The sequence below is a fragment of the Chiloscyllium plagiosum genome, unplaced genomic scaffold (genome assembly GCF_037043375.1).
Source record: "Chiloscyllium plagiosum isolate Xiang-an unplaced genomic scaffold, Cpla_swu_hap1 HiC_scaffold_19, whole genome shotgun sequence".
Taxonomy (NCBI): Eukaryota; Metazoa; Chordata; class Chondrichthyes; order Orectolobiformes; family Hemiscylliidae; genus Chiloscyllium; species Chiloscyllium plagiosum.
Window position 1 is genome coordinate 16,247,066 of NW_028270157.1, and position 72,089 is coordinate 16,319,154.

Here is a 72,089-nt window from a genome sequence, read left to right on the forward strand (position 1 = left end):
TCTGAGCAAGGAGCTCTCTTTGTGCACCTTCTGGAAGAAAAAACGTGAGCACGTATCGTCCTGCTCCACCGAGCGGACCCTGGACCGGAAGATTATCTTGGAGGCCTCCGAGGCAAAGAGCGAGGCTTGCTGGCCCTTCACCTCCTTGACGTCCTCCGTGACATCGAGCCCCAACGTCTGCAGCAGGAGCAGGTTCTGCATACTTTCCTGGAGCTGAGACAGTTTTCCCTGCCTCTCTCTCGCCTCCTGAACACCTTTGAGGATGAAGAACTTCTTGATGTTCCCTTTTACTGTTTCCCACCAGTCTGCTGGAGGGGCTTCACGGTTCTCCAACCTGTGTAGTCCCTCTTGAGCTCCTCAATGTTTCCCGGGGTCAACAGTTTTGTGTTCAGCTTCCACGTTCCCTTACCAGCCTGCTGCTCGTCCTGTAGGTGACAGTCGGCCAGTAGGAGGCAGTGGTCAGAGAAGAACACCGGCTTGACGTCAGTGGATCTGACCGAGAACATTCAGGACACAAACAGGTAATCTATCCTTGAGCGGATTGACCCATCTGCCCGTGACCAGGTGTATTTACACTGTGCTCCGTCTGCAGGGGTGCTGAAGACGTCGTGCAGCTTGGCATCTTTTACCGTTTCCATCAGTGCTCTAGACGTGGCATCCAGTTTACTGTCCCTCCCCCGCCGGATCGTCCATCTGTATCAATGATACAGTTGAAGTCTCCGGCCAGAAGGACTGGTCTGGACGTAGCCAGCAACAGTGGAAGCTGCTGCAGGACGGCCAACCGTTCACTCTTACCCACTGGGGCATACACATTAATCAGTTTCAGGGGAGTATTCCTGTACATGACGTCAGTGATGAGGAGGCGCCCGCCCACCATCTCCTTAACCTCGGAGATGGTGAGGTTGCCTCCTCACAGCAGGATACCCAGGTCGGAGGCACGATTATTGTTGCCCCCCGACCAAACTGACGGCCCATAGGCCCACAATCTCGACCATCTCCTGTAGCTACTGAGGTGCAGTATCCCAAACTCCTGCAGAAACAGGACGTCAGCTTTAACGTTGGCCAGGAAGACCATGGTAGAAACACATCGCGGAGCCGATTTGATGCTACGCACATTGATGCTTCCAATTTTTATCCCGATTTTAACAGTTTACGAGGTTACCAATGTCCACTTGCTGCTGGTCTTGCCTCTCTGGGGTAGCTGTGTGCATCCCCGTGGTGATGGCAAACTGCTGGACCCTCCCAGGGCTGAGGTAGCTGTCCGGCTCCACGCTGGGGCCATTTCCACGCTCTGGTGTCTTTGGGTGGGTACCAGGGTCCGCACAGTCCAGTTCTTTGTCTGACAGCAGGGCTGTCACAGGACCACTGCTCCCAGTTACCTGGAGCTGTGGGCCGGTGGGTACCTCTTGGTTCTCACCAGGTGGGGGGAGGTCTTTACCCATCCCCTCAGAGGGATCGTCTTTCCCTGTTTGGCGGTGCTGCCCTCCTTTTTCCCCACGGCGCTCTGTCTCTTCCTCTGGTGACGACCCTCCTTGCGCCCGTCCTCACCATCGGAAGAGCTGCCTGTATCCTCGTTGTGTAGGTGTCGTTTCCCCCTTTGCTGGGTGACTTTGGTGGTCTGGCGATGTTTCCTCTTCCTGCTTTTGACAGTAACCCAATCGTCTGCCTCCTTTGCTCCCTCCTCTTACATTTCCTCCGTCTGTCTTGAAGGAACTTGGATCGGCTGCTGCACCTCCCCGCTGTCTGCCATCTGCTCCGCTCCAGCCTGCCTTTCCATCTGGGTGCCACCAGACACCGTTCCCGTGCGGTTTTGTAGTACCTTGCTGGTCTTATGCGGTCCATGGCTTGTGTTGCCACCTCTGGCCATCTGTGCATTGGTGGCGGCCCCTCATCTTGGGCAGGCCTTGTACATGTGGTCCGCCTCTCCACACAGATTACAGTTCTTGGCCTCTTTACATTCCTTGGCCTTCCTGCTTGCAGTTTTGACAGACGATCACCTTACATTTCGCCGCTATGTGGCCTGACCTCCCGCAGGTTCGGCACAATTTCTGCTGCCCTGCATACATCAGGTAACCTCTGCTTCCTCCAATTGCAAAGCTGGAGGGTGGGTGGAAGATGTTCCCACTGGCATCGACCCTCAGGGTTACCCTGATTTACCGCTTGCTTGTCCAGATCCCGAAAGGATCGACCACATTGGTGCTTTCTCCCTTGACATGGATGTATCTTCTCAGGAAGGTCAGGACATCCGCTGCTGGGACGTGGGGGTTGTACATATGGATTGTAACAACCCAACTCCTCTGCACAGGAAGCACACATAACAGGACTGTCGACAAGATGGAGAACAGAGGTTCTCCTTCCTTCTCCTTGAAGACCTTCAGGAGCTGCTTGCAATTCTTCACGTCAAAATAGCCTGCCCCAGGGAAATCCTGCACACAATACACGTCCGCTGCGTCGAACCCACAGCACTCCAGCAAAATCTTCTTGACAAACACAGTCCGATCGACTGGTGTACATTCCTCCACCTTCTTCACAGTCACCCTGACTGTGTTGTGAATGCCTTGGCCTGGGCTGCGAGCGGCTGCTGAGGCCATAGCTCTGAGGTTGGCTGGTACCTGAATTGGCATTAGGCCGTAGCCAGCATAAAGATCCACCAAGAGCAGGTCAACACAACCAAAAGAACCTCCAACGTCCTATCACGATCCAGCGATGATCTCCAGCAGCACCGACGACTCGCAACATGACCCTCGTGGTATCTCCCTGCCAGCACACATCTGCTGCGTCGAACCTGTAGCACTCGAGCAGAATCTCTTCCTCTGGTCCTCAGGGACTACACATATTCCGAGCCAAAAGGCCGAGAAGCAATAGATTGTCTTGACAATATTCAAGGACAAGCCAATTATCATATATGAATTGTTCAAAACGTTGAGCATCCTTTTCATGTCTTGTGCAGAGTGAGCCATCATATTGCAGTTATCCGCAAACTGAAGGTCCTGAAAGACCATTGTGGGGAGTTTTGTTTCTGCTGATGGCGATCAAAGTTGAGGAGCTTTCTGTCCAGATTACATCAAATATTTATGCTGAGTGGTAGGTCATCTCAGATAAGGAGAATGATGGTAATTAGGTAGGTCACAAGTTGGGGTAACGACACAACCTTGATTGTCCATGGTCTGCCTGTAAAATGTGTCATTTTCAGCTTCTCCACACAGCACAAGAGCAGTCATTTTGTCATGCAGGAGTCTCAGGACAGTGGTAAATGAATGACATTCTGAAACCAAGTATTCTCATGTTGACTTTTATAAAAATTCATTCATGAGATTGGGAATCACTATCAGGGCCAGCAATTATTGTCCATCCTTTGTAGTCCTTCAGAAGATGGTGATGAGCTGTCTTCATGAACCACTATGTGGATACACCCTCAATGCTGTTAGGGAGAGAATTCCAGGATTTTGATCCAACTACACTGATGGAACTGTGATATACTTTCAAGTCATGATGGTGAGTGTCTTACAAGAGAACTTCTGGTGGTGGTTTTCCCATGTATCTACTGCCCTTGTATTGTGGGTTTGGAGGCTGCTGTCTAAGGAGTTTTGATGAATTTCTGCTCTCTACATACTGTTGCTACTTAACATTGATGGTGGAGGGAGTGAATGTTTATGGATATGGTACCCATCAATTGGGCTGCTTTGTCCTGGACGATAATGAGTTTCTTGACCGATGCTGGAGCTGCATTCATCCAGGCAAATGGGGAACATTCTATCACAGTCCTGACTTGTGCCTTGTAGATGGTGGATAAGCTTGAGGAGACAGGAGGTGAATTGCAAAACCAGAAATTGCTAGAGAAACTCAGCAGATATGGCAGCATCTATGAAGAGAAAACAAAGTTAGCGTTTGGGTCTAATGACCTTTCTTCAAAACTGGAGTTGAATTATTTGCTGCAACATTCCTAGCCTCTGACTTTCTCTTGCAGCCAATGTATTTATATAGTTAGTCCTACCCTGTTTCTGGTCAATGGTAACTTCCAGTCTATCAATAATGGGAGATTCCATGGTAGTAATGTCATTGGGGATCAGTTTAGCTCATTTAGCTGGACAGTTGGCTTGCAAAACACTATGATGCTGACAGTGTGGGTTTAATTCCCACACTGACTAAGGTTACCATAACTCACCTTCTCAACCTCCCCCCCTCGTCTAAGGTATGGAGGCTGTAGGTTAAATCATTACCTGAGCATCTGTCTGATGAGAGAGCAGCTGTATGGTCTAGTAAGACTATGGTGACTTGATTTGAGTCATGTCAGGCTGGGATGGTGAGATTCTGTATTGTTGAAAATGGCCAATGGTTTTTTTGTGGATTGTGCATGTTACTTGCCACATGTCAGCTCACACCTGGATATTCTCAAATTTTTGCTGCATTATTGTTATCCTTTTTGCTGTTATCTCTGTAGTAACGGTATTGTGCCTTTCAGCCAACACTTAAAGCTTCTGTAAAAGCTTCTGTCAACATGATTGCTTTAGGAGGTAGACTTTCCAAATATTGTATTATGTAGATTTTCCACAACCTATATCCTTGTGTTCAAATATTCACCTTAGAGTTTGTTACTGAAAAAAAAATCGAATCAGGTCAAGAAATGTTCTCTTGATGGGTTCAAAGTATGCTTCTTAATCTGAAATTTTGTTCGTTTTAAGAAAATGTGGTCATCTGAATCCATAGATCAAATCATTTTACTTTTGGCAGTCACCTTTTTCAGCATTTTCATAAATATTATAAAAGGAACAGCAGTTTCAGAAGATTCCATATGGTTTATAGTTTATGTTTAAGTATGACACACATTCTTTGCAAATGGAATCCAAGTTATGTCGAGTCTGGACTTCACGAATCCCCAGAAAAATGGAGTTGGAGTTGAAAGACCACTGTGTGACCTGCAGACCCCATGCATCCTGAGGGCCCCTGCGGCTGTGACCTCTCCTTGAGTTGTCTACCTATCTACCTGTTGTCCTACATGCTAGCATGTTGCTGCGCATGGATTTACCATCAGCCCAACACTTTCCGCATCCACTTCACCTTCTTAGGAAGGCAGCTGCTGTGACAAACATCCCACCATTACTAGGACACAGAACCCTCAGTGGAAATGACCTACATTGAGAACACAAGGGGCAAAAGACAAATCTCAGAAGAGTCATTTGTGGCACACCTGCAGATAAGGGCTGAACACTCTTCTCCATACACACTGTGAGGCACACTGCACCCCAGTAACAAGGGGCATGTCGCCGTTATTCATTCAGCTTCAGTCTTAACATGTGCAGTTGCCGTGCTGACTGAGTGACCAACCTGTTACATCAGAAAGGGACTGCTGCTGTGCTGATACCTTTTCCATCACAGATCCACATCAATTATTCAACTTTTCATTGTTAAAATTACATGATAAATTGAAACCATGGTCTGTGCCTCCCACAGTACCCTTGGAAATTGCAGGACTAACAGTTCACTTTTGGCCAGCATTTGGCTTCCTTTTAAGTCTTTTCTTTGTGTGCAGGTGTGAGACAGTGAGAGACACAAGGTGCACGAATCTTTATTCAAATTTCCACCACCAGGAAGAAAGGAAACACCTGATTGGCCAGTGACAGGCAGTGCCCTTCACAAAGGGCAATGCTGTGTGATCAAACAGTGAAGGGGAGGGCAGGGATTAAATCAAAATAGAGTTGGAGGGGGAAATAATGCACTCCAATTCCTTTTAAGTCATTACTGCTAACCTTAACATCATTAGATTCTAACATTCAATTTGCAAGGACCAATGGAATGGTACAAATTGCCTTTGATCAACATTTCACCCTAAGCACATTCACTTTGCATGCATAGGAAATGGGAAATGAAAAGATTGCAAATTAAGTGTAACGGGTTTGCAAGTGCCTGCTTTATTTGTGACTTTCAGTGACTTGTCATTTTACAGATGTGGATCCCACAATTTTTCCATCAAAGTGACACTAATTTGTCTACCCTGGACATTGTGCCAGCCATTTTCCGGTTACATTTCAGTCCTACAGCTTGCCAATGATAGCAGGGAATGGAGCTTGTGGTGGACACCATCAGCAACTGGGATTTATCTGGTCACCAGGTAACCTCCAAGAGTCTCCATGTCCACTTATACGTCATGCTATCCCAACAGTCCATTTCCACTTTCTGTCCAATGTGGAGACCCACCATATTGACCTTTGCCTCCAACTTCCACCTTGTCTCCTGAGTCTCAACATTAACTCTAATTATGTCCATACTGGCCCTCTATGCTCCCCTCCTGTGGAGTCCACAATGGTGGTCACTGGCAAGAAGTCCACCCCTGGATGTAGTCTATCATGTCCGCGAATACTGTCCTGCATACAGCTTGAGTTGCCCTTTCACCTTTAAGTGTGTCTACTCTCCCAATACTGTAGCCCTGACTCCCCTGAACTGCTAGTGCTTGCCCTATTGAACTGACCATTGTCCACTCTGTGTACTGTAGATGGATATATTCCTTGACTGAGCAGTCCAAGCTGATGACTGATTGTGGCTAGACCCCAAAAATGAGTAGACGGACATGCTGACAACAATGGTCCTCCTAGATTGGACTGAGATCTAGGCCAATATGACATGGTCATTTGGTTGAGTGAATGTGTAGCTGGCACATGCTTTATGTCTTAGATTGGCATCTCAGTGTCATACAGCAGTTATCCTCCTGAAAGATTCCTCATTACAAACATGTCAATACCTTGATTTGTATCTGTGCTAAAGACCACATTAATACGGTAGTACTGACAACCGTTGGTTCTGGCTGCAGTGCCAATGCATAGTGTGCATAGTGTGGCATGATAAATCAAGGCAAAGCAGAGGATGGCAAGAGCATGCATACAGGTGCAAAGTGAGTGAGCGCTAAGAGAGGCAAGCAAACAGCTCTGAGATGTAGACTGGCCCAATCTGTGAGCTGGGTGCCTGCCCCAGCATCCAAAGTTTCCTAACGGCACCCTTGCAATGCTAATTGCCAGTGTCCCCTGCAATACCAGTATATGTGACCTAAGTGGCTGCAAATGAATTGGAGAGGTGCCAAAACAGTGATGAGAGTTTAGCAAAGTATCAGATTCTTATGTCCCTGGATGAGTAGAGAATATATGGCTGGTGAGTATGGATTGAGTCCTATGATGCTGTTTGATGCTGAGAAGCATGGAAGCTGAAGATTTAAATGACAGATTCAAAGAGGACACCTCGAGTGTCACAGACATATAACATGGATTGGTTTGAAAACACCAGGACACAGATGAGGGGAGCCCTTATTTATTACTGGGATGGCCAGAACAAACCGAAGTCATGCTCTAAAGGTCATACAATAATTGATTTTGTTCAGCTGTCCCACAATCACAACGCACCTGCAGCCAGTACTGATGAACTTCATTGGGATTGGAATACCATAGACCTGCTGCTTTGAACATGCGGACTTCACTTTTTGTATAGATGGCAGCTCCTTTATTTCACCCACAAGTCAGTGATGCTCCAGATATGCGATTGCTACGGATTCTGAAGTAGTTGAATGTGCAGGCTTTGAGACTTCACTCTCAACACAGAAGGCGGAATTGTTTGTCCTCATTTGGGCTTGCATCCTGGTGGAAGGGAGTTCGGCTAATATTTATACAGACTCTCACTATGCTTTTGGCGTTGCCCATGACTATGGCATCTTATGGGAGCATAGGGGATCTTTAACCTCCACAGGGTAACGCTGTTTCTGTGCATAATCTTTTGCAGGCCTCACAGTTACCGTCCAGCCTAGCAGTGATCAAATGTTCAGCTCACACTGGTGCCGCTGACAGAATCCTCAAGGGCAACGCTCAAGTAGATGCCTCCGCCAAGCAGGCAGCCTTACACCCCACCTTCCTGGTTCCGTTGGGCTCACAGCAACACCTTGTTACAAAAAGTATGAGGACAGGTATTCCAGACTTGGGTGAGATACATCAATTACAGGGGGACATGCCTGCAGAGGAACACAGACTGTGGGTCACAGATGGGATGTACGCTTGATGTTCTTACCAAACTGTGGGACAGGTCTGTGTCTCTCCTTTGCTTTTACCAATCTTGGTGGATTATGTACATAACTGTACACACCTAGGCGGGGAGGGAATGGTCAGCACTTTGCTGCAAACCTGGTGGCACCCTGATGCCCAAAACAATGGCTGAGAAATGAGCCAAAGCATGCTTGATCTGCAAAAAGACAAATGCTGGAAAAGGGATGCCTTGCGGTTCTGGGACTACACCCTTATCTGGTGGGCCTGTCAATTGTCTACAACGAGATTTCATAGAATTACCCAGGGTACAATTGTATAAATATTGTTTGGTAATAGTAAATGTCTTCAATTGATGGATTGAGGCAATCCCAACAAGGGACAACATGGCTGCAACAGTGGTAAAATATTGTTGAGGGAAATAATTCCCCGCTATGGACTCCCAGAGACAATGGGCTACACTTCGTGTTGATATCACCAAACACATCGACCTGGACCCAATATACCGGCCACTGCAGCGGACAGCTGGAACTGACAACCAGAAGCGGCAGAGACAAACCACTATAAATGCCGGAGAAAACAACACAGAAGCGCTTCACAAGAGGCTCCCAAGCACTGAGGATGTCCCCTAGACAGGGGACAAAACATCTGCAACACAAATTCCCAGCTCGGCGAACAGAACCACAACATTTTCCTGCTCCTCAGATGCTGCCTAACCTGTTGTGCTTTTCCAGCACCACTCTAATCTCCAGTACCTACTTCTGTCCATTCCAGGTGCTGCTGACCACACACATGGCTGTGAAAGTACAAGGGCAGCCCCAGTGGATACACAGAACCAACTGCAAAAGAATCAGCATGGAAGCCGACACCAACTGAGGGCAAAGATGTTTTCCATACTTGTGATTTTGGTGACTTTGGGAAATGGGGCCTTGAGAACAGATGGATTTTAAACTGATACCCCTAAGCATAATACCTTTTTGCACCAACCTATCAGACAGCCCGTGTAACAGGGAGAGACACCCGCTATTGATTATGTGCCCATATGCCACCCCTCTTGGGGGTTTAGATTATATTAGATTACATTACAGTGTGGAAACACGCCCTTCGGCCCAACAAGTCCACACCAACCCGCCGAAGCGCAACCCACCCATACCCCTACATTTACCCATTCCCTAACACTACGGGCAATTTAACATGATCAATTCACCTGACCAGCACATCTTTGGATTGTGGGAGGAAACCGGAGCACCCGGAGGAAACCCACGCAGACACGGGGAGAATGTGCAAACTCCACACAGTCAGTCGCCTGAGGCGGGAATTGAACCCGGGTCTCAGGCGCTGTGAGGCAGCAGTGCTAACCACTGTGCCACCATGCCGCCCACGAAGGTTGCGGAGGGGGGATCCCTTTGTGGCCCATACCTTTCTGCTAGCACAAAGTGGCTGAATTGATACTGCATCGAAGCCTTTCCAGTGATCTTGCTAACACCGATGATGCATGGGATTGGCAGTTGGCAGTGTATAACCTGACCTCATTCAGGGACTGGTATCGCCATAATTACAATCGCATAGGCCACCCTCCCTTGTTGTCCTCAACAACATCATCGACTACACCATTTGTTTCAGGTGGGAAGGGAAGCCCTCTAAAGGTACTCGTGGGAACGAGTGAATGCTCCTTTGTCATCCCCTGGGTCAAACCTATTCAGAATTTAAACAGAACCTCAGGCCACCTCTGTAATAACCCTGGTCCCAGGCTGCGGGGATGGGGGCCGCAGTTTCCACCTTGACAGCTTACAATGGCACATACTTTATTTGCCAGTTAAAAGCCTACCCTGGCTTCCCTCCGATTGTAGGGGGTCATGTTACATGGGGTATGTTGTACCCCGCATTCGTGTTTTGGACAACTTACCCTCACCCCCGAGACCCTAAAGATCCCTCGAAGGGTTCCTCACCTGGGTGGGAATATTCTCTCCCCTGACAGGTGTCTATTTGCATGCCAAAGAACTTAGCTTAGGACCATATAGGAAAGGGTTGCCAATGATATGGCTAGTGCTTTACCTGAAATTAACGCAGAACTGCTTGCAGTTAGGACTGTGGCCCTCCAGAATCGTTGGCCTGGACTTCCTGCTGACCAAGCAGGGTGGTACCTGTGCTATTATTGGGGCAGAGTGCTGCACCTATATCCCTGACGAGTCCATTCACATCACTGATCTTTCTAAACACATCACACAGGAAATCCAGATTGTCCAACCTATTGACAAGGGGTTTAGCAATGGCATGGAAGGGTGGTCACTAGAGGGCATCCTCGGAGGACTGGGAGGCCTGCTAGTACATATCAGAATTACAATACTATTTGAAATATCCTGCATTCTAATGCTGTGGTGCTTCTGGCCACTGTTGTCTGAATGTTTTCGCTATAGGCTCTGAGTGGACCTGGTTGATCATTGAATAGGAGGGAATGAGGAAGTTAGAAAATCACAAAGGGATCAGTTTCATGTTTTACTTCTCTTTCAAGGCATACTGGGGGCCCAAGGGTTAAACATTCCACTACCAAAGAGACTCACCGCAGTATCAATTGCATGTCTGTCCTCTTACAGAATAGACAGAACATCTCAGTAGGGAGGAGGCTGACTGAATCTTAGAGAAGGAATCCACTGGAGGTACACATGTGGATTCCTCTGCAGCCTCAGGTAAAGGTATTTGTCCTTCCCAAAAATGACTGATAGCCTTGGCCACAACCTTGTTAAATTGCCTCCTGCTTCCATTATCTTGGTTCCCCTCCATATTAGCATAGGTATGTGAATCCCTCATTAAGAACAGGCAAAACCCTTCTGTTTTACTCTCTTCCCATCAACACATGATCATGAAGAACACAATAATCAGTCCATGTAATCCATTCACTAGTTAACATAGGACATCGACATTCACCGGCTTTGTAAGTTTATAATTGCCGATTTTAAACTATGTAACGGCAATTGACCATGTGACTGATAGACCTTTTGTTTAATTCCTATAAAAAATACTGTCTTTGTGTGTAAAGCAGGGAATTGTGGAGAAGTGTCACCACAAGTAGATACACGACTGCTTCTGGGGACATTGAGAATTTCTCACCAGCTATCCAATAATAAAGCATCTACCGTTGTACTGAAACTTGTGTCGTCTGGATTTGTGGAACAAAATATACATCAATAACCATGCACCCACCTGCCTCAAATACTATTCATCCATTGCAGTTTTGCTGCTCTGGCTCAAATTGCAGTGTATTCTAGAGATCAAGAAAGCAGTTAAATGAGACCTAATAGTTAAACAAAACGTTTTAAATTTTAATTTACATAAATAAATGAATGAACTTAACATCATAAGCTAGAGTCCACATCAGTGGTTGGTTTTAAAAATGCAAATCAAAGAAATGTTTACCGCAAATACGTTTTACTGTTGTTTCAGCTTGCTTTTCCCACCTTAATCAACACCAAAAAGTTCATCCTGATGATTATTGTGTTACCATTGTGTAGTTACAACTAAGTTTTATATTTTTTCCTGCAGGATACAACAAAATTCAATATTTTTCATACTAAGAGGCTTTAAAAATAACATTAATGAGACATTTATTCATGCTGCAAGTACAATTAGGAATAATGTTTACAAGGCAGACGGGGTTCATTATAAATCTAACAATAATGTTAAATGCTTCAAAGAAATGGAAAGGCAAAATAAACTTTTCTTTTTATAGCATCAGGCTTATAACATGAAGGTAAGTTGAAAATGCATTGATGGAGCACATATATTGCTTAATGAATAACAAAATGTTTTTTTAACCAGATCATATTTATTTATTTGGCAGAGTCAATACAGATTAGATTTCAAAGTAGGTTTCCTTATTAAACATTTACAACTTTTCCTTTCTCTTGCTTTATTGCCTAGCATTTCAAATAGTTGAATATGTTCTTCCTTTATAGAAATGATTCAATCACTCATTAGAACAAGAGAAATACCATGGATGTAGCATTTAAACAGATTCATTGAAAAGGAATTATTTGCTGTTGAAAATCCTAAGCACAATAGTAAAAGGCTTTGGCCCACTGTGATTTCTTTTGTGTACACTGAGAATAGAAATGGAGATCTTTAATAATTGCCATAGGGTACGTGTGGGAGACAGATATAGGCACTAGGTGTTTTGCTAAGATTAATGGGATTTCCATCCAGTCGAATGAGCTCCAGGGCCTTGCGAACATAGTGTATGTCCTTTGAGTTACAGAAAGTGTCGTCATTAATCTGCTGAACATTGTTGTTCTGAAAAGATGAGAAAAAATGGCACTTTAGTTTAATAGAATAAGGTTTTATTGTCACGTGTACTCAAGTACAAATAATACAGGAGTATGGTGAAAAATGTACAAAGTTGCAATTTTCTGGCCCCTGTATTCAACATGATCAGCCGCTGATCTTGGGCTTCAATTCCATTTTCCATCTGCTCTGTAGTGGTTGTAATGAGGTCAGTCAGGTGGACCTCATAGAATACAAGTTCCCCAACTGAGGCTGTTAATCTGATCCAATCAGGGAGCCTTGGCTGACAGATATAAACAGGAGTATCAGAGGTTCCGCTCACTCTGAGAGCTGGCTCTGAAGGAGCTGGCCGAGAGTTAATTACTGTGCACGTGTAAATAAAGGGTGACTTGCTGATGGGATACCAGCCACTGTGGAGTTATTTCACTCCTCATATCCCTTGGTCTCCCAAGGGACCAAAAGCTTGACTCTTCTAGCTTTAAATTTAGTCAATGATGAAGATTTCAGATCTCTCTGGGGTGGAAATTTCACAATCCTTTGAGTGAAATAATTTCTCCTTCTCTCACTCTTAACCGATGGTCCTGTTATCCTGAGACTTACAACATAGAACAGTACAGCAGGCCCTTTGGCCCTCACTGTTGTGCCAATCATTTATCCTACTCTTAAGATCAAACTAACCTACATACCCTTCATTTTACTATCATCCATATGCCTATCCAAGAGTCGCTTAAGTGTCCCGAATGTATCTGACGATACTTCTACAAGTGGCAGTGCATTACATGCACCCACACCTCTCTGTGTAAAGAACCGATCTTTGATATCTCCCTAAATCTTCCTCCAATCACCTTAAAATTAGGCCCTTTTGTGATAGCCATTTATATCTAAGCCAGAAGACTAATTCTCTAACTACTCACTCTATCTATGCCTCTCATCGTCTTGTCACCTCAAGTCGCCTTCTTCACTCCAATGGGAATAGCCTTAACTCCCTCAACCTTTTTTCATAAGACATGCACTTCATTCCAGGCAGCATCCTGGTAAATCTCCTCTGCACCCTTTCTAAAGCTTTCACATCCTACCTATAATTAGGCAACCAGAAGTGAATACAATATTCCAATGTGGTCTAACCAGGGCTGTATAGAGCTGTAGCATAACCTTGTGGCTCTTAAACTCAATCCCCCTGCGAATGAAAGCCAACACACCATACGCCTTCTTAACAACCCTATTAACTTAGATGGCAACTTTGAGGGATTGATAGACATAGACCCCAAGATCCCTCTGTTCCTCCACACTGCCAAGAATCCTGTCTTTAACCCTGTATTCTGCATCAAATTCAACCTTCCAAAATGACTCACTTCACACTTTTCTCGGTTGAACGCCATCTGCCATTTATCAGCTCTATTCTGCATTCTGTCAATGTCCCGTTGCAACTTACAACAGCCCTCCACACTATCCACAGCTCCACCAACCTTTGTGTCATCGGCAAACTTACTAACCCACCCTTCCACTTTCTCATCCAAGTCATTTATAAAAATCACAAAGAGCAGAGGCCTGAGATCAGATCCTTGTGGAACACCACTGGTCACCGAAATCCAGACCAAATGCTTTCCATCTACAACCACTCTCTGTCTTCCATGGACCAGCCAATTCTGTATCCAGACAACAGAATTTCCCTGTATCCCATGCCTCCTTAATTTCTGAATGAGCCTACCATGGAGAACTTTATCAAGCACCTTATTAAAATCTATGTACACCACATCCACAGCTCTACTCTCATCAATGTGTTTTTCTCACATCCTCAAAGAATTCAAAAAGGCTTGTGAGGCATGACCTGCCCCTCACAAAGCATGCTGACTATCTCTAATCAAACTGTGGTTTTCCAAGTAATCATAAATCCTATCTCTGACTGGTCTATAATTCCCAGGGTTATCCCTATTCCCTTTCTTGAACAAGGGAATAACATTTGCCACCACCCAATCACCTGGTAGTACTCCAGCGGACAGTGAGGATGCAAAGATCAATGCCAAAGGTGCAGCAATCACTTCCCTCACTTCATGTTGCAACCTTGGGTATATCGTGTCTGGCTCAGGGGACATATCTGTCTTTATGTTTTTCAAAATTTTCAGCACATCTTCCTTCTTGACATCAACCTGTTCAAGCATATCAGCCTGTCACATGTTGTCCTCAGAAACGTCAAGGTCCCACTCAATGCTGAAGCAAAGTATTCATTAAGGACCTCCTCTGCTTTCTCTGACTCCAGGCACAAGTTCTCTCCACTATCCCTGATTGGCCCTCCCCTAACTCTGACCATCCTCTTGTTCCTCAAATAAGCGTAGAATTCCTTGGGGTTTTCCTTAATTCTACCCACCAAAGCTTTTTCATACCCCTTCCAGCCCTCCTAAGTCCATTCTTCAATTCCTTCCTGGCTACCTTGTAACCGTCTAGAGCCCTGTCTGATCCTTGCCTGCTCAACCTTAAGTAAGCTTCCTTCTTCCTCTTGACTAGATGTTCTACATCCCTTGTCACCCAAGGTTCCTTCAATCTCTCATCCCTTCCTTGCCTCAGTGGGACAAACCTGTCTAGCAGTATCAGCCAGTGGGCTCCCTAAACAATTCCCACATTTCTGTTGTGCATTTTCCTGAGAACCTCTGTTCCCAATTTATGCTAACTCAGTTCCTGCCTGACAGCATTGTAATTCCCCCTCCTCCAATTAAATACTTTCCCATGCTGTCTGCTCCTGCCCCTCTCCATGAGTATAGTGACAGTCATGAAGTTGTGATCACTACCACTGAAATGCTCTCCCACTGAGAGATCTGACACGTCCTAGTTCATTGCCAAGTACCAATCCAATATGGCCTCCCCTCGAGTCGGCCTATCCACATATTGAGTCAAGAATCCTTCCTGGACACACCTGACAAAAACTGCTCCTTCCAAATGAATTGAACTAAAGAGGTTCCAATCAATATTAGGGAAGTTAAAGTCACCCATGACAACACGCCTGTTACTTCTGCACCTTTCCAAAATCTTCCTCCTAAATACAGACTGGGGGGTGTCTGTAGAAAACTCCCAATAAACTGACTATTCTTTTCCTGGGTCTCTGGCTTCCCCTCATACTGACTCCGTAGACAAACCTCCTCGACAACCTCCCATACTGCAGCTGTGATACTATCCCTGATTAGCAATGCCACTCCCCCACCTCTTTTATCTTCCTCACTATTCCTTTTGAAACATCCAAAATTGGAACATTCAACAATCATTCTTGCCCCTGTGATATTCAAGTCTCTGTAATGGCCACAACATCATAGTTCCAAGTACTGATCCATGCTCTGAATTCATCACCCTTATTCTCGATACTTCTTGTGTTAAAATCGACACACTTCAACCCATCACACTGACTGCAACTTTACCCTATCAACTGTCTGTCCCTCCTCACAGACTCACTGCACACTGTGTCTGGCTGTTCACTAGCTACTTCATCCTCAGGTCCGTAGCTCTGGTTCCCACTCCCCCTCCGCCAAACTAGTATTGGTGCCCCTCCAGTTCAAGTGCAACCCATCCTTCTTGTACAAGTCCTAACTTTCCCAGAAGTTATCCCAATGTTCCACATATCTGAAGCCCTCTGTCCTACACGAACCTTGCAGCCACATGTTCATTTGAACTTGCTCTCTGTTTCAAACCTAGTTAGCCCATGGCACTGGTAGCAATCCTGAGATTACTCGTCTGCTTGTCCTGCCTTTTAGCTTTCAACTTAACTCCCTATATTCACTTTTCAGGTCCTCATCCCTTTTCCTAGCTATGTCATTGGTACCGATGTATACCATGACTTCTGGCTGCTCTCCCTCCCCCTTAAGAATCCTGCAGTCTCGATCCAAAACATCCCTGACTCTGGCACCCAGGAGGCAACATACCATCCAGGAGACATTTTTCCTTTGTTTTAAAGTCCTTGACCAGTGGAAACAATCTTTCCATTTCTACACTATCAGGCCCCTTCAAAATCTCATGGTGTTGTTATATCTCTACCTTACATTTAACTCCTTTTGTGTCATACCCTCCCCTAAGTCTGCCTGTTCCCCATTGCTAAAACTTTAATCTCTGCCCCCAGCCATATTCCCTATTCATTTAACTCTGATTTCCTGTTGGAATGCCCTCTGACTTGAATGGAAACCCCTGAAGAAAGAGTGGCAAACAGACTGAAGCAAATGCCATTTAAATAGTGACCTGTGTCTATTCAATAAAATCAAAGTTAGAAGTGGTTCCTCTCTAAGCTTCTTGATGGAGGCCAGATATCTTTATTTGTCATCCAAATTGTTCATGTAATTTCCCAGGTCAAAGGAAGGTTGAAAAGCAATTAGTAAACAAGGGACAATCTTAAAGTATTCATATAATTTTTAGATAAAGGATCGGTTGATAATTGAAGTGAGTTATTGAAGTCTTTACCTGGGACATTACAAATATGACACATTGCTATGGGGTAAGAATACTGGGAGCTTACATATCATCTTGTGTTTATCTGTATGTTTTCTCACCAAACCATTACTCAGCTTTGTAACATGTTTGAAATGGGCGGTTTATGTTAAGGACTAGAACACCACAGAGAGAGAAATTACCTAGGAGCTATAAAGCACTAAGCTATGTAAATGAAAGCCTGTCGTACTTAAGGATCATGTCGTACTTAAGGAGATTAAAGGGTCATCATGGAAGGACCCCAAGTAATCTTATGTCATTGGAGAATAGTAGGAACACTGAGGAGAATTAAAGTCATGATTTTGAGATGCCGGTGTTGGACTGGTGTGTACAAAGTGAGAGCTATGGCACACCTTAGTTTGGATTCAGGAAAAGTAGAGAATTGCTCAAGATCCTGTACTGTTTAGGAGAACTCTTGGGTGAAAATAAAATTTGAATGGAAGGTAATCTGTTGAGATTTCTGGGCACATAGAATAAATGTTATGAAATAAAGCATCAAGTTAGTAGTATTTACTTCCCAATACCGTAAAAGTTTGTTTGTTTGAAATATGAAATCAAGTGGTGTAACTCTTTCTGTTAATAACTGAGCATTTGATTTTTTTTTAAAAGTTACTGACTGCTGTTAAGATTATAACATAGGGTAGATACTGAAAAGTTGTTTCCCATAACTGATAAATCTAGAAAAGAGGAACAGAGTCTCAAGATAAGAGGCAGATCATAGAAACGTAAGATTTAGAAGCAGGATAAAGGCCTTTCAGCCCTTCAATCCTGCTGTGACATTTAATAAGATTGTAGTTGATCTGATTGTAGTCATAATTCCATTTTTCTGTCTCCCCTCAAGAACCCATGACTCATTGTTTGTCAAAACCCATCTGACTTTGCTTTAAAGGTCCAGCCTGCATTGCTCTCTGGGGAAGAGAATTTCACTGATTAACAGTCTTTTGAGAGGAAACAATTGACCTAATTTCTGTCTTAAAATTGTCACATGATTCTCTCTAGTAAAGGAAAATATCCTCTCAGAATCCATCCTGTCAAGACTCCTTAGGATCTTCTGTGGTTTACTCGTTTAGGACTGAGATGAATGTTTCTTTACTCAAATTGTTCTGAATTTTGGAATTCTCTGACTCCAAAGGTTGTGGATACTTCATTATTGGATACTTATAGGGCTAAGACAGAGATCTTTAGTCTCTTAGAGAATCAAGGGATACAGGCAGTAGGTGAGAAAGTAGAGGTAAGGCCAAGTATCAGCCAGAATCAATATGAACAGTGAAGCAGGCTTGATTGGGCTGGATATAGTCTACTGTATTTCTTATGCTCTTATACAATGTATGGAACATATGTATAATTAAAAGGTGTAAGAATTATCATTATATGATTAGCAGAGTGAGAATATTATTGATGCTACATATGGTATATTTATTTGTTTGCATAACAGCTAAACTACTTGAAGTCGGTATATATATGGAAGTTTGAAGTGATGGGCATCTATTCTATTATTGATGTGGTACGCTAGGAGAATTATTGGTCACTGAGATTGAAATAAGCGAGGAAAATGGAACAGTATTTAACTGAGCAGTATTTTCTCTCTTTCTTTCTCTGTTTATGAACTGCTCTCTTGATTCAAACTGAGCAATATAACTTTTTTTTCTTTATTCTTTCATGGGATGAGGGCATCACTGGTAAAGTCGATATGTATTACCCTTCTCTAATTGCCATTGAACTAAAAATGTTTGCCAGCCATTTTAGAGGACAGTTAAGAGTCAACCATATTATTAGAGTCTAGAGTCACATGTAGGTCAGACCAGGAAAAGATGGCAGATTTCTTTCCTGAATGGAATAAGTGTGTCAGTTTTTTTGTAATGACAATTGATGATAGTTTTATGGTTGCCATTACTGATACTAGCTTTCTCCTCAAGACTTTTGTTAATTGAATTTCTATTTCACCAGCTGCCATGGTGAGATTTGAACTTTGAAATCATGTCTTTGGTCTCTTGATAACTAGTCTATTGGCATCTCCCTATGTTTTGCTAAATTTCCTAAGCTGATACTTGAATTTGACACCTGGTCCCCAGCTGTGTTATTTTTGGCGGATGTGGCAATATTAGGTTATCAGGTTTAGCATAATATATATGCAACTTGAGTGGTGTGTGTTATACCTGTAGGTTAATGGAACGAAGGCTCTCAGGCAGAGGAAGTGGAACATAATTCAGTGAATTGCCAGCTAAATATAGGTATTCAAGGTTATTCATGTCCTGTGAATTCAAAAGAAAAGAAGGAACAATGAGAAAACAAAGAATCACCAATTATTGAACATTACCAATGAAAACAATGTGATGGGAAAATTGCAGAGACTGTCATCTATGTTTGAGATTGATACTGGGAGCAAAGAACATTTAACCTTTCCTAAATGCAAGATTATGAAAGCTTCAGCTTTTACCCGAGTGGAGTTTTCATCAAACAGCAATTTTACTTTAAAATTCATGAAGTTGAAGGTTAATGTAATTGGAGAATTTTCTTTAGACTGCCCTGAATTGGATTGCAGCCACAAAGTACAAGTTACAGCTAGGCAGACAAGAGCCCACTAGCATTTTGGTATGTAATATTAAATTATGTGAATAGAATAACAAAAGCAAAATCAAGATAATCCTTTAACCAGCACTGTGCAAAAAGCTGTAGTCTGAAGTCTCCTCTGCTGTAGATGTGTGTCATAATATGTCTGAACAGTTAACTAAAAATATGTACAAACCTAGGGGTATAGACATTAGTTGTAGTGTCCCTTCCTTTGATTCAGAAGGTTTGAGTTCTATCCCCCTGCCCTCAAGGTGTGTCATAACATGTTGATTAAAATAACAACAATCCAAATTTTATTTCTGTTGAGTTTGATCACGATAGATATAGGTATTTTTAATCAACCTATCCAAAGCTCTTATTCCTGGAGCAAGTGGGACTTGAATTGGGGTTTCTTGGTCTACAGATAGGGACGCTACTGCTTCAACCTATGAGCCCCTTCAGGGCAGCTATATTATGGACAGCTAAATTTATATCACTTACTTTATGCTATTTCCCAGATTCTGAATTACCCTCATTAAGACAGGGTCAGGACCATATCTATATGAAGAGGATTTGAAAGCAAATATTTACGATGAAGCAAAAACTTAAGTGATTGAAAAAATTGCCCTAGTTCTTCTGCTTGCTTCTTCTCCTTTCTATATGGGGAAAACAAAACAAGGAATGCACTAACCTGTCACAAACTGCTCTGAAAGCTACTCCAAAAAGTATTTGTGATTGGGTAATAACTACAACATAGTTTAATAGGTAAATTACTTTATAATGGCACTCATAAATGGGAAAATTAACACAAATAGTATGAAAAACACATGAAAAAATAACCACACCATGTAAAGAAGTGTGTATAGCTGAAAAAGATTTTTAAAGAAACATATCTGCAATATTAAAGGACCAGTGATCTGTTGTATTAAAGAAGCTCAATCAACTCTCAAACTAATTAGACCTTGCATCCATATTTGAAAGTTGACCATGCAAGACATTTGTCAAAAAGCATGTACTAAATTGTATAATGATGGGTCTTACTTTGAATGCTTCATTTTTTATCCCACTGCTGTTCAGTTTATTGTAACTGGCATCAATGCTGACCATAGTTTTGGGTAGCTCTGGAAGCTGCACAAGTTCATTTGAAGCAACCATCAGATCAACCAGTTCAGGCAACTGCCTTAAAGCATCTTCATCAATTGAAGAAATCCTATTACCTGTCACGTCAATCCTCTTTAGGTGATCTAGGATGATAATTATTTGCAATTAATATATTTAGGAACAAATAATACCATAATAATTCTATTACTTGTTGCGTCAATTGACTTTCAGTGATCTAAGATGATCATTACTCACAATTAATATACTTGGAAACAAATAATAAACATAATAGCCCTCTGTTAATATCTATATGGTCCTAACAGTTGCCTGGTCGAAGTAAGCAATTTGTAATGTGAAATTTGAACTCGGCGTAATACTGAGATAATGCGCTGGAGTAGAATGGTGCTGGAAAAGCACAGCAGTTCAGGCTGCATCCGAGGAGCTGGAAAATCGACGTTTCGGGCAAAAGCCCTTCATCATCCTGTATTCCTTTTCCAGCACCCTCTACTCCAGAATCTGGTTTCTAGCATCTGCAGTCATTGTTTTTACCTAAGATAATGCGCTTCCAATAAGGAATAGATTACACATTTGCAATATTATATGCAATCAGAGTTACCATGCAAGTATGGACATTTATGTAACTCTTTCTCCCTGTTGTAGACCTCCTGACCTTTCTCTTTGCTTCCTGAATTTTCTCCTTCCATGCCACATCCAACCCTGATTCCTTGTTCCACACTACAACCCTGCATACCTCCTTAACTTTGATGATTCTGTGGGTCTAAGAAAATTGACAAGAATATTCTGTAACACTGTCTCCAGCAGAGATACACAAAACTGTATCAATCTGAGTTTTGACATTTTCAGTTGAGAACCCCTGCCACTGTCCCTCCCTATCCCCAACTTTAACAGCTTTTCCACTGGCCTCTACATATCAATTTCCCGCTGAGTCTGCGTTCCCTTGGTAACAGGCAATGGCCTGCCCAGTGGAACTCATCACCCTAGAGCATTACAAAGCAGACTCAGGGATGGATCTGCAGAATCATCTGTTTCAGACTGGGACTAGCTTTTGTATGCCACAAGTAATGACTCTATTTTAGTGTTCAACAACAATCAATAAATCCCTTACAGTAAGGCTTCCTGAGTTGTTACAACCAATGAATGGCCTGGCTCAAATATTAAGACTATGCTGCCTCCATAATGTTCATTTAGGATCATAACAACAGGAGCCTGCCATTTAATCCCTGAAACCCATGCAGTCAGGCCAGATAGCTCTTCAAGCCTTCAAGTTCTGTTATTTAATGGAATTACACCTGATCTGGATATTAACTCTATACCCAATGGCCCGAGGTGAGTAAAATCTATTAACAACCAATTTAACATTACTAAGTGATCTACAAGCTATTTTTTTTTGTGTGGAAGGAATTGCATATTTCTACCAACTGTTGTGCACTGAAGTGTTTCCTAGTCTCTCTTTTGAGATGCATGGCTGTAATTTTAAGATTATGCCCTTAAGTAGCTTCTCCAATGACAAAAGAAGAATCTCTGTATATGCTGTAACCGTACCTTTCAATATCTTGAAAACATGTAGTCACAGTTCAGTTGGACCATGGCTCAGCTGTGGCAGTCAGCCAGCTCAATTGGCCAAATGGCTAAAATGTAATGCTGCATAACATTCATGGTGTGTCTTCAATCTTCTAGCTACCTGACGAAGGAGCAGTGCTCCAAAAGCTTGTACTTTCAAATAAACCTGTTAGACTGTAATCTGGTGTTGTGTGATTTTAAACTTTGTCCATCCCAGTCCAATACCAGGATCTCCACATTCAATTTCCATGTTATTCATGTGGCTGCCTCCTTTCTTGCCCCATGCTTAATATGTAGTGGTGCTCCCCAAGCTATGTAGCCACTTGTCTCTCTCTAACAGGATGAGATATCCATGATTCCTTGTGGACTGTGGATATTATCACCTGATCTGTAACTTAACTCTATTTACATCAGTCATACCAAATGTTATGGGCTCCTGCACTCAAAACTTTACTTTGTTTACATTCACATTTTTACTCTCATTATACTGCAACCAAGCAAAGCAATCTGATGGTCGCGCAAGATTTCAAAATAGAACAAGAACACATATTCCATACAAAGAAATTAACATTGTCTTTCCTTTCTATAATAATAAGGCTGAACGTTCACATTGTCATACTTAGCCCAGAAAAATCTCCTTTCTTTATGTTGGTGAGCTTGTTGAACCGTCCATAAAAGTGAGTGGTATCCTTGGGAAGAGCAGGTATATTTTTGATATCTGTATCATCACAGTAAACAGATCCACTCAGGCAGGTACAGAGAAGGCAGGTTGGAAGACCTGAGAGATAAAACCAGAAAATAAATATTGCCGTTGAAGTTATACTCTTGACGCTTGAACAATAATATTGTTCAATAAATAGTATTCCCTGATAGGAACAGTAAGTAGGTCAGGAAGCTTCTCAAATCTACTCTGTCATTCAATGGGATTACACTTGACCTGTATCTTAACTCCAAAATAGCACTCAACACTGGAACCCCCCAAGGATGCGTCCTCAGCCCCCCACTGTACTCCCTGGTCACCCATGACTATATTGCCAAATTACAAACAAACGCCATTTATAGTTCAACAGGACTATCAAAGATGTTGTTCTGTTGAGCTCACAAGCACCAGCATTAACATTGTTATTACTAGCACATTTTACACATTGAAAATTATTTGTTGTGAATCCAGTGTGAATTCATAGTTGTTAATATAATAATTCAGTCACCTCAATTACTTCAAATTAAGAAGTGAGATTACATAAACTGGATAATTTACTGATAAACTTATGACACCACTGTAGTATGATGGATATCTAACAATGATGAGTCAAAATACAGAAGGGAAATTGAGGGCTTGGTTATGTGGCGCAATGAGAACAACATCTCTCTCAACATCAGCAAAACTGAATAACTGATCATTGACTTCAGGATGAAAGGATGAGAACATGCCCTCATCTCAATCAACAGAACTAAGGTTGAGAGGCTGGAGAGCCTCAAGTTCCTTGGAGTAATGATAACCGACAAACTGTCCGGACTTCCCATGTCGATGCAACAGTCAAGAAGACACAACAATGCCTCTTCTTCCTCAGCCAACTCAGGAAATTTGGCATATCCATCAGGACCCTCACCAACATCTACAGATGCACCATTGAAAGTATACTGTCTGGGTACATAATGGCCTGGTATGGCAACTGCTCTGCCCAGGACCATAAGAAACTACAGAAGGCGGTGTGCACAGCTCAGATTAACACAGTAGCCAACCTTCCATTCATGGACTCCATTTACACAGGCTGCTGCCGTGGAAATGTTGCCAACATCATTAAAGACCCATCGCATCCCGGTAATGATATCTTACAACCTCCCTCATCAGGCAGAAGATACAGAAGCCTGAACACACACACCCCAACAGGTTCAGGAACAGCTTCTTTCCGGCTGTTATTGGACTGATGAGTGGACATTCTAGCCTCAAATAATGCTGATCTTGCTAACATTGATCTCACCTAACGCACGCCTTGTACAATGTAACCTGTATGCCTCTTTCTCAGTCTTTTTGATCTGTACATTCTTGCTTACTATGATCTGCCTTCATTGGTCTTAAACAAAGCCTTTCATGGTACTTTGGTACACATGACAATAAATAAATCAATCAATCATATCCACTGGCCTTGGATCCATGTACTTTATTCCCTTAGAGAGTAAATATCTATTTATAACAGATTTAACATTATTAATTGACCTAGAATTGATTACTTTTCTGGAAGCGTGATTCTCTTGAATTAAAATAAAATTTGTTGGAGGAACTCAGCAGGTCTGGCAGGGTCTGTGGAGAGAAAGCAGCATTAACATTTGAGTCCAGTGTTTCTTTTTTAGAACAGGCCTTTAGTTTCTTCAGAATTGCCTGGCTCTGGTTTTAAGACTTTGTCAATTATGTAGCTTTACTGCCAATAGCATTTCTCTTTATCTGCCTTCAACACACCTTTAAAAATCCTAAAATCCTGAACCAAATGGCCCCCTTGACCGCTTCTGTTCGAGGGCATACAAATCCAGTTTATGTAATCTCACTTCTTAATCTAATGTAATTGAGGCGACTGAATTATTTTAGTAACAACTATGGATTCACAACAAATAATTTTCAAGGTGTAAAATGTGCTAGTGCTAACAATGTTAATGCTGGTGCTCGTGAGCTCAGCAGAACAACATTTTTGATAGTCCTGCTGAACTCTAAATTAAATATAGTTGAAATTCTATACTTTCCCCTCTCTTCTCCAAACTATCAATATTGGAAGAGCCCAAAACATAAGTGCAAAAAATAAGATTGATGTATTTGCAGCAATCTTCAACCAGAAGTGTCAAATAGTTGATCTATCTCAGTCTCCTCTAGTAGTTCCAAGCATCACATGTGCCAGTCTTCAACAAACTTAATACACTCCACATGGTATCAAAAAAACAATGAAGGCCTTGGAGACTACAACGGCTATGGCCCTGACAACATTCTGGCAGTAATACTGAAGACCTGTTCTTCTCAAATCGTTGCTTCTCTAGCCAACCTCTTTCAGTATAGTTACACTACTGGCATCCACCTAACAATGTGGAAAATTGCCCAGGTACATAAAAGGCAGGAGAAATCCATTTCAGCCAATTACCACCCAATTATTCTATTCTCAATCATCAGTAAAGTATTGGAAGGTGTCATCAAAAATGCTATTAAGCAGCCCTGCTCAGTGGTGTCCAGTTTGGGTTCTGCCAAGGCCACTCAACTCAAGACCTCATTATAGGAAGATGGTTATGGTTGTCGGAGTTATCTCAGGTGCAGGACATCTCTTCTGGAGTTCCCCAGCATGATGTCTTAAGCCCAACCATCTTCAGCTATTTCATAAATGAGCTCCACTCCATCATAAGGTCAGAAGTGGGAATGTTCGCCAATGATTGTACTATTCACGATGCCTCAGGTACCGAGGCGGTCCATGTTCAAATGCTTCAAGATCAGGATAAAAAATACAGGCTTGGGCTGACAAGTGGCAAGCAACATTCGTGTCATGAAAATGCCAAGCAATGACCATCTCCTAGTAAGGGACAATCACCCCTTGACATGCATTGGTTTTATCACCACTGAATCCCCCATTCTCAACATCCTAGGGATCACTGTTGACCAGAAACTCAGCTGAACTCTCCATATAAATACAAAAGCTCTTCAGCGGCTAGGAATACTGAGGTGATGAAATCTATGATCATTGAATATTTTAAGGCAGAGGTAGATAAAGTCTTGACTAACAAGGGAGTCAATTGTTATTGAGCGAAAGAGGAAATTTAAAAAAAAATGTACTCGTGGACATGGACATCGCTGGCTGTGCCAGCATTTTATTGATCATCCCCCTGAAAAAATGGTGGTGAGCTTCCTTCTTGAACTGCTGCAGTCAATGTGCTGTAGGTAGATCCACAATGCCCTTAAGTAGGGAATTCCAGGATTTTGACTAAGCGACATTAAAGAAATGGCGATGTTTCTCCAAGTCAGGATGTTGAGTAGTTTGGAGAGGAATTTGCAGTTGGCAGTGTTCCCATGTATCTGCTACTCTTGTCCTTCCAGCTGGAAGTAGTTGTGGTTTTTCAAGATGTCTAAGGATCTTTGATGAATTTCTGCAATGCATTTTGTAGATACAGCAAACTTTTTATTAACTGGCACCTATGGGACCAGGAGCATCCAGTTGATCGAATATTTCAGTTGATCAAGAGATCCACATAATCAATGTGAAAACACATACTAAGTAGTAGAAACATTCTACAGGAGGTATACACATCACTATTATACTTTATTTACAGCACAAATCACTTAAATCCAAAAGGTTTGAGGTTCTTGCAGCCTACATGGACAACAATAGTTTCTGCAGGCAGGATGAGCAATTTGAATTGTGGTGCAGGAAGTCATTTAAATCAGGGGAAGGATTACCACACAGTTTATAACAAAGTTGCGTTACTATGAGTAGAAAAACACAGCAGTAAAGGTGATCCAACTATTGCTAACAAGAGAAGTTAATGATTATACTGGATCAAATGAAGAGGCTTATAAAGTGACAAAAATGTAGCACGTCTACTCTACTCACAGGAGTTTAGAAGTGATCTCATTGAAATATATAGGATTTTTAAGAGGCCTTTTTTTCACACAGAGGGTGGCTTGTATGTGGAAGGTACTGCCTGAGGAAGTGGTAGGTGCAGGCACCATTAAAATATTTAAAAGACATTGGGACAGGTCCATAGGAAAGGTTTAGACGGATATGGGCCAAAAACATGCAAATGGGACTAATTTCGTTTGGGAAACTTGGTCTGCATGGATGAGTTGGACTGTTGGGTCTGTTTGCATGCTGTATAAAACGCTATGGCTGTATGACTCTTTGGATTGACAGGGTAAATGCTGAGAGGATATTTCCCATTGTGGGAAAGTCTAGGACCAGAGGGCATAGTCTTAGAATAAACGGATGTCAATGTAAGACTGAGATGAGGAGGAATCTCTTCTCTCAGCGTTCTGAGTCTTTGGAACTCCTTGCCACAGGGAGCTATGGTGTAGATTTCTTCTGTATGTTTAAGGATGAGGTAGATAGATAGATTCTTGATCAGTAGGGGCATCAAGGTTATGGGGAAAGGTCAGGAAAATGGATATGAAGAGTGCCAGGTCAGCCATGATTTTATTGAATGGCAGAGCAGGCTCAATGGCCTGTTCCTAATTCTTGTGGTCTTATAGTCTTAGTCTGAGGATTGGGAGTATCTTCATATTCAGCAGGGGAGAAACAAAAGTCTGATAAAGAAACATGAAATATTATATAAAAATAAACCAGTACAAAATGAAGTTTCCAAAGGTACATAATAAGGAATAGATTAGCAAAGACAAATACAAATAAATCGGTAAGGTGTTCAACAAGGTTCCCCATGGGAGACAAGATTACATCTCATGGAATTTGGATTTGGATACAGAACTGGCTCAAAGGTAGAAAACAAATAGTGATGGTGGAGTGTTGATTTTCAGACTGGAGGTCTGTGACCAGTGGACTGCCACAATGATTGGTGCTGGGTCCACTACTTTTCATCATTTATATAAATGATTTGGATGTGAGCATAAGTGGTATAGTTAGTAAGTTTGCAGATGACACCAAACTTGGAGGTGTAGTAGACAGTGAAGAAGGTTACCTCAGATTACAATGGGATCTTGACCAGATTGGCCAATGGGCGGAGAGGTGGCAGATGGAGTTGAATTTAGGTAAATGCGAGGTGCTGCGTTTTGAGAATGCAAATCTTAGCAAGACTTATACACTTAATGGAGTGCAGGTTCATAGCTCCTTGAAAGTGGAGTCGCAGGTAGATAGTATAGTGAAGAAGGCATTTGGCATGCTTTCCTTTATTGGTCGGAGTATTGAGTACAGGAGTTGGGAGGTCATGTTGCGGCTGTACAGGACATTGGTTAGGCCACTTTTGGAATGTTGTGTGCAATTCTGGTCACCTTCCTATCGGAAAGATGTTGTGAAACTTGAAAGGGTTCAGAAAGATATACAAGGATGTTGCCAGGATTGGAGGACTTGAGGTATTGGGAAAGGTTGAATAGGCTGGGGCTGTTTTCTCTGAAGCGTTGGAGGCTGAGTGGTGATCTTATAGAGGTTTATAAAATCGTGACGGGCATGAATAGGATAAATAGACAAAGTCTCTTCCCAAGTCTCTTCTCACCCTATCCATGCCCCTCATGATTTTATAAATTTCTAAGATCATCCCTCAGCCTCCAACACTCCAGGGAAATTATCCACAGCCTATTCAACTTCTCCCTACAGCTTAATCCCTCCAACCCTGGCAACATCCTTGTAGATTTTTCCCGGGAATGACAAAATGAAACATTTAGTATTAGTATAAGTGAAGTTTGCAGAAATTCTTGGAACTGAAATTAGATAAATCCCCTGGACCTGATGATCTACATGCCACCCAGAGAATTGAAAGATGGGGATGTAGGCATAATGGATGCGTTGTGGTTATCTCCCAAAATTCTATTGATCCTGAAATAATTCCTGCAGATTGGAAGTTAATAAATATAAACCCACTATTTAGGACAGCAAGGAGAAGTGAAAATAGTTGGGTGAATAATCTATTATAAAGGATGTGATAACTGGACACTTCAAAAAATATGAGAATTGGGCAGAGTTAACATGGATTTACAAATTATAATTGACAAGGTTGTTAGAGTTTTTTGGGGATATAACTCAGAATAAATAAGGAGGAATCAGTGGATATGCTTTATTTGGATTTTAAGACATTTTTCAATAAGGTTCCACACAGGAGGTTAGAGCACAAAATTTGGAGCACATGGCATTGGAGGTAACTGAGAATTGGATAATGGAAAGAAAACAGAATACAGTACGATTAAATGGGATTTTCTTATTGTACCAGTGAGAGTGAGGTGCCAGAAGGATCAGTGCTGGAGCATAACCTATATTAATGATTTGGATGTGGAGACTACATTTAATATTTTCAAGATTTCCTGACACAAAAATAAGTAGGAATGTGAGTTGTGAGTTGAATAGGCTGGACCAAGGTAGATAGAGTATTATATTGAAAACTGTGAAGTTATCCACTTTGCTAAGAAAACAGGAATTCATAAATAGTAAGAAAGTGTTAATAGTCAAAGGGACCTATGTGTTCTTGTTCATGAGCCACTGAAAGCTAACATGCAGGTGCAGCAAGCAATGATAAAGCCAGGTGGTATTTTAGTCTATTTTGCAAGAGCACTTGAGACGATGAGTAAAGAAGTCTTGCTGCAATTGTATTGATCTTTGGTGGGATCAGACCAGAAGAATTGTGTCCAGTTTTAGTCTCCTTACCTGTGGATGCATGTATTTGCCATTGAGGGAGTATAGCAGAGGTTCATCAGACTGAATCCTGGAATGGATGAATTACCCTATGAGGAGAGGTTAAGGAGACTGGGCCTGTATTCTCTAGAGTTTAGAACAATGAGAGGTGGTGATCTCATTGAAACTTGCAAAGTCTTTACACATGGTAGACAGCAGTAGATATGGGAAAAATGTTTTCACTAATTGGAGGATGTTCCAGATCTCAGGTACACAGCCTTAGAATGAGGTATACCATTTAGGACTGAGATGAGGAGGAATTTGTTTACTCAAGTGATAGAACATAGAACAGTACAGCACAGAACAGGCCCTTCGGTCACCCGTGCCGACCATTGATCCTCATGTAAGGTAAACCTAATATACGAACCCTCAAATTTCTGTGGCCATATGCATGTACAGCAATCTCTTAAATATCCCCAATGACCTCGCTTCCACAACTGCTGCTGGCAACTCATTCCATGCTCTCACAACTCTCTGCTTAAAGAACCCGCCTCTGACATCCCCTCTATACTTTCTGCCAAACAGCTTAAAACTATGACCCCTTGTGTTAACAATTTCTGCCCTGGGAAAAGGTCCCTGGCTATCAACTCTATCTATGCCTCTCATTATCTTGTACACCTCAATTAGGTCCCCTCTTCCTTTTTTTTTCCAATGAAAAATGTCCGAGCTCAGTCAACCTCTCTTCGTAAGATAAGCCCTCCATTCCACGCAGCATCCTGGTAAACCTCCTCTGAACCCCCTCCAAAGCATCCACATCTTTCCTATAATAGGGCGACCAGAACTGGACACAGTATTTCAAGTGCGGTCTAACCAAAGTTTTATAGAGCTGCAACAAGATCTCATGGCTCTTAAACTCAATCCCCCCGTTAATGAAAGTCAAAACACCATATGCTTTCGTAACAACCCTGTCCACCTGGGTGGCAATTTTAAGGGATCTGTGTACCTGCACACCAAGATCCCGCTGTTTCTCCGCACCGCCAAGAACCTTGTCTTTAATCCTGTACTTAACTTTCAAGTTCAACCTTCCAAAATGCATCACTTCACATTTATCCAGGTTGAACTCCATCTGCCACCTCTCAGCCCATCTCTGCATCCTGTCAATGTCACGCTGCAGCCTACAACGGTCCTCTATACTGTCAATGACACCTCCAACCTTTGTGTCGTCTGCAAACTTGCTAACCCATCCTTCAATCTCCTCATCCAAGTCATTAATAAAAATTACAAAGAGTAGAGGCCCAAGAACAGAGCTCTGTGGAACACCACTCACCACTGACTTGCAGGCAGAATATTTTCCTTCCACTACCATTCGCTGACTTCTGTTAACCAGCCAATTCTGTATCCAGACAGCTAAATTTCCCTGTATCCCATCCCTCCTGACCTTCTGAACGAGCCTACCATGGGGAATCATATCAAATGCCTTACTGAAGTCCATATACACCACATCCACCGCTCAACCCTTATGAACTTGTCTAGTAACATCCTCAAAGAACTCAATAAAATTTGTGAGGCATGACCTGTCCCTCACAAAGCCATGCTGACTGCCTTTAACCAAGGCATGCTATTCCAGATGGTCATAAATCCTATCCCTCAGATTCTAACACCTTGCAGATGACAGACGTGAGATTGACTGGTTTGTAATTGCTGGGTCAATCTGTAATTGTCTACCCAGAGCACGGTGAAGGCTCGGTCATTGAGTATTTTCAGGACAGAGTTTATTCCAGATTCCAGATATTAAAGGCATGAAGGTATATGTGATACTGCAGTAAAATGTTGTTGAGGTGGAAGATCAGTCATATCTCGCTGAATGGCTGAACAGGATCAAGGGACCAAATAGCCTCCTTCTGATCTGTTTTCCTATGTGCCTACTTTAGATTGGCCTTCAAGGCAATCAGAGCCACTGGATTATTAATTTGGGTAACATAAACACAATTTTATTGCATTTTACATTTTGTCACATTAATAAAAGTTTAACTTGTTTAAACAAAACAATGGAAATCTGGAAGTACCGGAGAATATCAATGATTTCATTTCATAATTGGGACAGATTTTCATACTGATCTCCACTTTAAAACATTTGTGTTGCAGTCTCAAGGAATGTAAATCTCCAAGGATTAATTCTGAATGCAATGTGGATGTTAGGTTTGAATTTCATTTGCAATGACACGCAATGGCAGAAATGTACACAGGATATAGAATGTTTGATTGAATTTAAACTCTATTGAATACTTTTTGTCTGTTGTGGTCAAACCATAGACAGCAGGAAGTTACGCGTTGTGGTGGAGCACACAGAGAAAATATTTGAGCCACTAAAATTACAATGAAAGGCAAACTACAAAAGGGCTCTTGTCATTTTTTGTAAATAAAACCATCATTCAAAAATCATGACTCGAGAAGCAAAAGAATTATTATAAACTATACTGGTTTGAAATGATTTTATATATTTACACATTTGTAAAATACTGAGAATGTAAATTGTGGCCACCATCCAAAATTCCATTCAGTGCAAACAGACCTAGATTCTGAATAGCTCCTGCTACAAACCTTCTTTCGACTCAGGGCCAAGGAGACCCGGTACACTGGGAGCACCAGGATCCAAAGGTTCATGGGGAACAAATTCTTCTTCTTCATAGTCACTGTCATAGGTAACAAGCTGACTGCTCCTAGGAGGTGTTGGACTGCCGCTCTCGATCTAGGACCAAAAAGTTACGTTCCATCAGTTTTCTTTTTAATAAAGGACATTTCATGTTAGGCTAGATTTTTATATTTATATATATTTATGTAGTTACAACTGAGGCAATGTTGAGTTAGTCTATATGCTGTCTCCTACCACATGAGGGCACAGAAAGCTGATGTCCTTCTTGGTTTGAAAAGTTTGAAAATTTGAAAGACAAATATTTGAGTAGCACTTCTGACAGCTGCCGCACATTAGAAAGTGCTTTACAGCTAACGAAATAAGTGAATTTCTATCACATTTGCCAATGTATCAAAATTCTATTTAAGCATTAACGATTGGACAATATTCTTGGGAAAATCTGCAATTTTCTTTTCTTATTTTCTATGTATTTTTATACCCTTTCATCCGATATTGTCATTTCCAGAAATTGTTGTAGTAACATCTTTTGGTAGACTGCAAATATTAAATTTGTGAATATAACAAAATGCATTTGAAAAATGTCACTTCAAAGTGAACCTTTGTTTATAGGCAGACCAGAACAAAAATTAAATCTATTGTAATTCCATTTCCAATGCAACTTGTTCAAATACTTAGAACTCTCTTTATTGGTCCTCATTGTAAAAGCAATAACCTAACAACACTGTGGGTACAAACAAGGACTGCAGATGCTGGAAACCAGAGTCTAGATTAGAGTAGTGCTGAAAAAGCACAGCAGGTCAGGCAGCATCCAAGGAGCAGGAAAATCGATGTTTCGGGCAAAAGCCCTTCATGAGGAATAGAGGCAGGGTGCCTGCAGAGTGGAGAGATAAATGAGGGGGGGGTGGGGAGAAAGTAGCATAGAGTACAATAGGTGAATGGGGGTGGGGATGGAGGTGATAGGTCAGAGAGGAGGATGGGGGAATGTAGCAAATAGTACAATGGGTGAATGGGGGTGGGGATGAAGGTGATAGGTCAGAAAGAAGGGTGGAGTGGATAGGTGGAAAGGAAGATAGGCAGGTAGGACAGGTCATAAGGGCAGTGCTGAGCTGGAAGGCTGGAGCTGGGATGAGGTGGGGGAAGGGGAAATGAGGAAACTGGTGAAATCCACATTGATGCCATGAGGTTGAAGTGTTCCAAGGCGGAAGCTGAGGCGTTCTTCCTCCAGGCGTGGGGTGGTGAGGGAACGGCGGTGGAGGAGGCCCAGGACCTGCATGTCCTCGGCAGAGTGGGAGGGGGAGTCGAAATTTTGGGCCACAGGGCCATGGGATTGATTGGTGCGGGTGTCCCGGAGATGTTCCCTAAAGCGCTCTGCTAGGAGGTGTCCAGTCTCCCCAATGTAGAGGAGACCGCATTGGGAGCCACGGATACAATAAGTGATATTGGAGTCCTCCCTCACCCCCATCCAAGGCTCCAAAGCCTTCCACATCCATCAAAGTTTCACCTGCACATCCACCAATAACACTTCAACCCTATGGCATCAATGTGGATTTCACGAGTTTCCTCATTTTCCCTTCCCCCACCTCACCCCAGTTCCAGCCTTCCAGCTCAGCACCGCCCTCATGAACTGTCTGACCTGCCTATCATCCTTTCCACCTATCCACTCCACCCCGCTCTCTGACCTATCACCTCCATCCTCATCCCCATTCACCTATTGTACTCGATGCTACTTTCTCCCCAATCCCACTCCCCTCTCATTTATCTCTCCACTCTGCAGGCACCCTGCCTCTATTCCTGATAAACGGCTTTTGCCCGAAACGCCGATTTTCCTGCTCCTCAGATGCTGCCTGACCTGCTGTGCTTTTCCAGCACCACTCTAATCTAAACACTGTGGTCACACCTACAACTCCTCATGAACTACAAAGATTAAAAATGGCAGCTCACCAACACTTCTCAAATGGGTAACATATGCCAGTCTAGCTAGTGATGCTCACCTCCCATAACCTAATTTTCAAAAAATGTGTAGAAGGGACAATTTCCTAGGTGAAAGGGTTACTCATCTGGCTCGAGTGCACTATCCTGACATTTGGAAATGGATGCCAGAGATGACAATGGAATTTTTAGATGGGCAACAGTCTCTGCCTTTCAATTCCCAATATCTATTGGAACCAGGAGCATTGAAGTGCTTCTTGTCTATCATGTGAACTGCAACAATTGCTGCCCCCACCTTATTTTCTAAACTCATTTCCTAAATTTGCTGATTTAGTTTGTCCATGTGTAGCTCCAAGAGGACCAACAGCTCTCTGACTATCATACCCATTTGATAATGAATGAGACCAGACAATGAATACAGAAAAAACTATTTGGTTATCAAGCAGATCTGACTAATGCAGAGATGCAATTTTCATTATGATTCGTTTCCCAGCCAAGGTTTGGAGCTACTCTGCTGTGCTGTAGAACCAACACTTACATAATTTTGGAACATTACAGAGGCCAAAAAAGTTAAATCTCAGAACATGCGTTAAAATATTTCTTAATGTGCAAATCTTTCCATAAAGGTTAAATTTAATCATATGTATGCATCATTAGTAGACTGTCACATTGAACCTTGAGACATTTCTACCTGATAGAAATCATTTAGTCTCATCAAACCTCTCTCATTCAATTAGAATCAAAGCTGATTTGCATCTGAGCTCCATTCACAACTTAACTCAATTTCTCTGAATATCTTTGCCAAAGAAAATTCAATCAGATTCAGTCTTGAAAGTTCAGATTGTCCTTGAGAAGCAATTCCAAGTATTTAATGATATTTGTGAGAAAAATAGTGAATGGCCCAACTCTAACTTGAAGATTTTGTCCTTTTGTACTAGGTTTCCCTACAAGAGGAAATAGTTTTACTGAATCTATCCTAACTAATTCTTTTAAAATTTGAAATACTTCAATCATGAAGAACATGATTGGGTGGGTTGCGCTTCGGCGGGTCGGTGTGGACTTGTTGGGCCGAAGGGCCTGTTTCCACGCTGTAATGTAATCTAATCTAATCTGTAATCTAATCTAAAACACAGAAGGGCACGCCAGCAATAGCACTGGCCACATTTAAAAGAAAAATGAGGTAGTAGTCTGATGAACCTAAAACACTGAACTGCCAGTTATAAACAACAGGATCAGCATGTGAAAGACAGAGATAATTAATCCCCAATTAATAGACATATCCAGGCTCTGCAGTTCTACCACATCCACTTGCAAATTGTAGTGGATAATTAAACAGCTAAGTGGAGGATTAAGGAGACCCCACAGATATTCCCAACTCTAATGATGAGGGGTGGGGTCAGCACCCAGCACATCAGTACAAAGATAAATTTGAATCATTTGTGACCATATTTAGTCAGACATGCTAAATTGATAATCCCATGCCATTCTTCAACCAATTTAATTCTCCAGTCTGAGTTTAAGAGGTTATATTACTGGACAACATTACAGTGAAGTGAAACACTGTGAGAATGTACGGAGTCAGAACATAGCTTTTAAACTCACCTACAGCAAACTATTAATCCGGGCCAGGGAAAGGCAAGTACATTTGGGAGGAATGGTTTTAGAATTCTTGGAGTAAATTTAATAGTTTTTCTGTTGCCATAAACCTCACTTCTTGAAACCATTCATTCTCTCTGTATCACACATAAGACATAGCAAACCCTGCCCAGCCTTGTTTGCTACTATTTAAGTGTGATAGCTGTTAAAAATGGACTTTTCCAGCCACTCGTTCTCTCATTGTTGCATTTCAGTGAACAGTAAGGAATACATATTTCCTGCCCCGCCGCCGCCGCCTTCATTTTCCATACTGCTGCTTGGAACTCTGAGGTCCAGGCAAGGCAGCAACTTCCTGAATTGGTGTCAATGCATTTGAACTCTGAGCAGCACGCACATATCCTCTGAGTGGCTGCTCAGTCTCATGCTTAGAGAGAACTTTGGTAATGGGTGTAATTATGAATGTGCAGATGGATCACTGTGAGCATAATAATGACACTACTCTGTTTCCTATATTAGGAACATGCACTCCATGTCAAGAAACAGGTTGTAAGTGTTAAATAGAGCAAATGCTTTGGGTCCTGCCAACATCAATGGACAGTGTGTTGCATGACATCTTCCTGGGCTGTAATATTCTTCATGTTTTGACCAGTTTTAATGTGATTCTTTTGAGGATTTTATTCTAATTTTACCAGAAAAAAGCATTAATTAAGTTAATTTTATATGAGCTAATAACCTCCAACCAAAATGGCAACTACATCAAAATTCCTCTGCAAGTGCCAACATGAAATCTGATCTGATAGGTGCTTGGACAGGAACTTAACTAATCATAGCAAGCTGCTAATAATATTCCTTTCACATTTCTTAATTAGTGGAAAAAATTGGATAAGTAGACAGAGTTTAGTTGAGATATGATGTATGAATTATAAAATGAACTGCAGTTGAAGTTATGATTTATCACAGTCATGCTAAAGTGCACATTGCTTTTGTTAAATATTTTCAGTAAAACATTTTGTTGGTATTTAATTTTGAATTACATTTTGGCTATTTCATTCATTGCTAAAAAGAGCCAGTGCAAAAGACAAATTTTCTATGCAGGCCACTTCTGACTTAGAGACATAGAGTCATAGAGATGTACAGCACAGAAACAAACTCTTCAGTCTAACTCATCTATGCTGACCAGATATCCTAACCTAATCAAGTCTCATTTTCCTACACTTGGCCCATATCCCTCTAAAACCCTTCCTATTTATATACCCATCTTTAATTGCTGTAATTGTACCAGCCTCCACCACTTTCTCTGGCAGCTTATTCCAGACATGCACCACCTTCTGCATGAAAAAGTTTCCCCTTAGATCCCTTTTATATCTTTCCCCTCTCACCCTAAACCTATGCACTCTAGTTCTGGACTCCCCCACCGCAGGGAAAAGACCTTGTCTATTTCTCCTAACCATGCCCCTCACGATTTTATAAACCTCTATAAGGTCACCCCTCAGCTTCCGATACTACAGGGAAAACAGCTGTAACATAGTCATAGTGTCATAGAGATGTACAGTGTGGAAACAGACCCTTCGGTCCAAACTGTTCATGCCAAACAGCATAATCAACCTTTCTCAATAGCTCAAATCCTTCAAAACTTGGAACATCCTTGTAAATCTTTTCTGAACCCTTTCATGTTTCACAACATCCTTCTGATAGGAAGGAGACTGAATTACACGTAAAATGCCTATGACAGTTGTAGAATAGAGTGATACTGAAAGGGTTGATGTTCATGTTGCATTAGTTCTATCCATTCTAATGATTTCACACAGTCTGTGGGTGGAGATAAACAGTTCTACTCAGCTTTCAGAGAGAGCAGATGTATTTGTATCAGTTTGATAAGGCCTGAGTAATAATACATGACCAAATGTAGTTATATTTATTGCTATCATGCAATAATCCTGCTAGTTATTTAAGTACAGACCTCTGCAGGGATATATCCTCTACCACTAATAAAAATCACCACATTCCTACTGGACAATAGGGCTACACTCGCATTAGAGAGAGAGAACTGATGGTAAGTTTCATCTGTGGGTCACCATGTTTCAGACAAGGGGAAAGATTGAGAAGGCAAGACTTGCTCCTGTATTCTTGGTAACTTCGGTTGATGCAGAAATTTAACCCACACTGTTGGTACCACTCTATGTTGCAAACCAGCCATCTAGTCAACCAAGCTAACCAATCCCCAGGCTACTAGTAATAGGCTCAGGACAAAGAAAAGACAAAGAATTGGTAGCAGTGAATGACATTCATCAACCATCTTGATAAGCAAGGGAATGAAAGGTTATCACAGAGTTGCCAGAATGTAGAGTAATTAGAACAGCTATTATCTTATTAACTTGGAGCAGGCTCGAGGATTTGTGTGGACTACTATTGCTCCTAATTAATATTTAAAGAAATAATGTTCTTCAACAATTTATTTGTAACTTAATCCAGTTTGTGAAACCTCTCACTCGGATATCAGCCAATGGAATGGGTGGATAAAATGTAGAGAATTTTGAAGTGATTCATTTTGATAGGGTGCTGGAGCAAAGGGATCTGTGGTGTGAGGCACAAATTATTAATGTAGCACAACAGGTTAAGAAAGCCAATAATGATGCATATGGAATTCTGGTTGGCCAGTTTTGGGCATGACACTTTGGGAATGATGTGAAGGTTTACATAAAAGAATTCCTGAATATTGTTGCAGAGATGAGGAATGTCAGTTATGTGGAGTTAGCATAACTGAAGCTATTCTCCTTAGAGAAGCAAGGAGATTTGATTGAGGTGTTCAAGGTCATGAGAGGTCTGAATAGAATAAATAGGGAGAAACTCTCCTTATTGCTGGAAAGATTGAGAACCAGACATTGCAGATTTAAGATGTTTGATTAAAGAAAATGGCAGCAATAAACAGAGACACATTTCTCCCCCAGTAAGTGGCTAGGGAATGCACTGTCCAAGAGGAAGCAGGTTTAGTCATGTAGCTTTCAAAAAATAATGGGACATCTTTTTCAGGAAGAGAAAATTGCCGAGTAACGGGAAAAATGGTGGGGACAGTGGCACAGTTGAATTGTTCTTACAGAGATCTTGCATGGACAGGGCAGACTGAATGACCTCTATTTTTGCTGTCATCATTCTACAATTCTACTGAATTAGTGCAGTTTGTTTACCTTCTTTTCCTAATCTATTGAATCATTTAAAGATTTGCACTACAAATGAACATAGTTTACTTGAAAAGTGTTTGCAATAAAAGGAATATTTAAAATATTAAGATCTCATTTGTATTTTCCACTAGTTAATAACTACTAATTTAATGTAATAATTATTTTAAAATTGATTTATCTGTTTGAAAATATTGAATGGTTAATATTATCATTGTATTTGAAGATTAGTCTGTTTAATCCACAAACTCGAGCCTGGGTTGAGTTCTAAATTCATGTGTGATCATAGTTATAGCAATCACTAGAATTTTTAATTTAAAAACACTTAATTCATTGTAAATTGCTTTGAGATGTCTTGAGGTCATATAAAATGCCTCACATTTATTTTGTACTATTTGTTTTTAGCAGTATATACCAAACTTTTAAAAAACTTTTAAATAGCTTCTTTTAAACTTTGAAACAATATTAGGAAATAAAAATATCAATGATCTTGGGGATAGATGGTGCCATATTGGCAATGTCACTAGACTGGTAATAGAGAGAATAGAAATTTATTGTCATGTGATAATCCAGGAACTATTGTGTACAAATCCCTCTATGGCAGCTGGTAGAATTTAAATTCAATTATAAATCTGGAATTGAAAACTAAGTCTCAGTAGTGGTTACTATGAAACCACCATTGATTGTTATGAAAACCCACCTTGATCAGTAATGCCCCTTATAAATGAAAGTCTGCTATCCTCCCTGGTCAATCCTATATGTGTCTCCACACCCACAGCAATGTGGTTGACTTTTAACTGCTCCTCTGAAATGGAACTAGGGCAATGAGGGTTGGGCAATGGTCCTGCCAGCAATGCTTTCACCTGATGCAATAATGAATATTTTGCCACTAGTCTTATCCCATTTCTTATTATATTGAAATAGAAACATTTCTTTTGAATTCTTTGGGCACCTTGCCATGTCCTTTTTATTCAGTTCATCAGATGAGACTGTTGATGACTTGACCAGCATTTATTGCCCATCCATAATTATCTTTGAGAAGGTGGTGATGATCTGGCTTCCAAACAGCTGCAGTCTATTGGGTGTTGGTAGAGCCATAATGTTGTTAGGGAGTTCCAAAATGATCCGGTGATACTGAAGGACCCACAATATATTTCCAAATCAGGATATTGTATGAGAGCTTGCACATGGGATGTTCCCATGTACCTGTTGACCTTGTCCTATTAGAGGATAAAAGTCATGGATTTGGAAGATGCTATCTGAGAAATCTTGAAGAGTTGCTGCAATGCATCCTGTAGATGTTCCGCACTGCTGCCACTGTTCTCTGGAACTGATTCCAAACCAAACCAGCTATCATTTTATGACCCCAGACCGGACCATACCACTAAATGATGCTATCATCTGGTTAGAGACCAGAAAACTTTTATTTTTAAAGCAAAGTGTAAGGTCCAGGGGTTTTGCTAAGAGAAAAAAGCCACAAATTTCAACAGTTTTGAGCAAACAACAGTAACATTTACAAGGCAACCACGAGCATTAGATTCGATCTACAATATGTGTGCAACTTATTCCTGAAGAAGGGCTTATGCCCGAAATGTCAATTCTCCTACTCCTTTGATGCTGCCTGACCTGCTGCGCTTTTCCAGCAACACATTTTTAAGCTCTGATCTCCAGCATCTGCAGTCCTCACTTTCTCCTAACTTATTTCTAACACCCAATATTAGTGATAAACATGGGGAATATGCTCTGATCAAATACTCTTAAGCACACAAACAATAAATAACGAAGTTTAAAAACATGCAACACCAAGTTATAGTCCAACAGGTTTATTTGGAAACACTAGCTTTCAGAGCGCTGTTCCTTCATCAGGTGGTTGTGGAGTATAAAATCATAAGACACAGAATTTATAGCAAAGGATTACAGTGTCATACAGTGATGTATTGAACAAACCTGGATTGTTAAATCTTTCGTCTTTCAGAATGTAGGTTTCAGTTCATTAATATGAATTGAGCATTGTACCACCATGATGAACACCTGAAGGTGCTCAAGAATGTCCTCATTAGAACAGGGTACGATGCTTAACTCATCGATTGCCAGTTCCAATGTGCCACAGCAAGAAACCGTAATGACTCCTCAGGAGACAGACATGGGTTGCAACAGATAGGGTACTGTTCGTTGTCCAGTACTTCCCGTGAGTTGAAAAGCTAAGCCATGTTCAGTCTGCAACACATTATCAATGACGATGAGCACCTTGCCAAAACCTTCTCAACACTTATTACTATTTCAATATTAATGAACTGAAACCTGCAATCTAAAAGATGAAAGACTAAACAGTCCAGGTTTGTTCAATATATCACTGTATGACACATAAATCTTTTGCTATAAATTCTGTGTCTTACGATCTTATACTCCACAACCACCTGATGAAGGAGCAGCACTCTAAAAGCTAGTGTTTCCAAATAAACCTGTTGCACTATAACCTGGTGTTGTGTGATTTTTAACTTTGCCCACCCCAGTCCAACATCGTCTCCTCTATATCATAAATAACAAGACAGATTCCATGGATTTTTCAGTAACCCTCCCCCCCCCCCCCCGCCCCTCCCACCGACATTAAGACAGTGCATAATTGAATGTCATGGAACTTCAAAATGGATCACAATTCTTCACTTTTGATGATCAGGTCTTGAAACTCCCTTCAAGAGCTATTTTTCATAGACTGTTCCTGTTCTGGTTGACCACTTCCCTATCATAGATTCATGTCTCCTGGACTCTGAAGAAAGCAATCCCATACTTTCTGAGAGGCACACTTCAGGCTTTCACTGACAGCTAGCTTCACCAAGCTAAAGGCTGCTTCTGGGTTTTTTCCCCCAGTTTTTATCTTGCGCAGTTGAAGCTAGCAGACATTACTTAAAGCTTTTGGTGGGGGGGGTGTGTGGCACAGTGGCTTACTGGTTAGCGCGGTTTTCTTCCAACCTCGGACAACTGTGCAGAGTTTGCACATTCTCCCTGTATCTGCATGGGTTTTTCTCGGATGCTCCAGTTTCCTCCCACTGTCTGAAGACATGCAGGATAAGTGGATTGGCCATGCTAAATTGCCCCGTAGTGTTCAGGGATGTGTAGTCAAGGAGTATTTGCCATTCAGGATTACAGGGATTGGGGTGGGTCTGGGTGGGATGAATTTCGGAGGGTCAGTGTGGATATGATGGGCTAAATGGCCTGCTTCTACACTATAAGACTTCTATGATTTTACATTTACCCTTCTCACAGCTGCACTGAGGATTTATCGCGAGTAGGCATCTTCTGAGCCCTTCACCGCTACTCCCAACGCAGAGTCAGTGACTTTCTCATTTTGCAATTTCTTCTGAGTCCTAACTCCAATTCATTGCTGTTAGAGCTCCTTCCTGAGTTTGCTCTAACAACAGGAAGCCACCTAACTGCTCTGACTCATTCTGTGCAAGAGCCTAAAAATCAGCCCTCCTAATACAGATTCTGCCCCTGTCTCTGTCGCTTTTTCCAACTACCTGCACCCTAAAACTGCATTTCAGTAAGTCACATGGTGTGAACAGAAATAAAAGGATAGTAAGTCACTCAAGGAAATTTCAGACCCCTTACGTTGATTTCCATTCTGAAACCTGAAGGAAATAATTAGGTTTACGATTTCCAATCGCTTGCACAGAAACAAAGTCTTAAGGGACTCGCAATATTACTCCCAGAAAAGAATCTCCACTCAATCTAGTGGAGCTTTTTAAAGCTGTTCCACGTTGATGGATGTAGATAGACTGGTTGATAATCTACATCTTCATCTGCAAAATGCTTTGAACAATATGACATGCATCGGCTACTTAATAAGATAGGGCTTTGTGGGATTGATAAACAGATTTTTAGTTTGAATCTCATGTTTAGAAGTTTGTTCATAGTTTACATGGGGATTGATTGCTGCTGGAGGTTCTCAAGCATGCTTAAGCATGTTTCCCCCCCACCCTCCCATGATCTGGATAAAAACATGGATGTTTGGAGGATGCAAAGATTTGTGCAAATGTTAAATGAGAGAAAAACATCAAACACATCGAATTATAATAGAGACCTGGGATGAGATTTGTTGGTTGCCATTTAATATAGCAGATTGTAGTATTATGGATGAAGGCCAGTATGTACTGTGCAATATAATAAACTTCAGGCCGTCAATGAAAGAATGATCCAGGTTTCATGGTGCATGATTCAATGCAAGTTCTTGATGAGTGCTATGAGGCAGAAGCACAGAGAATTTTAAAACACATTATCAAGGCAACCAACTAAAAAACAAAAAATGCTATCTTCGCCCTTTATAAGAACCTGGATAGACCTTGTCTGGAATACCATGCTCAGTTTTGGCTGTCCTCATGTTATGGGTGATATTGAGGTAAAAAGTGTTCAGATGCAGGTTACTAGACTGATAACTAGTTTGAAGCTGCTTTCTTACCATGACAGGCTAAGAGAACTGAACTGCAAAAGCATAGATTTTGAGAAAGTTCAATTAAAAGAATTAAATTTAATGTATTAGATAGCAAAATAGTGTGTCCACCCCCAATCCTGCATTGTATAAGATAATGATTCTGAAAGGGTTAACATTAGAAACTGCATTAGGCTCCACTCAATCTGTTTCAATCAGTCTTGAATGGAGGATCAATGAGTCTAGTTTAGATCCTGTTGGGTCAGACTCATCACCCCGGGCTAGTTGTTTGAACAGCCAGTGCAAGTTGTACTTGCTGTCATGTGACATTCTACATCTTGTCTTTAAGACAAGTATTCTTGGAAACACTTATTCGTGGTACATCTTGTAACCCTGTTAACTGAACAGGCCCTTTTAAATGGCACAGTGGTAATGTCTCTACCTTTCAGCCAGGAGACCCAGGTTCAAGTTCCATCTGCTCCAGAGATTTCTGAGCAAGTTGACTAGAAAATATCTAGAAAGAAGGGGTAGTGGCTGCCACCTACCCCAGCATTTAGCCAATAGTGATTGCTTCCGCAAATTTCTGACACTATTTCAGCTGTTTCATCATTAATATTCCTTCTGTTGTAAGATTTTAAGGATTGGGATTTTGTTCCTTATTTACCTGTTGAGCACAGTGGCTCAGTGGTTAGTACTGCTGCCTCACAGCACGAGGGTCCCGGGTTCAATGCCAGCCTTAGGCAACTGTCTGTGTGGAGTTTGCACATTCTCCCTGTGTTTGCATGGGATTCCTCCGGGTGCTCCGGTTTCTTTCCACAGTCCAAAGATGTGCAGGTCAGGTGAATTGGCCATGCTAAATTGCCAAAAGTGTTAGGTGCATTAGTTAGAGGGAAATGGGTCTGGGTGGGTTACTCTCCGAAGGATCGGTGTGGACTTGTTGGGCCGAAGGGCCTGTTTCTACACTGTAGGGAATCTAATCATCAGAAGTGGGGATGTTCACAGATGATTCCAGTGTTCAGAACTACACTAAAAATGAAACAGTCCTTTTCCAAATACAGGAAGACCTGGACAACATTCGTGCTTGCCCTGTTAAGTTGCAGGTAACATTTGCGCCACACAATTGTCAGGCAAAAATCATCTCCAGCTAGAGAGAATCTCCCTTGACAATAAAAGGCAGTGTCATCTCTGAATCCTCCGTTATCACCATTCTAGGGACCACCATTGACCAGAAATTGAACTGGACCAGTCATACTGCGGTTTAAAAAAAACACAGGAAAGGACTAGGAATTCTCTGGCGAGTAGATAATCTCCTGATTCCCCAGATTTACCATCTACAAGGCACAAATTTGGAGTGTGAAAGAATATTCTCCTTTTGCCTGGATGAGAGGAACTCCAACAATGCTCAGGAAACTCAGCACCATCTATGACAAAACAGCCCAATCACACTTAATCAGTAATTTTCTTCACCATTGGTGTGTAGCAGCAATAATGTGTACTATATACCAGATAGTATATCATACTATCAGCAACAGCTCATAATCTTTCTTCAACACTACTGTCCAAACGCCTGACCTCTACCTCCTAGAAGCGAATCAGCAGCAGCTCTTGGGAGCAGCACCTTCTGCAAGTTTCTCTCCAAACCATACAGCATCGTGACTTAGACTGATATGAAAATCCTTGAACTCTTTTTTGCAAAATATTGTGGATGTATACTGCCACCAGATGGACTGCAAGGTTTCAAAAAGGCCACTGCCTATCATCTTCTCAAGGGCAATTAGCAATGGGCAGTAACTCACCAGTGATGCCCTCTTCACACAAATTAATTTAAAACTTGCATTAGATAGGGAACACTCTATCAGAATTATTCATTATCTCAGAGACTTTGATCTACGGAGGTACATCCCTTGCTTGTAGAGTCTTGTAATGCTAATCTACAGGGCTTTCCATTATTAATTGATGAAGGATGAATCACTATAAAGTTTTCAACAGAAGGGGTACATACCTGAGTAACAAGAATTAGTTCATTACGTAAGAGATTATATTAGCTTAAAACTGGAAAAGGCTGCAAAAGGCTGGGTAGGAGGATGGTGTCTTTGTATTGATGACTTGAACCCTGACCTAACAGGAGAGGTTACAGTGAATCAGCAGTTCACTGCACTTGCTGACCACTTAGTGTCCTGGTGAAGTAATACCTCAATTTTGAAACTCTCCTGTTTTGGTCTTGAATGTTCTCAATTTTAATCTCTCCACCATCTGCTGCTGTAGTTTCAGCTGAACAGACTTTATGTTCGAGACCTCTGTGCCTCACTACCTGTCTGATTTCCTCAAAGAAACTTCTTAAAAACTTACCTGCTGTCCAAGTTTGGTTGCTTCGGTTAAAATCTCTTTACTTGACATTTTTATCCTTTGATACATTATTGCCGTGCAATTTATTAAAGTTCCTGAGGTACAGAGTTAGGCTACAGAAATCTAAATGATTGTCAAATGTCCATCTTTGTAATAAGTCCCAATGCAGATGGAGCAGGCATAGACCATTTGATCCCGCGAATGCTCCATCATTCATGGCCAATCTGTTTGTGTTTCAAATTCCACATTCCCACCTATTCTTGGTAATCTTTGATTCCCCTGCCTAACAAGAATCTTACTGCCTTCATCTTGAACATATTCAATTACCCAGCCTGCAATGCCTTCTGAAGCAGAGAGTTCCAAAGCTGCAGAACCCTCAGAGAAATAATTTCTTCACATCTGTACAACATTGGAAGTTTTCCTGACAAACCATCTCAAACAGGATGCCCTGAGCCAGGTTGGCATCGAGTGGATCTGTTTTACAAATTATCTAATGTGTTAGTTTTTCCTGCAGCAGGCATTTTTTCAGTTGCAACAGAAGCGGTTTCATTTATCTAGCATCAACCTGGGTTGAAGAATGTCTTTTGTTTTTGTAATTTTTTGCTCCTAATAAAGTAAATTTAAGGCTTGCCCTTCAAGTGGCTAACTTATAATATAATGTTCATAATTTCTTTTTAAAAGAAATTGTTCTGGGTTGATGCTTCATTCTTGAAATCTTACTCTATCAAATGGCGAGGCACACAATACACAACTGTTAACACATGGGCAGAACATATTACAGGATAACGCAGAGCATGTTGCAACTTCACCCCGTTAGTTAAACCTATTATGCTTGATTTAGATTCTAACATCTTTTACAAGAAAGTTGTTTGAAGCATGATCTTGCAACAACATGGTAAGGCCCACCATACATTTTGAATTTTGGGGAGCAGTGGGACAATCAGTGTACTTACTTGACAAATTACTTTAAAAAGAGGTGTAAATGGAACAGATTCAGAGGGAGAATGAAAGAGGAATGCATCTAATATTCAAGTAATGAAAGACGAAGGAGTGAATGAATGATTAACTTTGGGGGAAAAAGAGATAGAAAGGAAAGTAAGAAAACAAATTATTTTAAAGTTTGACGCTGTCATGACTTCTAAAAACAATGCATAGTACTGCTGGGCCAGAGAGGTTCATTAACATTACATTAACAATGATCATGTTATTAAAGAGTACTTGCAATTACAAGACTTTGCTGTGATGAGTTTTTGGATAATCAATCTATGAACGTAGCAAGTTCATAAAATCAAAAGACACTAACAGCAAGAATTGTTTTCATGAAGTTAACCAAAGGTCTTCAATTATGTTTGGGGATTTGCAATTCACGTGGTAGTTCTTCTTTTCCACAAGTTAAGAATTGATTTGCATATTAATAATAATTAATGCCATTTAATCATCATTATTTCTTCAGCAAAATCTGACATTATATGTCTTTTCCTTAAAAAAGCTAATTAAAAATTCTGATGTAAATATTTCACAAACTACAATTATGTTTTAAATGGTGTATGTTTTTTGTGATTATGTTCTGCAAGCTTATATCAGGGCATTTTGAACCAGTTTGACCCTGACGGGTTATTATTGATATTTGCTAACAAGGCAGAGATAGTTTTATATGTCTGAAGCGCAGGCAAGGCAGTATGCCTGGCAGGAGGACATTTAGTTGGCAGTCATCCATATGACATCAGTATCGACACCACAAAAGGACCACACTGGCTGTGAAATGCTTTTGGATAGCGCCCCAAGGTTTGAAAAACACTAATTGAAAGCAATTTAATTCCTTCTTACTTTCTCACTTTCTGAGGTGGGAGATTGAGCTCCACAAAATTTCATACCTCATGGCAGAACTAGTGGTATGGAAGTAAAATGGCTATGTTAGTGGCCTAGTTATCGCTAGCCTGAGGAGAAAGTGAGGTCTGCAGATGCTGGAGATCAGAGCTGAAAATGTGTTGCTGGAAAAGCGCAGCACATCAGGCAGCATCCAGGGAACAGGAGAATCGACGTTTCGGGCATAAGCCCTTCTTCAGGAATGAGGAAAGTTTGTCCAGCAGGCTAAGATAAAAGGTAGGGAGGAGGGACTTGGGGGAGGGGCGTCGGAAATGTGATAGGTGGAAAGAGGTCAAGGTGAGGGTGATAGGTCAGACTGGGGTGGGGGCGGAGAGGTCGGGAAGAAGATTGCAGGTTAGGAAGGCGGTGCTGAATTCGATGGATTAGACTGAGACAAGGTGGGGGGAGGGGAAATGAGGAAACTGGTGAAATCCGAGTTCATCCCTTGTGGTTGGAGGGTTCCTAGGCGGAAGATGAGGCGCTCTTCCTCCAACCGTCGTTTTGTTGTGGTCTGGCGATGGAGGAGTCCAAAGACCTGCATATCCTTGGTGGAGTGGGAGGGAGAATTGAAATGTTGAGCCACAGGGTGGTTGGGTTGGTTGGTCCGGGTGTCCCAGAGGTGTTCTCTGAAACGCTCCGCAAGTAGCCGGCCTGTCTCCCCAATATAGAGGAGGCCACATCAGTTGCAGAGGATGCAATAGATGATGTGTGTGGAGGTGCAGGTGAATCTGTGGCGGATATGGAAGTTTCTTTGGGGGCCTTGGAGGGAGGTGAGGGGGGAGGTGTGGGCGCAAGTCTTGCACCTCCTGCGGTTGCAGGGGAAGGTGCCGGGAGTGGAGGTTGGGTTGGTGGGGGGTGTGGAGCTGACGAGGGAGTCACGAAGGGAGTGGTCTTTACGGAATGCTGATAGGGGAGGGGAGGGAAATATATCCTTGGTGGTGGGGTCCGTTTGGAGGTGGCGGAAATGACGGCGGATGATGCGCTGAACATGGAGATTGGTGGGGTGGTAGGTGAGGACTAGTGGGGTTCTGTCCTGGTGGCGGTTGGAGGGGCAGGGCTCAAGGGCGGAGGAGCGGGAAATGGAAGAGATGCGGTGGAGGGCATCGTCGACCACGTTGGGGGGGAAATTGCGGTCCTTGAAGAAGGAGGCCATCTGCGTTGTGCGTTTTTGGAACTGGTCCTCCTGGGAGCAGATGCGGCGGAGTCGAAGGAATTGGGAGAATGGGATGGCGTTTTTACAGGGGGCAGGATGGGAGGAGGTGTAGTCCAGGTAGCTGTGGGAGTCGGTCGGTTTGTAGTAGATGTCCGTGTTGATTCGGTCGCCTGAGATAGAAATAGAAAGGTCGAGGAAGGGGAGGGAGGAATCTGAGACTGTCCAGGTGAATTTGAGGTCGGGGTGGAAGGTGTTGGTGAAGTGGGTGAACTGTTCAACCTCCTCGTGGGAGCACAAGGCGGCGCCGATACAGTCATCGATGTAGCGGAGGAAAAGGTGGGGGGTGGGGCCAGTGTAGTTGCGGAAGATGGATTGTTCCACATATCCTACGAAGAGGCAGGCATAGCTGGGGCCCATGCGGGTGCCCATGTACATCGATGACTGTATCGGCGCCGCCTCATGCTCCCTACCTTTTATCTTAGCCTGCTGGACAAACTTTCCTCATTCCTGAAGAAGGGCTTATGCCCGAAACGTCGATTCTCCTGTTCCCTGGATGCTGCCTGACCTGCTGCGCTTTTCCAGAAACACATTTTCATCGCTAGCCTGAACCTATCCAAAGCAAGGAGATAAAATTCCACTGGTAGCAAGGGAATCTAAATTTAGTTAACTAAATAAAACTGAAATGAAAAGCCATTATTATTAATGAAAGCTATGAAAGGGCAAGATTGCTTGCCTCATTAAAATCTTTGTAGGTAAGATATCTGTCAACCTTCTCCAGTCTGACCTATAGATGACTTCAGGCCAACTTACAGTTGATTCTTAACTGCCCTCTGAACTTCTTACAATTCATTTGTGGAATGTGGACATCGCTGGCTAGCCAGCATTTATTGCCCATCCCTAGTCCTGGAGAAGGCGGTGGTGAACTTCCTTCTTGAACTGCTGCGGTCCACCTGCTGTGGGTTGACCCACAATGCCATTAGGGAGGGAATTCCAGGAGTTTGACCCAGCAATAGTGAAGGAACAATTATGTATTTCCATGTTAAGATGGTGAGTGTTTAGAAGGTGTTGTCTGAGAATCTTTGATGAATGTCTTCATACACCTTATAGATGGTACAAACTGCTGCTACTGAACGTCGGTCGTGGAGGGTGTGGATGTAGTGCCAATCAAGCAGACTTCTTTGTGCTTGATGATATCAAGCTTTTTGAGTGTTGTTGGAGCTGCACTCATCCAGGCAAGTGGGGAGTATTCCATCACACTCCTGATTTGTGCCTTGTAGATGGTGAACAGGCTTTGGGGAGTCAGGAAGTGAGTTACTCTTTGCAATACTCCTAGCCTCTGACTTGCTTTTGTAGCCACTGTGTTTATGTAGTGAGTCCAGATGTGTTTCTAGTCAATGATAACTCTAGGGTTGTGATAGTGGGGGATTCAGTGCTAACACCATTGAATGTCAAGTAGCAATAGTTAGATTGGCCTAGTCACTTGTGCTACTTTTAAAGATGATTCATCACCACTTCCACAAGGGCAGATAAGAATGTGCAGGTAATTCAGACCTGGCCTCCAACACTCAAATTCCCGTGAAAGAATAAAAATTAAATGCCTGCAGGCATTCCTGACCTCACTAAATGCGGATGCTCATTTGCAGCAGAGGCCTGCATATCTGAACAGGACCATGGAAACATCACTGATTTCCACAGAAAGTGCTGGAGAAACTCAGTTGGTCTGGCAGCACCTAAAGAGAGAGAAACTAGAATTAAAGTTTCGAGAGTTAATGGATCGAGTCCAGTTCTAAAGGAGAGTTATAGTGCTCTTGATTATTTCCATCTGGGAATGAGTCTGCCTTCCCCTGACAAGTGTGATTCTGAATTTTCTTTTAAAATTGCAGTGCCCAGGTTCTGTAAAGACATAGATTAATTTGAATTTTGAACAACAGTCAAAAAAGTAATTTGTCTTTATTAATCAAAAATTCTAATTAGTTGCTATTTCATACAATGATTTTTCTAATCTCATCTTTTCTCTGGAAAAGAATGCTGCTTCAGTCACTCTTGAATGATTCTCCACCCAGAACCTTCATAAGTCCTTAACAAACTAAAATATAAGCAATTTTGTTACTAGGGTTCAAACTCCCATTGTCAGAGCTTCAGGTTAGTACTTTGATAAAATGCTACAAACGGAGAAAGCATGCATTGTTCTTCCTAAGTCCATATATCTTTAATAGCAAAATAAAATTGCTTTTGATTTGCAACTTAGGCAGAACTAGTCTTTTTTAGAGAATCAAATTGTAATATTCAAGATTTGACACCGGTTTCTAAAATTGCAATTCATCTCTTGCATTCAAGCAGTTCGGACATAATTCATGATGCTTCCATTCAAGGTTAGGCTTTTCACAAATTGCAATTAGATTAATGACAACATAATATAATTCAAAGTTGATGTAGGGTGGTGGGTGGGGTACAATATTGACCAAGACCTCAGAATAGTGGCATGGAATTTGTTCCAACCAACTTGGAAGGTAAGGGGTCCTTGTCATCTAAACGATTTGTTGAAGAGTCAACATATAGAGCTGTGAAGTGGGGCTTGGGATTAGGGTTTGGTGCTAATGAGAGTGTAATCTTGGCCAGGTTTGCTACACAGTTTACAGTACTTTGTAACTACATTTCAAAATCAGTCAAATGAACTCTTCTTTTGATATCACATTCTTTTACTTGGAACAACTTACAACTTGGAAGCAACAAGTACTTTATCATAAAGATATTTTTCAACTATAATCTATAAAGTTTATCAAACATCTGATGCAGTCACCTACTAGAAGTGGAAGGTTCATTCTAATTATTTTTCTTAGATACATGGGCAATGGGAAACTTGCTTTGTTCCACCTACTGATTGAAACTGCAGGCGTTCAGTCTAGTGAGCTTAATTGATAGCCTGTGAACAGGAACGTCTAACTGTCTGTAATTCCTGAGCTGTCTGTAGGCAGTGAATTAAACTTTGCCATCTTTGGTTCATTAGTGTTGAGCCCATCATGCTGGTCAAAAAGGTCACATTCCAGAACCAAACTGTTGAAATCAGGTTTGGGGAAAATTCAACTGAAGTGACTGTTCGAACAACAAGCTCAGAACTCAGCACTCTACTCAGTTCATTAGGGAAAGTTTCTAAAATAGAACACTGAGTAAATTAGATTCTAATAGAATTATTTTTAAAGACTAATGCATTATATCATATAATTGTCCAAAGGTACATTTGTTCTACAAGCTGAATAGAATAAAATGATTGCTGAGGAGTAGAACTGTCACATGCTGTAGTATTTACTTTTCTATGGCATCATGTTCATGAATGGAAAAAAAATCATAATTCTCCAACAATAGATCCACAGAAGTTAATAAGATTCTATTTTGAGACATTATCAAAGGAAAGGTGATATATTCAGTCAAAACTAGCTTCCAACACTGAATGATTCATTAACTTTAACCGCCAATTCCTTACAGATACCTAACCACTGGAACCAAGGCTAATTTAATAAACAACACCGACATAGTGCAAACTATATAATATTCCCTAGAAGCCATTGCCAGTATAAAAATGGGATAGGTATATTTGGCACTGTGACAAAGCTCAATATTAAATAGTCAAAATGATAGGAACTTAATTTTTGCAGAGTTAAAAGCAGAAGTATGTAACAGATCATTTGTCTTTGGAAAAGATAAAACCATTCATTACCAGTGGTTCGTCAATAATCAGCCCATCCTCATACTCAAAGAAATTTCTTGGATCCTGATTCACATAACCGTGTTCTTCTAAAAAATCATTAGGTAATAATTGTATCTGTTTCAATTTCCTTGCTTTCTCTTCATTTTTTGTAGGGGCAGCAAGAACAATTTCCAGCATTAGAAGTCCCAACAGTACTATAGAGGCAAAGGTCTTCATTCTTGAATGCTTGAAGAGATAAATAAATTGTTCCATTAATACTTCAGAGAATGGCAATGCTGTATTGCAATAATTTACAAGAAATCTATTCATAATTTGTGCAGCTAAAATTTCATCACAGTTTTTTTTTGCTGTAGCTTAATTACAATCTTTTCATAATGAAGTACTTATTCTGTGCAATTTATAAAGCAAGAATATAATTATACTGAAGGAAAGAAGCTACTTCAGACAAAGCTGATATAATTCAAATGCTTGTTTCTTCAAAAAAGTTATTTCCATCTCAAATAACACCTTCTTGTATACATGCATAGCAAACTATACTCAGCCAGTGCAGGCTGGCTGCTTTTTTTTCATTGCATTTCTATTTACAGTCAGAATTTTCTGCATGAAAGCAGGTCTGTGTATGGTGTTTCTCTAGTCATGACTATATGAAATTCCTTTGGGAGCAGAGGACTGCTGTGCAACCCATGGCTTTCACATAGGTTTCCTTTTCAGGCCTCTTCACATAAACTCTGAAGCCAAAACGTAAAATATTGAGACAGACAAACCACAGTGAAGCCTTGTGACTCTTAATAGCCAATATACTCAATGTGGCTCAAGGACTATAAATGGAGTCAAACTAGCACCTCAAAGACTGCAGTCAAGTCAACTTTTAATTTAATGAACACCTGAGGTTACCTCAGATTCAGAAAATAATTTCTATTTTTTGGTGTAAATAAAATGGGTCAAGCTTATCAGTGATTTCCTTCATGGTTTTTTACAGGAGCATTAGTGTCTCTCACATAACCCCTTTTGCAAATAAAGAGAATTGAGATAATTAAAGTTTCAAAAACAGGCAAGCAATGTTACTTTGCTTAGTTCTCCATATCGATCTTATTTTACATGGCTGAATGAAGCTCCTGGCATTCTCCCTGTTAGCTTAAAAGGGCACACAGTTTGCTCTTTGTTCTTCCTTTTGTCCTTGTATAGAATTTAGTTTATAATGGTCAAGCACGATTAAAGTCATTAACTTTATTAATAATGAACAAATGCCATCACTTTCAGTTTTGCATTTGCCATACAAAAAGAATTATCTGGACTGATTCACTACTGCTGTCCTTCATGCAGGATGATGAAGAATTTGATGCCAAGAACAGTTAAATAAGACTGACACTTGAGCAGTTAATTGCTTGGCTTGTAATTTTACATTGGTGAAAGCCAAAGAATGAATGCCTTTAGATGTTTTAAAAAAATCCAAAGACCAAATACTCACCCTCTGCTGCTATCCTCTGAAATGGTCCAAAGTAACAAGGTGTAGATTAGTGATGATGGAATTCAGGACTCCAAGAGGGAGGCTCATTTATCTGATGCAGGAGCTTCCCTTGAATGAGGTGGCTGTTGACCTGGTATGTGGCTGCTGCTGCTGCTGCTGCTGCTGCTCCTGAGTGGTGTTTGGGACAAAGTGTTTACTCTCGCGTAACTTAATACTACTGTATTACGTCTGCAAGTGTCCTGGCACAAAAAGCCACACAGCATCGTAAGATTCTCAAATGGGTTGTGTTCCATGAAATAAAAAGCTGTCCCAGAATCTGCAGTGTAACACAGGCATGTCCTTTTGTGGTAAAGCTGGAAGAGCTGTGTAACGGGAACTTTATTGACTTTGACCCTTCTGTCCAGAACAAATGGGATTTAGCTGATGACTGCTCATCTTCATTCCGATATGTTTAACTAAAAGGCAACCACCTCAATCTGACACCCCGTATCCTATGAAGGCGACTTTTATTCAGATATTTACACAAATTTTATTATTGTATTATCTTATGTAAGCTGTTACGTTCCAAAATTATCTGGATGTTAACCACCTTATGTCAAATTAATTCAAACACTGACAGGAAAGTTCTTGTCATACAAATGTTGTTGTAGCTCACTGTTAACTTTAAGCTGAAAATCGGTCTCTGATTTTAAAAATTCTGGATAACAGCTGGATTCTGTATTAGGAAGAGAGGATGCAGGGGAGATTTACCATGGTATCCATCATATTTGAATCTGGCCTCATGCACCATTCCCTACCCAACACACCACTCAGAGGATATCCTGGAAAAGTAACAGCTTTGTCTACTTTCATCTCTTTTAATACCTGCCTCTGGGAGGAAAACAGCACGCAGTGGGGCAAAAATTTACAAGACATGCGCTGGACTGCCAATATTCTGCTCCTCAACACTTATTACAAGAGGATTCTATCTCAGGCTGCTCCAAGCAGGGAAGAGACTGGTATCAAAGGCTGCCCTTGACAAAGTGAGCTTGAAACAATGACCCAATGACTTAGCTGAGCCCTGCTGACAACTCCAACAAACTTCCTTTCTTTGTGCTTGAAGGCAAGGGAAGCAGAAGTACTCTAAGTATGATATATTCTGGCTGAGGGGGTAAAGAACAAATAGGCAAAGCAATGCAAGAGAAGGCAATGCTGTAAGCATCCAGGAGTTTCAGAGAGATTATTTTAACCAATAATGAACAATTTCATTAAGAAATCATCATGAACTATCTTATCCATCTGTTATTGTTTATCCATGTTGAATTGAGAATTCGCATTCAGAAAATAAAGGCAATGTTATAAATAGGTAAGACCATTTAAAATTGGATTTCATGGCAATAGATATGGAACATGAATTTGGAATTTAATGGAGAATCGGCATAATATCAGAGAGTTGGAATACTGTGTAAAATTCTAGGCTCGATGGGATTCTATGATTTTATTCTATGACTCAATGCTATCAGCAAGGTAACAGAGAAGATATAACATATAGTGCAATTATTAAACTGTCAAATCAAGAGCTTCATTAGTTTACTTTCAGAGGTCTATAATTTGTCCAATGTTAAATCATTACTCTTTAGCTGCTGTCACTGGATTAATGATGCCAACTAAGATTTTGTATGTGTGTTATTTGGACTCCCAAATGAAGATCTAGGTAGATCATTAGAGTTAACTGTTCATAAAATCACAATTCTGAGCATGGTTGTCTACCATGAAGAGGAGTTATTGTTAGGATTGACCCCAAAGGGTACAGTGGGTGGTTTGTGGAAATACAGTTGCAAAAGAAACTTTTAATTACAGAATGCTTTTTTTAAAAAAGAAGACATATAGCTAAAAGATGACTGTGGATGTAAACTCAGAGACTGTCTGGCAGTCCTGAGAGGAACCAAAAGCTATCACACCAAGAAAAGTGCAAAGACAATTTTGAATAACAACACTCCTAAGGGAGAGATGCAGTTCAAAATAAACTGGAGTGTGATCTCCTGTGGCCAAATGCCACAGAAAATGGTTAAAAGCCAGTTGCAACCTTTCGTCTGTATGTGTCACTGACTGATGTGTTGGTGTGGACTAGTGTGCTGTGAAGGTCACAGCTTGAGGACAGCAATTAAGCACCTCTGCACTGTAGGTGAAAAAATGCTCTTCTCTCTCACTGCTGCAAGCCACTGAAGTCACCATCGAAAAAGAGGCAGGACAAAAGTCTGTTGGCTAACTTACGAAACAAAAATCTTGAAATCAGCTATTTCTCTACCAGTATCAGCATTACCATTGTCATCCAACTGAATAGCTGAAATTTGCACTATCTGCTCTTCTTGGAACTGAGTAATTGATTTGTATCTCTTTTTAAATGTTTCTAATCTCTCTAGGTATGTTGCACTTTATTATTTTTTTCATGTTTACTAGTTAATAAATGCAATCTCTTTGTAACTCAAGAAAGCCTCATTAATTTGGCTCCTTTTTAAGCATAAATACATCTGGACTGGGAAAAGGTATCCATGAAGGAAAGAATTCTTTCCATATTAACCTTGTTGTAACCAGTTAAGAGCGAGGTTGTGTAAAAAGGAGGAGCAGTTCTTCCCTCCTCACCTGGGAGCACAACCAGCTGTTAATGATTAGATTAGATTAGATTCCCTACAGTGTGGAAACAGGCCTTTTGGCCCAACAAGTCCACACCGACCCTCCGAAGAGTTACCCACGCGGACTCATTCCCCTCTGACTAATGCACCTATTACTATGGGCAATTTAGAATGGCCAATTTACCTGACCTGCACATCTTTGGACTGTGGGAGAAAACTGGAGCACCTGGAGGAAACTCACGCAGACACAGGGAGAATGTGCAAAGTCCACACAGACAGTTGCCTAAGGCTGGAATCGAACCTGGGTCCATGGTGCTTTGAGGCTGCAGTGCTAACCACTGAGCCACCATGCTGCCCAATGATAATGATCTCTGTAATCGACAAAAATACTCCACAATTTCCACATTCTTCCAAGTCAGACCTCTTGCCCGGCCCCAGTTTTCATTGATTCACCATTGCTAGTCATACCTTCAGATGCCAAGGCCTTAGGCTTTGGTTTTCCCTCCCCATATCCACTTTGCCACTCTGACTTTCCACTTTTGGTCCATGGAGGTGGTTAGAGATTCCACTCCCACACCATGGAAACTGTGCCTTGAAGCCATCAGATCAAGGTGGCAGCAAATCTGTTGTTGTTTTGAGAGAATCTACAGCAGTAGACAGCTGGCATAGGTATGAAATTTCATCATCACCTTTTCCTATTCTATCAGATTTGTATGCATTATTCGGGATCACATCAAGCATTCACACTATGGACATGGATCTCAGCAACAGTACAGTTGCTAACCTCTGATGCCAAGTGAGGCACTGGGGCATGATTAGTTAGAACTATCTGAATGTACATATTGACATTCAAATTAAGAGCAGGAGTAGGCCATTCAGTCACTTGGGCCTAGATTAGAGTTATGCTGGAAAAGCACAGCAGGTCAGGCAGCATCCAAGGAGCAGGAAAATCGACGTTTCGGGCAAAAGCCCTTAATCGGGAATAGAGGCAGGGTGCCTGCAGGGTTCCAGCACCTGCAACCCTTGTTTTTACCATTCAGTCACTTGGGCCTACCCTGTCATTCAACAGAATATGATACATCCCATTGCGGCCTCAACTTCTTACTTACTACCCATGATAAACTTTGTTAATTGAGAATCTATTTCCCCTGCCTTAAGAATATTCAATGACCCTGCTTCATTCACTCTCTTTAGAAAACAGTTCCAAAGATTCTCAATCTTCCAAAAGAAACAATATCTTCTCTTTTCCATCTTAAATAGGAGACCCCTTATTTTTAAATTGTATCCCTTAGTTCTATTCTCTTTCACAAGGGGAAACATCCTTTCAGCATCCACATGGTTAAGTCTTTTCAGAAGTTTATATGCTTCAATAAGAACACCTCTTATTCTTTTAAGCTCCAACAGACACAAGCACAACCTGTTAGACCTTTCCTCGTAAGCCCTATGCCACCAGTCAAGTGAATCCTCTCTAAACTGTTTCTAAGTCATGTAGATTGTTATAATCTCAGCTGACAGTAACACTGGGTAAAAACAGTGACTGTAGATGCTGGAAACCAGAGTCTGGATTAGAGTGGTGCTGAAAAAGCACAGCAGGTCAGGCAGCATCCGAGGAGCAGGAAAATCGACATAGAGTAGGATAAGTGAATGGGGGTGGGGATGGAGGTGATAGGTCAGAGAAGAGGGTGGGGGAAGGTAGCAAAGAGTACAATGGATGAATAGGGGTGGGGATGAAGGTGATAGGTCAGAGAGGAGGGTGGAGTGGATAGGAGGAAAGGATGATAGTCAGGTAGGACAGGTCATGAGGGTGGTGCTGAGCTGGAAGGCTGGAGCTGGGGTGAGGTGGGGGAAGGAGAAATGAGGAAACTGGTGAAATCCACATTGATGCCATGGGGTTGAAGTGTTCTGAGGCAGAAGATGGTGAGGGAACGGCGGTGGAGGAGGCCCAGGACCTGCATGTCCTCGGTGGGAAGGGGAGTCGAAATGTTGGGCCACAGGGCGGTGGGGTTGATTGGAGTGGGTGTCCCAGAGATGTTCCCTAAAGCCTGCACCCACACCTCCTCCCTCACCTCCATCCAAGGCCCAAAAGGATCCTGCCACATCCATCAAAGTTTCACCTGCACATCCACAAATATCATTTATTGTATCCATTGCTCCCGATGCGGTCTCCTCTACATCGGGGAGATTGGATGTCTCTAAGCAGAGCGGTTTAGGGAACATCTCCTGGACACCCACACCAATCAACCCCACCGCCCTGTGGCCCAACCTTTCAACTCTCCCTCCCACTCTGCCTCCCACATGCAGGTCCTGGGTCTCCTCCACTACCGTTCCCTCACCACCTGATGCTTGGAGGAAGATCGCATGATCTTCCACCTTGGAACACTTCAACCCCATGTCATCAATGTGGATTTCATCAGTTTCCTCATTTCCCCTTCCCCAACCTCATGACCTGTCCCCCTTTCATTTATCTCTCCACTCTGCATGCACTCTGCCTCTATTACTGATGAAGGGCTTTTGCCCGGAATGTCGATTTTCCTGCTCCTCGGATGCTGCCTGACCTGCTGTGCTTTTCCAGCACCACTCTAATCCTGACAGTAACACTGAACAAGTCATATTCCAAAATAAAATTGCCTCGATGGGTCGTAAGTTTTCCCTTTTTATCCCTTTTATTTATTCAGTGGTTTAAGTGATTTTATGAATCCGTATAAGATTCTGTAAAGCCTTTTTTGAAATAAAATCAGTCTGAATACTGGGGCACAGACGGCCTCACAAAGGGCACCTCACACCTTCAATGCATTATCTGAGCTGACATGGCACCTATTGTCAAAGTTCATTTGAGAATGTAACTCTAGAAAAGGTTCTTGGATTTACATATCAAAGAACTGAAACCAACATGATCATTCTAAAAGATGAGAGACGTAACAAACAATCCAGGTCTTTTTCAATATATAATTTCAGTTGCATTACACTGTAAACCTTTGGAATAAATTCTATGTCTTACGACCTTACACTCAATAACCACCTGATGAAGGAGCAGTGCTTTGAAAGCTTGTGCTTCCAAATAAGCCTATTAGAATATAACCTGTGTGATTTTTAATGTGGTTTAGGTGGTCTTTTATATGAAGATCAATCATTGAACATAATTGTAAGAGGCTGTCAGGGTATTTTTAACAGATGATAACAAACGTTAATTACACAAAAGTCAAAACACAAACTGTATTGCACTATACAAAAGCTAATGAAATCATGTCATTACAAACATCAGAAAGATTCATCCCTTTTATCTCAGCAGTAATTGAATACACACTAAAATGTCAATGAAGAATCACTTTTCTTCAAACTAAAGCTTCTTGCTCTGCTGGCATGGCTGTAATCAGTTTCCTTTCAGGAAATTTCTATGCATTTACTCAGTGGTATTTTCTTCAGTTAATTTAGCTCCCTGAGACACTTAAAACGAACTGCTAACTCAGCTCACTTTTTCCTTAATTTGGGTTCGCTGAACATGAGCCTTTAAAAGGGTTTTGAGATGTCTTCCTCTCTAACACTGTCATAGCCTTCTGCTTTTGGAGTTTTCTTCTTACTGACTGCTTGGCGATCATAAGACCATAAGAAACAGAAACAGGAGTAGACTGTTTAGTTCCTTGAGCCTGCTATTCCATTCAATAGAATCACTGCCGATCTAATATTCCTCCCATCACTTTCCTGCCCTTTTCCTGGAATCCTTGATTCACCAACTGATCAAGAATCTATCTATCTCATTCTAAATATACTCAAGGAATCTGCTCCCACAGCTCTCTGTGGCAAGGAGTTCCAGAGACTCAAACCACCTGAAAGAAGAAACTCTTCCTCATCCAAATCTTAAATTGGTGCTCCTTTATTCTGAGACCATGTCTTCTGGTCTTAGACTCTTCCGTGAGGGGAAACTTCCTCTCAACATTTATCTTGTCAAGTCCCTTAAGAGTCTTACATGCTTCAATGAGATCAGTTCACTTTCTTCTAAACTCCAATGAGTAGAGTCCCAATCAGTTTAGCCTTTGCTCATAAAATATCCCTCCATACCATGAATCATCTGAATGAACCTTTTCTGAACTGCGTCCAGAGAAATGCTATATTTCCTTAAATAAGGGGACCAAAACTGCTCACAGTGCTCCAGATATGGTTTCACAAGCCCCTTGTACAGTTGCAGTGAGACTTCACTACTATTAGACTACATCTCCCTTGAAACATGGGCCAATAAACCATTAGTCGAGAGTGTGTAACCATCTCCAGCATCTGCAGACCTCACTTTCTCCTAGCCAATAAACCATTAGCCTTCCTGGTAACCTGCTGCACCAGTGTGCTAGCTTTCTATGTTTAATTTGTAAGTCCTGTTGTATAGCAGCTTTCTTCAGTTTTCCTACATTTAAATAATGTTCTGTTCTTTTGAAATGAAACATTTCACATTTTCCCACATTATACTCTAATGGCAAACCTTTTGCCCATTTAACCGATGAATATCTGTCTGTGAGCTGTTTGTATCCCTCTCACCACCTGTGTGTCCTCTTAGATTTGTGTTGCCTGCAAATTTGGGTGCTAATTGCTACTAACAGCATCATTACTGCAATGAACCTCTGCTTCTGACCCCTTTTCTCTGTCCTTCTTTGGATCATGAGACCCAAGTCAGCAAATACCTGAGCAATAATCTCTTAGGTGACTTAGTGGTCGTTTAGCTGAAATAACATGATTCCTTGTAAGTTTTGAATTCAATGTCCAAAATGGCTTTCTGACTTTTAAGAATGAACAAGTCAGACATTCATAGAACTAAAAACTATGTATCAATTTATCCTCCACTTTGGAATCCAGTTTTTCAAATGATAATGGTATATTATCATCCTTCATGACAATATCCTTCCTCAAATTAGGAGATCAAAATTGTAGAGCGTATTCCAGATGTGGGTATCCCCAATGTTCTGTCTAGTCATGTTGAAGCCATATGGGACATTGGTTAGGCCATTTTTAGGATACTGCATACAATTCTGGTAGCCCTTCTATTGGAAGGATGTTGTCAAACTTGAGAGGTGCTGAAGATTTACAAGGATGTTGCCAGGTTTGTATGGTTTGAGCTATAAGGAGAGGCTGAATAAGCTGGATGTTTTTCTCTGGAGCATTGGAGGATGAGGGGTGACCTTGTAGAGGTTTATAAAATTTTGAATGGCATGGATAGGGTGAATAACCAATGTCTTTTTCCTGAGGGGTGGGAATGGGTACTAGAGGGCATAGGTTTAAGGATGGGTTGGAAATATTTAATAAGGTCCTGAGGGGTAACGTTTTCATGCAGAGGGTGGTGCATGTATGGAATGAGCTGTTAGAGGAAGTGGTGGAGGCTGGTACAATTGCGATATTTAAGAGTCATTTGAATAGGTAAATGAATAGGAAGGGTTTAGAGGGATATGGGTCAAATTCTGGCAAATGGGACTAGGTCAGATTGGGATGTCTGATAGGCGCAGACAAGTTGGACCGAAGGATCTGTTTCTATGCTATATAATCTATGACACTATAACTGTAGAAAATAGTCAATACTTTTTCTTCCATCCTTGTGCGATAAATTACAACATTCAATTTGTCTTCACTTGCTGTATCTGCATTCTAACCTTTTGTAATTTAAGTCTCTTTATAGTGTAGAGTTCTCCAAACTCTCCATTTAAATAAAGTGGTGCTTTTCCATTCTTCCTATCAAACTGAGCAAGTTCTCATTTTCCCACTTTATGCTCCACATAATCTATCTATAGGTATATTCCTTTGCAAAAACTGCCCAACTTACCATATATCTATTTACAAGTCATCAAATCAGCGTCAAAAAATGGATCTCTTCATCAAAATCATTGAGGTAAATTCTAAATAGTTGAGACCCCAGCACGGATTCCTGTGGCACTCAGTCTGGCTTTCCTCTACATCTAAAGAGAAAATAGTACAAGATATACATATCATGCCTGAAATTCTTCTCATATTTCATCTGGGCTATATTGCAACAGTCTATTAGAGTGTCAAGAACATAAAAACTTCATCAGTGAGCTGAAAGAATGCTCTGTAACCTTTCTGATGCACCCTGTTTACATCTAAATGTAGGGATAGTATGAGACGATGGAAGGAGCACCATTAGGCTGCTTTTCAAAAGGTGTCCAGCTTTCCCTGTCCATTAACGAACAGTAGACAAATTTTGATGTGTGCTACAAATGAAGCTTGAAGGATTAACCTAGAAGCCAGCTTTCTAATATTTACTGATGAACTTATCACATTGGCGAGCTGAGCAAGAGTTTATTGCGCACAAAAGAAACAAGGAACTTGTCATTAAGATAGATAGGTAATTAGTGTATTGAAAAATAATCACAGAGGCAGGTCCTGAATTGTGAATGTACAAATGACAACAGGAATCATAATTCATATTGTGTCATGAACAATAAATTTTTTAAAAATCTACAACTATGAACATTTAGTATATAAATAATTCTAAAACATTACAAAATGCAGGACACTTTAATTTACAAAATAAAAATGGAATACATTTTTTTTAAAAACACACACGGTAACCTCTTACAATGTTGGGATGTCCTAAAGGTCTTCTTGTCAAATTTTGAACGTGGAGCCAATGTAAAGTAGAAAACCTGACAACCAATTTGTGCACAGCGAAGTTTAATAAATATGAAAAGCATGACATTTTCCATTTTGGTTACTTTTCTTGAGTGGTAATTAATGGTTTTAATACCAGGAGACAAGCTAACCCTTCTTCAAATATTGTCATAGGATCATTAATGTTTGTTATCCTTATCAAAAGACCACACTTCCACCAGTGCAACTCTTCTTCCTATTCCTCTGGATTCTCTGGCCTGACATTGAACCTCTGGCCTTCTGCCTCAGAGGTGAGCATTCCTGTTAATACAGTGGGAATTATGTCCCAGCTGAAGAAGAATCTCTGGACTCAAAATGTTCCCCTGTTTTCTCTCTACAGATGCTGCATAACCTGTTGAGTTTCTCCAGCAATTGCTGTTATTTTGTTTCCAATCTCCAATATCCTCATGCTGTTCTTTGTTTGACAGATGTCACGTCTGAAAAACACCCTTCTATTCCTGCTGTCTGCCTTCCATAACCAAGCCAATTCTGTATCCAGCTCACAGGAAATCTCATGTGATTTCACCTTTTGTATCAGGTTGCCAAGAGGACCCAGCTAAAGGCTTTGCTAAAGTCCACATAGACAACATCCACCGCCCTGCCCTCATCACTCACCTTTGTCACTTCCTCAAAAAATTTCAGTCAAGCTTGTAAGACATGATCTTCCCTCACACAAAGCCATGCTGCCCTAATCGCTAATAAGTCTATATTTTTCCAAATGTAAGTAAATCCTGTCCCTAAGATATTTTCCAATAATAACCCTACCACTGATGTAAGGCTCAGTGGTCTATAATTTCCATGTTATTCCTGTTGCCTTTCTTAAACAAAGGAACAACATTGGTTATTCTCCACTCCTCTGGGACCTCTCGAGTGATTAAAGAGAACACAAAGATTTTGTACAAGGCTTCAGCAATTTCCTCCCTCACCCCCCTCCTTATTCTGGATAGATCCCATCAGGTTCTGGGGACATGTCTTAATGCATTTCAAAACAGCCAACACCTCCATTTTTATATTCACAGAATATCACATGCTCCTCCCTCGACTCACTATCCACCATGATCTTCTCCTTTGTGAATACAGGTGCAAATATTCATTCAGGACATTACCCACTTCCTCTTACTCCATGCATAAATTCCCTACTTTGTCTTTGAATGGAACTACCCGCTCCATAGCTACTCTCTTGCTCTTTATATTGGTATACAACATCTTGGAATTTTCCTTAATCCTGTTTGCCAAGAACATTTCATGGCTCTTTTTATCCCTCCCACTTCCTTGCTTAAGTTCATTTCTGCTTTCTTTCGATTATTCAAGGGCTCTGCCTGTCTTCAGTTTCCTAAACCTTATGTGTACTTCCTTTTTCTTTTTCACTCAGTCCACAATTTCTCTTGTCATCCAAGGTTCCTGAATCTTGCCATCCTTATCCTTCATTTTCATAGGCATGTTCTGGTTCTGAGCTCCAATCACCTGACCTTTAAAAGATTCCCATATGCCAGATGAGGATTTACTCTCAAACAGCCACCCACAATCGACATTCCCTAGTTCCTGCCTAATACTATTGGAAGGCCTGTAGCATGATCCCATCAAAGTAATCGCTTCCTATTCCTGAGCTCTAGCCATATAGCCATACAGATGAGCCCTCCAAGATGTTCTCCCTCACTACAACTGTGATATTCTCACTTACCAGTAATGCAACTGCCCCACTTGTAAACCACCAGAGCTATATTACTAATCCAATCTTTAAGTTTTTTCACGCAGAGGGTGGTACGTGTATGGAATGAGCTGCCAGAGAAAGTGGTGGAGGCTGGTACAATTGCAACATTTAAAAGGCGTTTGGATGGGTATATGAATAGGAAGGGTTTGGAGGGACATGGGCCGGGTGCTGGCAGGTGGGACTAAATTGGGTCGGGACATCTGGTTGGCATGGACGGGTTGAACCAAAGGGTTTGTTTCCATGCTGTACATCTCTATGACTCTATGACTCTATATTCCTCACATTAAAATAAATACACCTCAGTTTACCAATCTTGCCGTATTTCGTAACCTCCCCCATTTGTTCTTCTTCGTAGTCTCATTGGCCTTAGACTCTAACTCCTCCTTGGTCATTTTACTCACTGACCTTCTGCTCCAGTCCCCACCTCCCAGCCACACTAGTTGAAACCCTCCCCTCCTCCCCCAAGTGGCACTAGCAAACCTCCCTGCCAGGATATTGGTGTCCCCCCGGTGTGGTCAGCACTGCTGCCTCACAGTACCAGAGACCCGAGTTCGATACCAGCCTCAGGTGACAGTCTGTGTGGAATTTGCACATTCTCCCCATGTCTGCATGGGTTTCCTCCACGTGCTTTGGTTTCCTCCCACTGTCCAAAGATGTGCAGGTTAGGTGGATTGGCCATGCGAAGTTGTCCCTTGGTGTTCAGGGATGTGTAGGCTAGGTGCATTAGTCAGGGGAAATGTAGAGTAATTGGGTCTGGGTGGAATACTCCAGAGGGTCGTTGTGGACTTTTAGGGCCATACTATCGGAATTATTATGATTACTTTGATTCTATGATTCTAAGGTACAACCTGTCCTCCTTGTACAGGCCCCGCCTTCCCGAGAATACATCCTAAAGATCCACACATCTGAAGCCCTCCCTCCTTTACCAGCTCTTTAGCCACATATTTAACCGTACTATCTTCCTATTCCTAGCCGCACTGGCACATGGCATGGGGAGTAATCCAGAGATTACAACCCTAGAGACCCTGCTTTTCAATGTACTACCCAACTCCCTGAACTCCCTTTGTAGGATCTCCTCACTCTTCCTGCCTATGTCACTCGTACCATTGTGTACCAAACTCTTTGGCTGCTTGCTCTCCTTTTGAGAATGTCCCATGGACACTCAGAGATATCCTTGAACCTGGCACCAGGGAAGCAACATACCATCCTGGAGTCTCTTTTGTGGCCACAGAAATGCCTGTCTGTACCCCTGATTTGAAAGTCCCCTATTGCAACTGCTTCACTGCATTTTGACCCTACCTGGGTGGTACCACAGCTCTGGTTGCTGCTGTCGCCATCCCTTGATAGGCTATTCCCCCCAACAGTAAGCGAAACAATATACATTTTAGAGAGGGGATAGCCAATATCTGCCTGCCCCTTCTAGCAGTCACCCATCTCTCTGCCTGAAACCTGGATGTGGCCACATCTATAAAATGCCGTTTATGATGCTTTGCACCTCTTCCATGCCCCGAAGTTTGACCAATTACTGCTCCAACCAATCTATGTGGACTTACAGGAGCTGCAATTGGACACACTTCCTGCAGAAGTAGTCATCAGGCCTGTTCAAACTATATCCAATTTCTCAAATTCCCCAGGAGAAGCATACTACCCTGCCTACTGCCATTCAAAATGAAACAATGATTTATTTCGTATTCACTCATGAGACATAGGTATCACTGGCTGACCAGTATTTATTGTCTTTCCTAGTTGCACTTGAGAAGGTGATGGTGAGCTATGTTCTTGAACCGCTATTGTCCATGTGGTGTAGACACACCCACAATGCCCTTAAGGAGGGAATTCCAAGATTTTGACCCAGCGACTGTAAAGGAACGGTGATATATTTCCATCAGGATGGTGAGTGGCTTGGAGGGGAACTTGCAGGTAGTAGTGTTCCCATGTATCGGTTGTCCTTGTCCTTCCAATGCAAGTAGTTGTAGGTCTGGAAAGTGCTGTCTGAGGATCTTTGGTGAATTTCTGCAATGTATCTTGTAGATAGTACACACTACTGCTCTGAGTGATAGTGATCGAGGAAATGGATGTTTATGGATATGGTGCCAATCAATTGGGCTGCTTTGTCCTGAATGGTGTCAAGCTTCTTGAGTGTTGTTGGAGCTGCACCCATCTAGACAAGTGGGAAGTATTTCAGCACGCTCTTGACTTGTGTCTTATAGATGCACAGGCTTCACTGAGTCAGGAGGTGAGTTACTCACCACAGTATTTCTAGCCTTTGACTTTCTCTTGTAGCCACTGTGTTTATGTGGTGAGCTTCTGGACATGGTAAGCCCAAGGATGTTGACAGTAGGGATTCGGTGATGGTAACACCAAGAATGTCAAGGGGAAATAATTAGATTGTCTCTGGCTGGTGATAGGAGGATTCTGGATCAATGGTGCTGGAAGAGCACAGCAATTCAGGCAGCATCGATGAGCTTCAGCAAAATCGACGTTTCGGGAAAAAGCCTCATGAATGAGATTTAATATTGATGTTGGCCCAAACCCCCAGGTATGCCGATGAAGGGCTTTTGCCCGAAACGTCGATTTTGCTGAAGCTCCTCGATGCTGCCTGAATTGCTGTGCTCTTCCAGCACCATTGATCCAGAATCTGGTTTCCAGCATCTGCAGTCATTGTTTTTACCTATCTGGCTGGTGATAGTCATTGGTGAACATCACACTTCTGACCTTATGATGGAGGAAAGGTCATTGATGAAGCTGCTGTAGATGGTTAGGCCTAGGTCACTCGCTTGAAGAACTCCTGCAGAGATGTTTTGGAGCAGAAAGGTTCTGGAGCTGAGAAGACTGACCTCCAGCAACCAAAACCATCTTCCTGTGTATCAGGTATGACTCCAACCAGAGGAGAGCTTGCTCCCTGAAACTTAGTTTCCAGTTTCACTAGGCAGCTCGATGCCAGGTCAAATTTGACCTTGATGTGAACTGGGACAAATGGTACCAGTCACAGTCTTGATACATTTGTGGGTAGAGAATTGAAAGATTCCCTCATAGGTCTCTCATGGCTCGCTGAAAGGTGCCAGCTGCCAAAAAAAAAATCAAAGTAGCTGTTAGCTTGACAGCCACAGGGATAGAGTGGCCACTCAGTCCTTCGGGTTTCAGGTCCCACTCCATGGGGGTTTGGGCCAACATCATTATTAAATCTCATTCATGAGGCAGAAATGACATCAAAGACTCTGATCTTCCTGTACTTCTGGAAACTCCTGAGGGGACCTCCAATTGTGACCTCTTCATCTGATGAAAGCCGTCCATTACTGCTGGTCCAGGGTTTGGTAGTGCATCTATTGTGTCTCCATTGCCTTATATGTTTGGTACATCACAGCAGTGATGCTGATCACATCTGCTATAACTGAGTCTATCAGTCACACTTGGCAAATAATCTGTTTTGGGAACATTAGGAATAGCATAGATTTGTAGCAATGAGAACAGTCGACAATTGTATCCATCACAAATGACAGTTGACATGCTTCTCCATAGAGTGAAAGATGGAACATTCTGGTAAGGAGGGTTCTGCATTGAGTTATCCAGGCACCTTGACAGAGGACTTTATTTATAGTAGTGCTCCACCATTCATTGGGCATATACATAGTAGAACAGTCTAAACACTACATGTATAATGGACCTTTTTCCTCTTAGCCCCAAATCACCAAAATTCGATGCCATTGCATATATGAGAATCTTTCACTGTAGTTGCAGTTCAGGTGGAGAGGGAATCAATTCCCCACCCCCTTTCTCCCTGGGGTGTTTTGTATTATTTGTATGGATTGTGGCCTGCAGATGCCTTTTTTAAGTGTAACTATATCTGTGTAATCAAGATGTTTATCTATAATTTGAAAGAACCAATGACATGGTCAATGTTGCTTGTCACAGCATGTGCAGCATTCTATATATTTGATTTGATTTATTATTTATTATACTCACATGTACCGAGATACAGTGAAAAGTATTGATTTGCATGCTAACCAGACAAATGTAACTTACATAAGTACATCAGAGTAATAGAACAAAATGCAGAATATGGTTTTACAGTCACAGAAAGGTGCAGACACAGATCAACTCTAATATGTGAGAGGTCCATTCATACATCTGATAACAGAGGGGAAGGAGCTGTTCTTAGATTTGTTGGTATGTGTTTTCAAGCTTTTATATCTTCTGCCGAATGGAAGAGAGTAAAGAGCGTATAACCAAGGTGGGAGATATTTTTGATGATGTTGGCTGCTTTCCCGAGGGAATGGGAAGTATAGACAGAGTCAATTGAAGGAAGGCTGATTTTAATGATGTACTGAGCTGTGTTCACAACTCTCTGTAAATTCTTGCGGTCGTGAGCAGAGCAGTTGCTATACCAAGCTGTGATGCATCCAGATAGGATGCTTTCTATGGTACAGTGTTTAAACTGGTAAGAATCGAATGGACACGCTGAATTTCCTTCGTCTTCTGAAGAAGTTGCGGCATCAGTGTGCTTTCTAGACTGTAGCGTTGATGTGGATGGACCAGGATAGATTGTTGGTGATATTTATTCCTAAAGCTAGATCCCTCTTAGCTATCAACAGATCATGGATCATGGTGGATACCATGAGAACCTAGCATCAGGTTGCCTCTGCCCAGAGACTCCACAACCTTCTCTACCTGGCAGTCCATTGGTGGCTCACTTTGACCAAACCTCACATATTCCCATCTACCTTCTTGAATTGAAACTCCAATTTTCTTCCTTACATCCTGAGCCCTGACATTTAAATTTAATGACACATACCATCGTGGTGCACAGTTCCCCAACTGAAGCCCTCCTTCCTACATCACTCCATATCTTTCCATGCACTACTGGCTCCCCTAGTATCGAGGTTATCCTTTTCATCATTCTTGTCCTCTCTGCATCCAAGGTGATGGTCTACAATCCTAATCATTAATACCTTCCACCACCTTACCCCTATTATGCCCGATGATATATCCTCAATACTCATTCAGTGGTCACCGAGGACCAACTATGTCCACTCCATGAACTGTACTGTGAAGGACCCCCTTACTCTGACCTACTCAAGTGGACAACTGGCTATGCCTAAGGCCATGGATTGGGAATGGATTGACTGCACCGGAGTCCCCTTGACTGACAACAGCCTTCCCTGTCCTGACTGACAACTACTCCCCTTAATGTTTGAGACATGGCCATTTGGTTGATGCACGTGCAGTGCATTTGTTGCATAGATACTGATACATGCTATAAGTATGAGTTTGGTACAGTGACATGACCTCCCATTGACTGGTAAATGTTGAGAACCATGGCAAGTTGCCTCGCTTTGTGTCTGTATTTGGCAGCAAGGTAAGACAAAGTAACTGTGGGTTTTTCAGGTCTGGCTGAGGGGTCAAGGTGTAAAAAGATAATACAAGGCAAGGCAGGGATGTTGTGTACTGTCAAGTAGGTTCTAAGTGAGTGAGCACAAAGGGACCAGGTGAGAAGCCCCAATATGCTGCCCCATCCAATCCATGAGCTGTGTGTCTGTCCCTGTGTGCGAGATGTCCTTACAGCATTTTTCCAAAGTTGTGCCATGATGGTGCACGAAGGCTGGCATGAGTCAAATGCCATTGTCTCTGGACGTGGGGTGCATGTGGCTTCTGCCCGTGGAGCATACCCTAAGATGCCAGTTATCCTTGGTGTAGGTTCCAGAGGAGCAAGTGGCAAATGACAATCGGCAGGTTCCCACTCTGGCTCTCATGTCCGGAATTCTCGGCATCAAGTTACTATTCAGCATGGGAACTGCGAGGTGTAACAATGAAGTTGACAATGAATGACAATCTCCATTCGTAGCATCTTACTGCTCACAGACATGAGTTTATCTAAACATTCGGAATCCTGTTGAACAATGTGCCTTAATGCTCCTGACATCAAGAAGCCTTGTTCAACTTCTCACATAATTCTGCTAGGTTTCCTGCAATAGCTCACGCCTTCAGGCCCTGCGAAGATTCCACCCAGGCTGTTTGGTGACATTTATCACTGAGAAGTTTAATTTAACTGTTCCGCTGAAGCTCACCACCACCTCCCAAGGCCAATTGGAAATGAGGAATTCATGCTGGCCTTGCCAGCAACATCCACGTCCTATGAAAGAATACAAAAAGAAATTGAATGTTACTGTTGAACCATTTCGTGCAGACCATGACCTGAAATTTCTCAGAGGGTAATTTGCAGAAGCTCCCTAGTGAAACATTGTAAATGGTTGAAATTGGCTATTTGTGCTTTTTTTTCCCTCAGTTCTGATGATCATTCAGCAAAGGAGAGTAGAGTGGAAATGCAAACTTCATTGAGATAGAAGGTGTTTCATTGTATTAAAACCTTAACTCTCTGGGGCAGTTTCCCGTCCATTCTGCTTCTAGATCTTTGCAGCAAGTGTCATAGACCATTATGCCTGATGTCGATTGCCTTCTCCTCGCCGTTCTTCCCACCCAAAATCTGAGAGAAAATCCTGAGAACCCATCCTCCCAACAGGAGCAGATCAACATAAAACCTAATTAGATATCAAGGTGGTGAATAGTCTGCTTCAGCTTGTCACATTGGATTAGAGTGAAATCAATGTAAAAGAAAAGAATTTGAGATGGGAGGCCAAAGACAATCAAGTCTTTCTTCCCAATGGAAGAAGTTGGAAGAAGTTGCAATTGATAGGTATGGATAGATAGTAAGGTGCTGCAGTAGATTAAGGATTGGGTAATAGGGAGAAAACAGACAGGAGGAATAAACGGGTCATTCTTGCAATGGGGAACTATGTCTGTTGGGGTACTGCAAAACTAAGGACTTGGGCCCCAGCTGTTCACAATATGTACCAATTATTTGAATGTGAGGATCAAATATTATAGTTCCAAGTTCACAAATGACACAAAGCTAGGTGGGAATGTATGCTGTAAGGAAGGTGCAAAGTTGCTTTAAGAAGATTTGGACAGACTTAATGAATGGGCAAGCACATGGCAGATGGAATATAATGTGGAAAAATGTGAGGTTATCCACTTTGGTAGGAGGAACAGATGGCTAGAGCATTTTTTTAAATGGGAAGAGATGAGAAAGTGTAGATGTACCAAAGTACTTGTGTGCCTTGTCAAAAAGTCAGTGAAGCCTAATATGCAGCAAACCATTAGGAAAGCTAACATCATTGTTAGCCTTTATCGCAGAGGATTTGCACATAAGAGTAGCAAAGTCTTGCATCAATTGTATTGAACTGTGGTTAGACTCCACCTGTGGGCAGTTTTGATTCCATTAGCTCAAGAAGGATATTATTGCCAAAGAGGGCGTGCAACAAAGGTTCATCGCATTTGTTCCTGAAGTGGAAGGTCAGCTCTATTTGGAGAGTGGGAAAATTTGGCCTGTAGTCTCCAGAGTTTCAAAGAATAAGTGGTGATTGCATTGAAACCTACAAAATACTTAGAAGACTAAAAAGGGTAGTTGCAAGTAAGATATTACTTCTGACCCGGGAGTCTAGAACTAGGGGCCACATTTTCAAA

The 72,089-nt window shown here is 41.8% G+C and overlaps 1 protein-coding gene across 1 annotated transcript; it reads right to left on the bottom strand.

Moving 5' to 3' along the window:
- Positions 1–11,588: 11,588 nt before the first annotated feature.
- Positions 11,589–53,761, bottom strand: LOC122559404 (epiphycan-like). The gene is made up of 7 exons (XM_043708855.2): positions 53,604–53,761; positions 52,145–52,360; positions 31,886–32,033; positions 22,606–22,764; positions 20,346–20,548; positions 18,911–19,006; positions 11,589–12,302 (listed from the first exon to the last, which is right to left on the bottom strand). The coding sequence occupies exons 2-7, from the start codon at positions 52,349–52,351 to the stop codon at positions 12,135–12,137; spliced, it is 981 nt and encodes a 326-aa protein (XP_043564790.1). The 5' UTR covers positions 52,352–52,360; positions 53,604–53,761; the 3' UTR covers positions 11,589–12,134.
- Between the last annotated feature and the right edge of the window lie 18,328 nt (positions 53,762–72,089).

What these genes read in the sequence shown, in the direction of transcription:
- LOC122559404 (XM_043708855.2), bottom strand. Translation starts at nt 52,351, where the DNA reads ATGAAGACCTTTGCCTCTATAGTACTGTTGGGACTTCTAATGCTGGAA. An exon ending in TGATTATTGACGAACCACTG is followed by an intron (nt 32,034 to 52,144) that starts GTAATGAATGGT and finishes TTTTGGTCCTAG; the next exon opens with ATCGAGAGCGGCAGTCCAAC. An exon ending in TAAAAAATGAAGCATTCAAA is followed by an intron (nt 19,007 to 20,345) that starts GTAAGACCCATC and finishes TTGAATTCACAG; the next exon opens with GACATGAATAACCTTGAATA.